Genomic DNA, 72,089 nt, shown 5'->3' with positions numbered 1-72,089 from the left:
TTCAAATTTGAATGCGATTATAGAGGAAGAACGGCAGCTCTGCAACATATGTAGTGACATTGAGGAGTGCTGAGTTACTGCTATCAGTGTCACCGCAGACACATCGACCAGACAAGTAGTACATGATGGTAATAGCTCATAGGTAAACAGCAACAGAGAAAAGAGCCGTGACAGTTGTGCAAGTCATGATGAGACAATGCACCTCACATTGCTTGTTGTACACAGATGCTGCAGCAGTAGTAAGAACACATGTAAAGGCCCAGGCCGTGGCGTAGCGGTCTGGGCACCGGACTGGTGATCCAGTCGCGGTGTGCCGCGGGTTCGACTCCCGGACCCGACACGGCCTTTGCCGCATGTCATCCCCCCATCTCTCTCCCGTTTCCTGTCAGCCTACTTTCTATCCCTTAAAAAAATCGATAAAGGCGTAAGCCGCAAAAAAATATCTTAAAAAAAAAAAAAAAAAAGAACACATGTAAAGGTTTCTAATATCCAGGAAAGAAACGTGGCGTGTGCATGCATCTTCTACCACACATGAAGTCCAGGAAAGAAACATGGTTTGTGCATGCACTCATGCATGCATAGGGATGGTCCTTGTTAACGACTAGCCTACAAATACACTGAGCATCTTTATCATTTGCATCTGCCGGTGTGGGCAGCATAACATTGTGGCAGAGTAGAAACGTTCGCACCAACTTGCAGGTACAGGTGCTCCTTTGAGAACTAGCCCAAAATAATTATGTACAGCCCTGTTAATAACTCATATTTTACTTTGTTTAGTTACTTGGGAAAGTAATAATACATAACTTAATAAAGCATTATTTGCATCCAGCACTGCTGCTTATAGGAATATAGGCCATTGATGATGAAAGTTTATGAACATATAATATATAATGACAAATATCTCACTCCAAGCTGTGTGTGTGTGCGTGTGTCAGCCACTGTCGGATAAGCAGAGACGAGGCATAGAACAACGCAGACTTACATATTTCAGCAAATTAGTCTGAAATATTCCAAATAAATATGTAGCCCATTGAGATATGGGGGTGGCATTGGCTGAGGAGGTAGAGCGGCCACTTGGGAAACAGAAGCCAGGCTCCCCCAGGGTTAGTGTCCAAGTGTCCTTGAGCTAGACACTGAACCCCTAATTGCTCCCGATGAGCAGGTTGGTGCCTTACATGGTTTCCTCTACCGTCAGATTGTGAGTGGGTGAATGTAATGCAGTGCACATTGTAAAGCACCTTCGATAAAGGCGCTATAAAAATGCACCATTTATATGCATGATTGACAACAAAAAAACCTGATCGATGCACACATTAAAAGTAGTTAGGTATAAGACATTTGGCCAATGTAATGACGAATACACCCTCATACAACAGGTTACTATATTTAACCAAATCAAATGAAGTTGAACAAAACAGTAAAACACAGATGAAGATCAGATGTCTTTGGAATCAGTGTAAAGGGTCCTCCTATGGAGATGCCTCAGTCTCAGAGAAGTCAGAGATGAGGGACACACCGGCGCACTGCTATTATTATAATATAAATCCTGGCTTCAGATTATAGCATAATCCCATCCCCAGTAGTGGCCTACCATAACTGTTAAGGCTACGTTCACAATTCTATGTTACTTGTAGACAGTAAACCATACTATTATGATTGTTTTAATTAAAATATATATGGATTACATATTGGTGCAATGGTGCTCATTACATTTTCGCTGGTGCTCCAAGTAAAAGATGGAGAAGGGGGAGAGACATTTGCGCTTGTATTGTATTGGTATGTCAGTGTCGCATGCCGAACATAGCTGATCTGCAAGCACACAATGCGCTGCGAGCCATGTTATTTTCGGTGCACGGGTAGCGCAAGTATATACAAGCATAGCCAGCGGAGGGAGGGGAAGGGTGGCTCGTGCATCATGTAGCCCATAGAGGCACAGACCACAGTGGCTCTGTGTGAGGAGAGCGAGTGCACGTAGTGCACGGTTTGTTTCATGTTGATTCTTACGCATTCCACATTGGCCTATTATATCATTGCTATATGTGTGTGTGGGAATCTCCTGCATTCAAGTGCAAAATTAGCAATAATCAATACAAATTCCTGCAGTCCCACGACAAAACCCAGGCGCTGAGTTATTACATTTTCCATCTTGTGCGGAAAAACTCAGTGATAGCATCAAGTGCGTACAGTATTATTAAAAGATTACCCAATTTAACCCAAATATGTTGGGTGTCAGAGAGGATGGTCCAACTGACTTAAATATTAATATGACAGTCTGACCATTTCACTGCCCGTTACGATTAGAAAATACTAGTATTGATACAGGTTAAGCAAATTACCAATGTGTATTGTGGCAAAATAGATCAACATATAGGACTGTCAAAAATGTGTCTTACAAATTGGCTTAATAAACAAACATGGGTGATATATATGTATATTAGTGTACATCAACTAAACATATATGTGTAGCATGATTAAATAATGGATAAAATAAAATATTTTACGTGGCAAATTGTTAAAAGATCCGAGAAACACTTGATCTTTTACAAAGTAGACTAGATTAAAAAAAAAAACAGACTGCTGGAAATGCTTCAATGCCTGGCTATCCAGCCAGCGGTCAGCACTTGTGGAACACCCCGATTATGTTCCTGTGTTTTACGTCTGCTGGTTGCCGAGCCTGACTGACAACAATGACAGACATTTGTCTGTAGTAGTAGCTGGTTTGTTGGTGGTGCATGTTGTTCCTGAGACCCAGCCCGAATACTTACAGGGGCACACGTCCTTGCGTGTGCACCACAGTTGTGGAAGAGAGATGTGGGCGGGGTGGGTTATGGTGGCAGTGGTGGAGTGCATGCATGGTGAGGTTGGGGGGGGGGGGGGGGGGGTAGTGAAGCTGGGAAACATGGAAGTATGGGCATGCGCACACACACACACACACACACACACACAGTAACCTGATCCACTGACTGCAGGATGGAACAGGGAGGGAGTTAGGCTAAGAATAGCAGTCAGCCTGACACACGGCGCAGAGAACACCAGCACTTCCAGCACCACCAGTGTGGCCGCAGTACGGCTTTACCACTGTACCGCCTGCTGTGCATACAATACACCTAAAGATATGCACTGTACACCATGTGGAAAATACATGTGATTCTTCCCTCTGGCCTCCCATGAGGCTTGCGCACGCACACCTATGTATAATGGCCGCACACAAAGAAACCAAGTCAAACTAGAAAAAGTGCCCTTCTGGGCACAGGTCTCCACCAGGTTATCCACAGATCCGTGCAGTTAGAGGTAAAAACACTTTTGGGCCAGTTATAGCGCCACCTTGAGGCTGAGTTGAAATTGTTCATGTGGCATTTCGTCCTCGGCCTAGTGGGAATGTGCGTGCACAATTTCACGGAAATCACGCGATGTGTTCATGATTTGCAGCATTTTGTTTGAAACTGAGCACTCCTGTGAACTTTGGAAGCCAATCTTAACCAATCAGGATGGAGTCTGAGAAATCTGAAAGACCCGTTTCGTTGAATGGCTCTAGAGAGACTGTGTACTAATTTGCGTGATGTTTGGACAAAATCTGTAGGTGTACTGTGAAAAAACTTGTTTTGCACAAAGCGGCCTCCTGGTGGCGCTATAACAGGCCGTTCTGGAAAGTTTGGGGCAGAGGTTCATGGTTGGCATCCAGGGAGTGTGTGTGCAAAATTTGGCATCGACCGGGTTAACGGTGGCTGAGATTAGCTGGTCACGGACGGACGGACGGACGGACGGACACACGGACGGACGGACGGAGTGCAAAACATACTCTCCCCATGCCTTCGGCTGGTGGAGACAATAAAAGCACAGGATGCATCAACTGCAGCTCAATATTACACAAGGAAGGAACAGCTGTAAATAACGCCAGCTGAGGTTCTGGAATCTAGCGTAAGCTACGCCACGTTCTCCCCTCCCTCTTACAAAGGGACGGGGAGTGAGGATGGATCGTCTAATGGGCTCAAGGAGACACACTACGTTGGCTGCGACAGTAAACAGCAGGTCACGTGGCCACGGTGCTGTGTACCATCAGGCTGCTAGAAATGATGGGGGAAGTCTCTCAGCTGTACTCCCACCCACCGCTCAGCCACCTCCTCCTCCTCAGACCCCCTAATGAGCAGCAGGACAAAGCCAGGAGGCAAATCCTGATTATTGAGACTGGAGAAGAGAGGCGAAGAGACAATAACCTAGCAAAAAGACCCACGCATCATAAGCGTGCACGCACACGCACACACACAGGCTGCAGACATCCATGCATACATTGACTGCACACCCGACACACACATATGTGTGTACACCAAATCTGATTCTGCACCATGCCCTAGAACTGTCTACTCAAATTATTTTTGCTGCAGGGAAAATGCTGGGGGGTGGGGTCCCATGCTTTAACATGTGGTCAGTAATCCCAATGTCTGTGTAGCAACATGGAGGTGACAGAGGGAAATCAACTGGACTCGCGCCTGGCCCTGCAGTGGCATTACACCATACGTAGCTGTAGCATACTAGCATGAACTCAATGCCTTGTCCGAATATCACGTGACTAGAGAAGAAAATCATATACATACATACATTATAACAAAATACAACTAAAACTAAATTACTATATATATATACACACACACACACACACACAAAAGAAAATAAGCATACATTGTATTGCACTTGACAAGGGAGCTTTAGCTGACACTGTAGTCTCAAAAGTCTTTTAAAATAATAATGGCATTATTGTCTTCTTCTCAAGTCACCGTAATAGAAATGTCTGATTTGGTCAAGCTGGTTTTGGACTCATTTTGACATGGACAAACAAAAAGTGACACATTATGCCCTGGGGCATCTGCTCACCTCTCACTAGCCTAACCCCTTGACAGACTAAACACGAAGGCCCTAACAGTAACCACCATGTCTGGCCTTCGTTACACTCATTTGTTAGGACTGCATATCCCAGACAGCCATTTTGCTAGGAAGAGATGCTCAGCTCCAACCTTTGAGTCAGTGTGAGAAATAAATAGGTTTAAATTTACTAACTGGAAACAATGTCTCAGCACAGGCCTCAACACTGATACACACTTTTTAAGTTTGCCAGTAAGCAAGGGAGAGAAATAGCAAGATAGAGACAGCGTGTAAGGAGGCAGAGAGGAAGAAATAAGAGAACGAGAGTTACGAGACAGAGAGAGATGGAGTGTGAAAGAGATGGTGTGTGTGTGTGTGTGTGTGTGTGTGTGAGAGAGAGAGAGAGGGCGGGGGGGGGTGTTAAAGAATCAGAGAAAGAAAATGGGTGAGGGAACGGGGAGAGTCAGTGAGAGCCTTAAGAACCCTATCACCACCATTATGAATGTAGGTTAATGATCAGATACCCAAGTAGTGGACGAGAACAATGAAGCCTTTACTGTTGAATATGGGTTTAAACGGAGGTGGGGGGGGGGGGGGGGTCAGGCCAAAGGTTAAGACCTAGGCGTGGGTCTTGCTCTGCACAGACGGTCCTCAGATTTCAACCGCAGCGCCAGACTCACATGAGCAGCGTGACAGACAAAGCGCTGAGGATTTCAAGGCTAGATAAGGCTAGACAAGCAACAGCAATGCCTACACTGTGAAATCCTAATTAACACAAGTGTATAAATGTAACCAAAGGGTTCATTTGGTTCAGAGTTACAAATGAGTAGAATAATAACACTGAGGATTTTACTGTCCTTGGGTATAGAAAGATGAAGTGATAGAAAAAGTATCTTGAAGGGATCGTTTCACAGCATCATCAGACTCTGCTTGATTTCAAAGTAGTTTGCTGATTTATTTACATTTTTTTGTGGACAACCAACATTGCTGCATTACTTGAGAAAGACATTTTGATTGAGAGAGCATTTGAAAAAACATTTTGCTCATTTTATGATCAGGTACCATTTTTAAACGTCTTCAGACCATGACAGGATTTATAATACACAGACACTACTAACAATTCCCAAAGCAAAGCAGCAGGGAATAGCAGGCGCGTGTGCGGGATCCGTTTATACCATAGGAACAAAGATGACAACCAAAAATCAAAGCTGGTCAAACCCTTTAGTTGTGCCTGGTACTTTTCCCTCATATATGAACTCATGTGAAATTAAAATCAATCATTTCAAGGTAATTTTCCCCATTCTATGCCTGGCTTTTCAACTCTTTGCTTCTTAACGTGGCCAAGTAAAAGATGAAGGCAATTCTAAAGCCGTGAAGTCTGAGAAGAAGCTACGCGACCAAAAAGCAGAAATGCGTCTGCGGCTATGAGGGTGTTACAACCACATGGGGATCCCCGGCTATTAGGTTCCATTGGATCAAACTAGCACAGGCCTTGGTCTGAAGTGCAGAGTAAACTACAGGGAAATGTTGTGTCACTTTTCATTATGACATTCAAGACATGACGCAGTGTGCACCTGTCACATTCTATCAGCCATCATGAGGCGTCGATCCGATCATAGGCTCGGCTCTGCACATGGCCCTCCATGCAGTGACCTAAAGCCCCACATGGACATAGCTTATGCCTGCATCAGCCACTTTGCTAAAGGCCCACTGCCTGACTGGAGTGGAATGTGATCATATTTGAAATATATATATCAATGGCCAATTAACTGTTCATCTTTAAGATGAATATTTTGTTTATTTTGAAGTCCAGCTCAGAAGAGGACATTAGGGCAAGCCAACGCAGAATGGTTGACATGCTTATTTTCAACCTTAAAGGACTACTTAACCACTTTTCAACCTGCCTTCATATAATTGGTCCTCGCTAATGTTCATGATAAAATACCACAATTTCTTTCTACTCTGTGTCTCATGGGAGGGCTGTGGGCACTTCAGACACACGTCCACCAGTGACATCATCAATGGCAGGGTTTCCTGCACAATGATGTTGGCATGGCGCTGCGCCATGCTTGAAATAAATTGCGCCATGCCAAGCTTCCAAAGAAATATATATAGTGAGGGGGATAGTGAATCATAGTGTGTGTGATATGAAATGTCCAGTACCTCCCCAGTGCCTCCCCCAGTGCCACCCCAGTGTCTGCCCAGTGTCCGCCAAGTGCCTCCCCAGTGTCTCCCCAGTGTCTCCCCAGTGCCTCCCCAGTGTCTTCCCAATGCCTCCCCAGTCCCCAGTGCTTCCCCATGTCTCCCCAGTGCCTCCCCAGTGCCTCCCCAGTGCCCCCCCAGTGCCTCCCCAGTGTCTTCCCAATGCCTCCCCAGTGTCTCCCTGTGTCTCCCCAGTGCCTCCCCAGTGCCCCACCAGTGCCTCCCCAGTGCCTTCCCAGTGCCTGCCCAGTGTCCCCCCATGTCTCCCCATGTCTCCCCAGTGCCTCCCCAGTGCCCCCCCAGTGCCTCCCCAGTGCCCCTGCAGTGCCTCCCCAGTGTCCCCCAGTGTCTCCAATAGCAATACAAGAGCAATAATACAAATTAATCTTAATTTATTAATCAAATTCATTAATTCATTATTCAAAATGTTCGCCGTGCGGCCATGGGCCGTGCGCCAGAAGGTGCCCCCGCGCCCAGCACCATGCCAAGGCCTCTTCCTGCAGGAAACACTGAATGGTGAATCGAAGCTAATAAAAACGGCAGGCTTTCTATTCGTGAAAAGTTGCAATACGATAATGGAAGCCATCGTACTCATGATAATAAAAATCTAAATATATATATATATTTTAATCTTGTTTAAAAAATCTACCTAACGATGATGTGGACAGGTTTCTGAACTGCCCACAGCCCTCCGATGAGACAGACTGAGTAGAAACAAGAAATGATGATGTAGTCATATTATAGAGCGTCGCAGTCCCGCCCCCTTTCATGACGACGTCAGGCCCAGGAAATAGTTCCCAATGCATTTTTCCCATAGACATTTCAAAACGTATGTATTTAAAGACCATACAGTATAAGCGTTGTACAAAGCCAACTCTTGTCGTGACAAATCATGACAACAAACAATATTTTGGACCAAACAAATAATTACAAAGAAGAAAAACAACAAAAATGTGTTGTAACCTGTTTTCTTCTTCTCTCTAATTATTTGTTCAGCCCGGAAAATTGTGTTTGTTGTCATGATTTGTCACGACAAGAGTTGGCTTTGTCCGCGGCGTAAACGACTTTAAATAAATACTTTGAGATATGAATATGATGCACTGTGAGCTTGTAGAAAGGCTATTTTTACCATTTTATTTTTTATTCATGTGGTGAAGAGAAAAGTGGTGAAGTGGTCCTTTAACGAAGGAATAGCCTTCATATATAAGATTAAGATCCTTGATCAACTAACTGAGTATTATACCATGGGAATGAGATTAATGGAACCAGATGTGTTCCGCTTCCAGTAAGCTACAGTGCTTTTGATATTGAGAATCTATTAAACATAAACAATAGGCTAAAGTAATTAGTACAAGTAAGACGCGCAAACGCGTGAAGCGAACGCAGCTCGTGTGTGTGTGGTTGTGTGTGTGTGTGCTACAGCTGCGCCCTGTGTGTGTGTGTGTGTGTGTGTGTGTGCGTGCGTGCGTGCCACAGCTGCGCCCTCTGGTGGCGGGCCGGTGGTGTAACAGCGTGACACCACACAGCGTGACACACACACACACAGACACTCAGCCCCTGCTGTCATAGTAAGTGGCTCACTGCGTTCGCAATCATCACATACACTAGTGTAGGTATTGGTAACCGAATAAATGCACTGATGAAATGTATGCCTGTCTTCTCAATATACACTAGCATTGAACCTTTTCTAAAATAGCTTCTAAGAAGAAATTGTACTTTGTATCAATGGTGCCATGACTGTTTTAATGTTGTTACCATCTCTCTTCCCTGAATAAAAACAGAACAGTAACTAGTAGGCCACTAGGCCTAGACTAACGTAATGGTGCTATAAACTAAGGACTGCTGATTGGAGGCTGCAACTCATTCTCAACAACAAACATTTCCAGTCAATCAATCTTTCACAGTTAAAGTGATGCATCATGTGGCAGCAGGGCTAAGCACCCTTCATTACAATGAGTGTGTTGCATTGCTAGCTCATGCATTTTACAATATTGCTCTGCATACTCCTGTACATGTAAACACTATGTCCTACTGTCCCTGCTATTGCAACAGCCGATGTAAGCCCATGTCCTGATTATTACTAACCCAGATATGATAAGCTTGGACAAGCAGACATTAGGCAGACATACTGATGCATGCACGTAAACTTATCCCATTTATCATCAGGTTTTCATGACTTGTGTAGTTAATGTTTACATTGTAGAACAATCAAAATGTCTTGTAAATTCCTGCCAAACAGAGTATTCTAAATTTGACCTTAGCTGACATGTTTACTTGGTGATGCAACGGAGATGGGACTATCACAATATTATTGCATTGTACAGTATGGAAGAAGGAAACATCAAGATCTGGCCTGAATTGCGTTGACGTCATCCCAATATAATTTACACCAAAACATTATGGCACAGTTGAAGTTTAACAACTATCATTTTGATTGGAATAATGGAACAATTTTTAACACTTTTACGACAAACTACGTTTTAAGGCAATGGCAGAAATCACAAAACCCACACAACTGTAAATGTTATAAACCAAACTTGACCCCTTTCTGCAAATCTGCTCCAAAAATACAAGGATACAGTAAAGGCACATGGTGTTCCAAATAATAAAGTCACATCATAACAGGGATTAAACAAAGAGTCATTTGCCCACTTCCTTCATGAGCAAATTCTTTTTTAACCTATTTAGGAACAGGATGGTCATTGGTCATCCTCTCAGGTCTGCATGAAAGCATTGTCATTGGTCACTAAAAGTGCAAAAGTAAACAGGATATGACCGCATTCTTTGCCACTGGTAAAATGAGAGCATCCTATTCCCAGGCAATTAAAGGGATTGTGACATTAAAAAAAAGGTTTTGGAATTGTTCTTGTTTTTTTTAGGTTTTCTAATCTCAATTGCACCCAAAAAACATGAACTTTTAACATTCAGTAGATTTTCTGTGATCTGGGGTTTTCTGGCTCAAACAGGTGCTCTGATTTGCCGGCAGTAAGTGACATCACTTACTGCAAATCCCATATATGTCAATGGGATTTGCCAGCAGATGTCACTGTTTCACTGCGTTGCCTGTTTTCATTGTAGCTCAAAAGGCCCAAAAAACCCCAAAGAAAACTTCAGACCACAGAAAATCCACTGAATGTTCAAATTTCAGGTTTTTTTTTGTGTAATTGAGGTCATAAAACCTAAAATAAAAAATAAAAATAAAAGAAAATGAATGTCATAAAACCTTTAAGAATGCAAACCTTGGACCGGCAGACCCATCGTCAAAATCATCAATTATCAATGCAGCCAATCTCCTCATTCAGAAAAACTCACTTCTGGGCCTTAAACAGCCACTTAACAGATAAACAGCCTGGCCTTTTCCCCTCTCACTCATGTTTGCTTGGAATTTACACCCTGCATTCAAACGGCCATAGGAGCCAAGCTCTCGGAAAGCACATGATTGGTTATCGAGTCAACATCAGTATGACTAGGGGTGGGTCCCGAAACTCGGGACCAAGTATGTACCGAACCGAACGTGCCTGGGTACCGGGTACCCATTACAATAATTCAATTTCGGTTCTCTCTATCGGTTCTCACAGACACGCGGTCACACGCTATTTATTTATTTTCTACCCTTTTAATAGAAGCGCAGGGAACAGAGCTGATCTACAAGTGGGCTTGTGGCTTGCAGAGGCGGGGCTATTTCTCTGCATGGAGTTGTCGAGGAGTGTAGAGACAGAGAGACGCGCGGTGCAGAGAAGCATTGAAGCAACATAATTATTAAAGTTTCTTAAACGTAATTTTCAAGTGAAGTTTATGGGAGGAAACTTTTAAGAAAAAACTTTCACTGCATGATCATGCATGTGCGCTGCACAGCATTGAATCAACATCAACCCACCTCGGATGCGTGTGTGTGTGTGTGTCTGTGTGTGTGATCACGGCGTAGGGTCCAGACTCCGGGGGCTCAATTAGTTTAGACTCTAAATTAACAGTTTGACTGCGGAAAACGATTTACCAGACTTTTAATCAACCCCCCTTCACTGCCGAGATTGTTGTATTACCTTTAGAGCATACGCTGAATTATTTGGGCTTTTAATCCGCGAAAATCGAGCGAAAAAAGCTTCCCCCGTTTGTTATGAACGGCCGGACCACCCGCCATCTTGGTACACCCGGAAGACGCAGCACAGGAGCCTCCTCCATGAGGCGTTGAACCCCATTCGTTTGCATTGGCCTCAATTTCCCAGAAGCCCTAGCAGCCCACAGCATGTGACGATTTCCGGTTTCATCATCCAAACAGATGCATCTACTCTCTTTCTCCGCGGCGAAGAAGGATTTTCTATTTCTTTTTTACATTGCGGCGGAATAAACACATAAAACAAAAGTCGCGTATGTCCGATATGGCAGCGACATTAACCTGGAGTAATCCATTCAAAGCACGGAAACTGTTAATTAAACTAAACTCTAATTAACTTTAGAGCTTGCAGTCGAACTGTCGAAGAGAGGTGGCGAAAAAACAAGAAAAACAACAAATGATAGCCTACTCTGGCAGCATGCACATTTCTGCAAGCCGCCTTTGTTTTCAATGATCCCACCATTCGCACGTCGGCAAAGCCGTTCTCACCTATCGGCTGGAGATGCCCCCCCCCCATTAGCGATGCTAATTTGTGTGTGTGTGTGCGTGTGTGTGTGTGTGTGTGTTGCTCTCAGATCTCAGACATGCTTTTATTTGTCATTGTCAGTAGTTAGTAGTAAGAGAAGTAGCCTACAACACTATTGTCCTGGGTAAATACAGAATAGATATATTATATTTAAAATAATCACTATATTATCCACAAATGGCTCAATAAAGGAGAGGATGTTACACTATTCATTGTACATTATATATATACTCAAATTGACATTGAGCTTTTTTGTTAAATAAACATTTGACCTCTTATTTAAGTTATTTTATACCATTTTGGAACCGAAATAGGGAACCGTTAAGAACCGGAATCGATAAGCAGAACCGGAATCGGTACCGGTCTCGAAAAAATCCTAACGATACCCATCCCTAAGTATGACCCGCAGCCGTTACACACTGAGACACGGCACTCTCGCTGACTGTCAACGTACTAAACAAAACAACGCTCTCCGCACAGAGTCTTCTGCTGGCAATGCTCACATACGTTGTGTAATCAGCAGGCTCCACCCTCTACCCTCCACGCACACACAGACACACTTGCTGGGCCTCTCAGAGACGCAGATACATACTGGCCTGCCAAACTCAACTGCAGATATGCCTGGGCCTTGCTAGAGGCACTTCATATCATGAACAGAACTTGTGCTTTCACAATCTTATTTGAACTGCAACGCACTAGAAAAGGTGGCCAATCCTCTAGAATTCAAGGGGGAAGTCATACAGTGCAGATTTTCCAAGCTACAGCCCTGCCTGGAATTAGGGCGAGTAATAAGATTTTTTTTTCCTTGGTCACTTTTGTCAGGGATTTAAAAAAGAATAATAATTTCCTATAAGACAGTTACCAGAACCTGATCTTCCCCTTCTGCATATAATCCTGTTCAAGCAGCTCTAAATGACACCAAAATGTTGTGTGTTATGGTTCACAATAATCACTGACAGCAGTTTTACATTTCAAAGTTGTCCCAGTACTGGCCTTGTTGGCTGAGAGTCAAACTACAACTAACCGTTGAAGGGGCTTTCCCTAAAAGATAAAGGACAGATATGGTACTCAAAACAAAGAAAAGTAGAACTTGGTTGTAACATCATGCCATCTTACAACCACATAAGCCGTCTTACAACAACTGGCTTTCACTTCAACAATACTGACGCAATTGCGAAACAGGATTGCCTACTGGTTGGAAAAGGTCAAAAGTTCAATACCCACAACAGTCAAATATCCTGAATCAAAACACAGAACCCCACATGCTCAATCACTGCATGTCTCTCTGCAAGTCTCTTAAAAGCTGCAGCTGAGGTCTTAGAATGTAAATGCAAAACATTTGAGAATACAGTGCTCATATGAAGCTGGGAAATTGTGGAAATACCTTAGTTTTAAAAAACAACCTAGGAAAACGATGCCTACACACTAAGATCAGGCAAAGATAGACTAGGCCTAGCTATGACAGCCAAATCTGCCCAAACATATCATTGCTGGGTAGGCAGGGCCTCTCATGGGAAAAAGTCTCGAGCACAAAGGGCACCGTCCATTAGAGAAACACTATGACTCATTCTTATCGTGAATCACATGAAAAAAGACCAACATTGAGTTAGACAGGGCTCACACAGGACTCAGGAGGAAATGTACTCTCTTGTCAACCATGCAACGGAGGCTACCATATTATGAGGTATTCTACACACCCATTTCTCTTAACGAGAGGTTGTGTTGTCCAGATTGTATATGGAAGTTGCCAATACTTTCCATTAGTCTGTTTGTACATGTCATACCCCTTTCAAGAGTCAACATTAACAAATCCAAACCTTGCATCATATTATATAAATGCTTTCTTACTCGAAATTTCCAGCAATGAGTGTATTATCTTTACTTAATGTGAAATGCACAAATGTAACATGCATTTATGATAATATCAATGAAATGTTTTTCTTTGGATATGCACCCGATGTCAAAACTGTAAAAGTGTCAAGTCATGTTGAAAACTCCAGAACATAAAAATAGAAGCATTGTCATTTATACTCGCTGCTCCCTTAAGAGGGACATCAATCTTTTCAAAGAAAGGCACATGTCTTTGAGCACCCGAAGTCTCCAAACAGACACTAAGATATAACACAAAAAAGCAGCAGATTACTCATAATACGCTTTGGTATCCATGTTCCAGCTCTATTACACTTTAAAGCATAGTATGGAGTCCATACTGTACTCTTGACAGCTAAGAAGCTTACAGCTTGCCAGGCTGGCTACTACGATATAGCATGGTATGTTTTTCATTCAGTTATGTTGAAGCAAAGACCTGACCCACAGGGTGGTCACACACACACTCAAGTAATATTTTTAATTATATATACGGTGTGTGTATATATATTAGTTAATTAGTTAAATGGTAGTGTTTGATATGGCTTTACTCATGCATTTCAATGAATGTAATATTTGATTTGATCATGTCATCCAATTTTGCATAGAAAATGCTGCACATACCACATGTAACGTCAGAACTGGTCAGTATCCATTAGAAGGTGTCTGCTGCCAGTGAAAGTACGAAAGGTCAAATATTGTGTAGAATTTATTTAAATTCATGCAATACTCTTCAAGTGTTACACGTTGCACAGTAGCGCATGTCATAGTTATCGTCAGTAGTTCTCAGACTGGATTTAACACATTAATGAATTAGTCCCACAAGCGTTTCATTCTAATGTTAGATGTGCGCTGCCCTTTCATGTGCCAACACATGTGCTAGTGACAGCTGAAGTGCCTTCTCTATCCAGGGCCACGATCCTGTTGGATTCATCTAAAGCTTGGTGATTTGACTCTAGGTTAAATTCATCCAATGCATGCAATATTCATGACTGCTGGTCGCCACAAATCCTCTAATATCGATATCAGAACATGTGGCACATTACGGTTGAAATGATCTACATTACAGTATATACATTTCAGTTAAGTTTGATTTTAGTTTGTGATATGCGCTGCAATGAAAATTTGTATAAACTAGGCCAATGCCCGTTGGGAACAATTTGAAGATTTTCGGTTCTGACAACAGACTTCCCATTAGTTCCCAATAAGCACAACAACAACAACACACCCTCATATACTCTGTGATACACACACCAAATTTGAAGTTCATGGTCCTCAAGTCATGATCGGCTATTATTAGTGTTAGCAGTTAGCTCTCGCTGTTTATCTTTCGCCAGAAATGTTAACATGTCAGGAGCGAGGCGTTACAAAATCACAAATGACATCCGAACCTTGGATGGATGCCGATCACCAAGGACAGCATTCGTATTTTTAGAGTTTGAAGATCCTACTTTGAACGGAGGTCTATGGGGGCCGTGTGCAAAGATCCTGATGCTGGAGGTGACGGAGGCATTGCCTAACAACCGGGCCAATGTTGTTAACACAGGGTTATTTAATCCATTAAATCAGAGCGCCCAGCGATGTAGCCAAAACAGTGCCGACTAGTGACGGGACCGCGATGGGCCGTCTAACACATCTTTGCTTAGAATTGGATGGAATGATTTAGATCCAAGAGTTAGATTTTCGGTCTCATCAGCTAAAATGGGGGAGACATTTTCGATGACGTCCCAACCGGAAATGACATTGAATGTTGCGCAACAGACGCTCCCAGCCTGTGGAGCGACGCGATCAATAAATCTCCGTCCTTTTATTAATCTCCGTCCTGAGTGCTGGGCGTTACTAATTGATTGAACAGAGAACTCCGTCCTAACATCCTTGCCACTCGGGGTGTTAAAAGCTGATTTCCGATATACAAAAATATCCGTAGCTGGCATATAACGTCCCATAGGCGGGGGGGTACGGATAATTACGTAGTTGGCAAAAAGAGTTAATTTATGGTCTGCACCAAAATGTGTCGATCTGCAAACTGCACAAGTGTTTGTGCATGAGACGGGCATGAACCAACTGTGGTTCACATCTCACTAACTGGCAGCTCGCCTCTCGTCGAACATAGTCTCCCGTCATCATGCTATGAAAATCACTGTTTTGATGAATAACAAATTGTAATAATAGGACTGTATACCTAATCAGAAATAAGTTAGTTAGTCTTAACCGGCTTTTTATTGGGGTTTCATTCACGCTCAAGCACAATAGATAATAAATATTTAGATAATCAGCTTATTTTGGCAAGCAATCGTGCTAAACGTTAAAGTAGGCTATAGCCTTCTTTCACGTATAATGACAAACAAGTGAATTTATAAAGATCAATAAATAGCCTCAAGACCAAAGGCTAATAAAACTTTGCAAGGATATTATAAAAGCCCTTTCTATTGAACAATTGCTCATTCACCTTTGCAGAGGTAAAAAGAATATACGATCATTTTCATCAAAGCTTTATTACTGAGGTCTGATGATTCCGTCCTTTGGATATACATACACCCTCCACTGTTCCACTACATCGGATTTGGAAATGGAGTAAATAGACATGGCAAGGATTCAACCATCCATACCGAACCAGAGCTTGCCTTTATTTATTATTGAGGGGGAATTTCATCCACCGTTTCCTCATCAAATGGTAATACTTAGTAGGCTATTGTGTGTGGTGTTCATGTGATGAATATACAGTACCCTACATAGTTTTAAATTTATACCACAACATAATGTAGGCACATCTGTGCCCAGCTACATTAAAGCATGATAGTTTATTCTCATCATTATGTGAAACTTTGGTTGAGTCGGCCAACACGTCCAGCTCTAAATGCAACTAAACTGACAATTATATATATATATATATATATATATATATATATATATATATATATATATATATATATATATATATATATATATATACATACATACATAAGGTATGCGCCATGCGGTCTAGTCTAACTTGGACTCAGGGGGGTGGACGCCTCTGCCTTGCATAGTCCCCAGTGAATAGGCAGTTTGCCCTTCACTGGTAACCCCATTTTTGAATTAATTTTAAATATATGAAGGTATTGCGGGCAGTGATTTTTACAAAAAAGACCCCCTTTTAAAATACACATACACACATACCTACATACATACATTTCAGAAGTTTTAGCAGTTTTTAAGGACCCACTTTTAGGCCAGTGCACCAGAGCAAACTCTTGCCTTTTTTTAAACCCTACCCATTGTAACCAAATACATACATACGTACATACATACATACATACATACACACAAAAAGGGAACTCCTGCACATGTGAAAAACCCTGTGGGAGGTGCACGTCTAGTTAATAGCAGGCATAGACTTCAAAGAGATAAACCTTCCAAGGAAGGTACTGCACACTCCACTCCAGGGAACAAAGACAGACAACTTACTGCATCATCAACTTATTTATTAGCCCGATGTCGTGCTAATAAATAAGTTGATGATGCAATTGTTAGTCATGTTTGTGGAGTGCCCTGTCTTAGAGCTGCATAGTTTAGTAAACAACTTATGTTTGTATATTATGAGCAGAACGCTTGTAAAGTTGTCATGCATTGCAGAAGGATGTTTTGTTTTTGAGGATTTAATATTTTCACAATAGGTAATTGGCTAGGTCTATATTTTATTTTTGTATGTTAAGACAATTACTGTACTGCACCGGTATGTTGGAGTGATTATATGCACTTCACATGAAACAATAAAAAAGGAGTTTGTATCGGACTGATGAAAAAGTCACCATGTGTAATAATATAGAAAATTGTGAACCATCGAGATGTACCATACAACAGGTGAATTATAATTAAATTGTGAGGCCTATCAAGATTGACCCATTTCATTTGGAGTAGACCAACAATTTGTATTTAATGGATCTTGCATCTATATTCTAGATTACATCTGGATGATATTTATCCATATTCAATTGTCAATAAATGTGTTGACGATGGCCAGATAGAAATCCAAATGACCCCCTTGCCAGTACTTAAATTGAGGAATTGTTCTTCCTCAATGAACTATTTAACCGTCCCACCTGTTGATTTGCGGTTTTGTAGATATGGTACATGTTCCTGAAATCACCCCAAGCCTCTCGGTAGCATTTACACCTGGACTTTTTATGCACTGCAATCAATTTGCTATCTGATCAGCAAATACATGAATGCCAGGTCACGGTGTACAGAATACAATAACCACAGAGGCCAAGAGATTATGGTCAGTGAAAAATGTCTATAAACAATGTATTGTGCCTGGCTTGATGGTATGCCTACATCAGAGTGAAACCTCTGCATCACACCGATAGCCAAGAAGACAAACAGCTGGTAATCATCATGAAAAACAGGAAGATACATAGTCAGTCTACAGTGCACAATGCACAGTGATTTGCATTTATGAGTTTGTTACTTCTATGGTTTCCCTAGCAAACTAAATTTGGTATAGTAAAAGAACCACAAAACCCTGGCTGTGTGAAAAAGAAGATACTAGAGTTGAACGATTTGCTAGCATTTGACTTTAACAAGAACGTTAATATCTATTTCTGGAGGTAGCTAGCTGCCTCCATTATATAATATCTTTCTTCTAAGCCAGAACACATTTTAAAATTAAATAAGGTTCATATTCAAATTGCTTGAGGCTAGTTTGACATTTGATATTGATTTTGGTAAGATTTATTTTGTGACTGCAGGTTCATTACGATTTTGTACATCACGGCTAGAGTAAGCTACCCATTTATGACTGCTGGTTTTCTGACAAATATTGGCCTTTTATGCTGCAAAACAGTACCACTATCCAGAAAAGCCACATCTGATAAGAAGGCCCATTAAAAGCACTGCCTGATGACCATACAACCACAAGGAGCAACATAATTGGAAAAGCAAACAAATACTATTAAACCTGGCAACAGAAATATTTCTCTCTTTGCTCATTTGACTGACACATTGGAAATAACCCGTAGTCCGTAAAGCATACATACCGTATGACATTACTCAAACTTCTAGCTGTATCACACACAGGGTTACTGGGTTTACCTCAATCTATGGCTTTAATACTAAAGGCCATGCATCTCAAATAACGTACATTGTGTATGGGCTGCAATGCTGTATGCTATACCAAGATGTTAAGAGGGCAACACACACACGCACGCAAACACGAGAATGTTAATAAATGTGTCTTGGTAACAATCCTAACCATTCACTAAAAGTATGGCCTTTCTAACAGAGTTTAGAAGAAAAGAAGAAAAGGTTTGTGCAAAATCTTAAAAGATTAAGCTTTCAGTGTCTTGTGAGCAGGACTGAGTTCTAGCTAGGTCCTTTTGCCAACTAACTACTGGCATCTGTTTTCTGCTGGTTAGTGAGAATTTTAACAGTCACTTTCACTTTATTACAAAACAGCTTGATTTGTAGATCCTGACCAAAGTAGATCTACAAAGATCTACCTGCATTTAGCCAATCACTGTCATATTTCTCTCCCTGTATCCAACTATAAATTGCACAATGTATTTTATGCATGTTCTTGTATATTTAAATTAATCTTAAGTCAGAAGCCAGGTCCATAATTTTAATGTGACAGATAACAGTTCTTTGTATGTGCTTTCAACAACACATTTCAGATGTCACTAAAACCTAAGTGTGAGTAGTGCTGCACAATTAATCGAAAAAAGATCGCAATCAAGATTCAGTCACCTATGCGATCTCATTGCTAAATTTGAGCAAAATCATATAGCACTCGTCGGCTGTCCAATTAATTTTATTTACCCTTTTTGCTACAAGACAGCCACAGTAGTTGGCTCCAGCCTTCAGGTGCCACATTTTGAATGTAGTACTACTATGTTCAACAACTACAGACTAAAGACAAAAAAAATACATGGAAAAAATTAGAATTGTGTGAGAATTGTGATCTCAATTTTGTCTTTGTCAAGTCTGCAGCATGTAGATTTACATATTTCACCTAAAAATCAACTATAATATGGACAGATGTACTCTTTCCTGCTCCATTAGTGGCAGTAAAAGTTGCAGCATTTGACATTGATTTAAAAGGTTTGCAATGCTATTTCAAATGTGACTGTGTGTATTGTTCTTTCTGCTTTGGCAATGTAAACGTATGTTTTCTCATGCCAATAAAGCCCTTTGTGTGTGTGTGTGTGTGTGTGTGTGTGTGTGTGTGTGTGTGTGTGTGTGTGTGTGTGTGTGTGTGAGAGAGAGAAGATATATATATATATATATGCGAACTAAATAGTGTATTTTAATATATATGTGTATATATTCCTTGATCTAATCCTTGGTCTAATAATCTGTAATATAGAGCAGAAAGTATAATGTTTGTATACAATTGAAAGCTTCCTATGTGAACAGTGCATAAGGCAAGGAGGTGGTGTTTCAGGTTATGTTGCATGGGGTTGCATGGTTGTGCAGAGAGGACGGCCATGTAAAACAGACTGCTTTTGTATCGAGCAGCAAGCAACACACCCCCCTAAAACCCTCGCGCTATGGTGTCACACGAGCTACGGTTCGCAGGCGCACGAGATCCCATTTATTCAAGCTGAAACTGTTTAATTGCTGGAGGACTAAATTGCATGTTTTGTTTTTCTTCATCCGAATCATAATGACGGATTATTGTCCGTGGTGGAACATTTTGAGGCATAAAGCAAACGGGAATGTGTCGTTTTAAGAAAACACCCACCAGCACATGTAAATGACGTTTTTAAAAAACGCTGCTTTCTGGCAGACAAGACAGTGTCTCATGTTGACGGGCATAACGTCAAATGAAAACGAGGCGGAACGTTTTAATTACACCAAATTTAACAGGAGAACAACAGACCCCGCGTTCAAACAAAAGCCCCGATTGCAGCCCCTTCTCTCTCCCACTGCCCTTACAACGTCCCCCCTCCTCCCAGGCAGGCAGCAGCCAGCTAAAGCTATAGCTTCTAAGCTAGCAGGAGAACCCACCATCCAATCCCACCGGACCAGACTGTTCATTTAACTCCCGAGAACGTACAAATGTCACCAGATGGACCAGGGGGGTCCGTCTGGTCACATTTGCACCCGCTCGGCATTAAACACGGATTAATTAGAGACTCTAAATGTGTATAACGCACGTGGCACACAACTATAATACACCACAACCCCACGCAACAACACAACACAACATTCCATTTACGTCAAAGTTAGCGCACACACACAGCCAGTCAGGCTAGCACATTCGCTAGCTTCCTCCTGCCTCACTCGCTAGCCCGGATGCTAACTGGGATTTTTCTTCTCTTCCCCCTACTTAGCTAAACCTAGCTGGTCTATGATATCCAAATATATCGCAGCAAAACCTTTAAATATTCACAAGAAAAGAAGGCTTACCTTTAATTTGACCTATATGAGGTTCCCGCCAAGTCATTCGGACGCGGCTGTTAAACTAGTGAATACTGCGCAATATAAATATGGAGCTGTTTAGGTAGGGGGTTTGTGTTGTTGCTAAAATGTTGGACGTTTATAACCGTAGCCTACGGCTGTGTGACGTCTGTTCGCTGCTGCTTTGAAAACATCATTCCGTCGTTCGCTTCGCTCTCGTCTCCGAGAGAAAAGCCCCAGCAGCAGCAAAACACGCGAGCCGCGGCTCCCATTGGCCGAACGCGGGTCACGCGGTCCTTGGCTGTGAGTGACGATGAGCCCCATCCCCATTAAAAAGACTCGAGGAGAACCGATTCGCGTTTACTTTGTACGTTTGCGCATCCGCTCTTGGGGCGGACGCGGAAACGGCCGATGTAACTGCGTGTGTATATAACATGTATATGACGACGCAACGTGACATTACTCCGTTTACAAAATGCCGTACCCCGTCTAACTGTATGCACTTTCCCCAACTGTTCAAAAGTGATTATTATATTTTGAGACTGCTTTGGCAATGTAAACGTATGTTTTCTCAGGCCAATAAAGCTAATTTGAATTGAATTGTGTGCGGAGGGGGGGATCGCCGGATACAGTAGGGCGGGCTCTCAACCGGATCGGAGCATCCGAAACCCCATGCTTTCCGTGACGCGAGGTTTTTAATCCCCCTCACTGCCACACACCGACCGACCGTCGAGGTCTATCTACGTCTCCGGAATGGACATGGTGTGTATGTGTCAAAAAACATAAAAGTCTCCTTTAGGTCTAGGCGTAGTGTGGTGCAACTTCACCTCCGTGGTCGAGAACACTATCGGTTCTATAATAGCCGACAGGATGGTGTCTTATAATCATCTGATGGTGAGTATTTAAACCAGTTTGTGGCTGGAAGGAAGAGAGACGTTATGAAGCAGCACAGGGCAGTATAAATGGACACTTGACGTCATCTTTTCCGCTGCGGTCAGTGTGAAGTCTGGGAACGTTCTGGAACATCATCACACTGAGGGGACATAATAGCAGAAAGACGGGCTCCTTCTTGGTGTAAACGTCTATATATATATTTAATACCTAGATATAAACTAACTGCCCAGGTTTCAAACAAACACCAGTGTTTGAATTCATTTCGTCGTCGGCCAGTTTTGAATTGTTGCGCAGTGACATTTACATCACGGAGGGCTTGACGCACATGCGCAGTGGTGCATAATATTATGTTGCAGAACAAGCTTGAAATCACAGTTGTAAATGGCAGTGGGGGAGGGGCGCCGGCTAGACATGAATGAGCCACCAGGGTGGACTTGGAAATGACAGGAGTGGTTGTTGTTATAAAGGGCTGCCTGTCATTGAAATGGTACTGAGTATTTAAATGCCGAGACACTCTGCCTCTGTTTCTCTGCAATATGATATATATAAGGGATATATATATATACACACACAATCTTGGACACATTTTTATGTGTGCAATGTGCATTACTGTGTAATAATAATAATTACACTGACCTCTGATATGATGATGAATGATATTAATAAGGAATGATATATTCTTCCATTATGGCCTCACCACCACCGCCTCATTTATAAAGTGACACACTGACACAGAGCACAGATAAATTAACATTTTATTTACACATTTTGTTTGACTTGACAAACATGTATGGGAAGGGTTCGCTTCTTAAATAAGCTAAATTCGGCATGAGACTACAGGTCTGCTCTCACACCAACACCTGGTCCTGGTGGGGGTTCTATCAGACTAGTCAAGCCACCTGCAGGCTCACAGGAGAAACGGCCATTTCTGAAAGAAACAAACAGTTTTTGTATTTAGAAATATTCATTGTAAACACCAATTAGAAAAAGAAAATTTTCGGCAGTATAGCTTAATATTTGCTTCAACAGAACCAGTTAACATACTAAATTTACATTATATTTGAGCAATGGGCCTGATGTTCTTATCCACAGTAGTGAATGGACAACAAGTCAAACAGTAGAATAATCATACATTTAGTATATTATACCTGCCTCTGACACAACAGATGGTAAACAGAGCATACAAAAGTGAGACGGATGGTACAAAAGCATAATGCTTTAGTTTATAACATTCTCTGATGAAATAGAAAGAAACATACAAGATGACGAGTGCTAGGACTCCTAGTGAAATCTGTATGTTACGCACCTAGGGCCTGGTAGTGGCGCCCTGCCTGCTTTGAGATCATCAATGATATCGTCCATGTCCTTAGGAGTAAGATCCTCCTGAAAACAAGTAAGAAGTAGGATCTTTTAGTTTTAGTCCTAATTACTGCTGAACATCTTATGAACCGGCATTTTCATCATTTTGGAAATCAATGCCAACTGCCAAGACAGAAATTATTGCTCCAATTCTGTGCAGAACATTTTGTGTTGCCTGCAACTGTGCAAATGTAACACTAGGCCAATGTAATGTTGTCTTTAGTCAAACTACAGCCAGGTAAACTCAAAACATTTGTGCATGGAAACTTTTGTCTTTGTGTCTCTCTGACTTTCTCTACATTTTTATCCCACGATTTTGTAACCCAGTTTTTCTTTTCACCCAGTGCCAATTATCTAATGTAATCCTAGGCGCTACACTTCCTCTGCCAACCTGGGGGGGCAGCGGACTGACCTCCTATGCATGAGGAGTCCAAGCTGCTTCTTTTCACCTGACAGAGGGGAATTTCCCCGGCCGGACGTAGCGCGTGGAAGGGACACGTTATTCCGACCAGTTCCTTTCCCCTCCATCAGGCGCCCCGGCTGGCCAGGGGGAGGTAGTTTTAGAGACCAGGATTACGGCATGTTTTTGTGAGGGTATCTACCCTAGGGGACACGGGGAGAACATGCAAACTCCACACAGAAAGGCCCTATCGCCAACCCCCGCCTCGGGTATGGGCACTGATGACGTGGAGGAGGGAACACGCCGCCAGTGCCCACAGCGTCCCCAGCGGGAATCGAACCCAGGACCTTCTAGCTGTGAGGCGACAGCACTACCAACTGTGCCACTGTGCACCCCTCTCTGACTTTCTCATCATCATTTGGATCACTGGATCCTTTCTCTGGGATTTATGGGGACACAAGGCAAGACTGCCGAATTGGATTTCATTTTTCTAAATGAATCAAATAAAGAAAAAATTATTAAATATTTCCATTCATTGTTAACTATGAGCTAACATATCTAGTGATTAGGCAGATGGACTTTCATTCACGTCACATGCTTATACATTAGAGGGGCAAACTCTGCAAACACGTTCCTCAGAAGGCATTTTGAACTAAATTAATTTAGTTTAATTAATTTCAGTTAAGAAGGCTACCTGTGGGGAGTAGTCAAGCACTGTGTACTCACATAATAGTTGTCATTGATCTGAACCATTGGAGCGTTCACACAAGCACCCAGGCATTCCACTTCTATTAGTGTGAACATCTTGTCTGGTGTGGTCTCTCCAACCTTGATACCTGTGGAAAAACAATTAACACACACTGCGTTTAGCCCGATCTATTCCCGACAACCTAGCAGATTGGGTTACTCAAACAAACTATGTTGGTGACACAGGCAGTGTGGGTTGACATTACACAGCTGTAATACAACACCTGAATCATAACAAAAGTATAACCTCACTGTTCATCTGATTAAAAGTGAAGTGCAATATGTTGACTTCATAGATGTTACACAGATTGAGGCAGCGTCACTCATCCCACCAGTAACATTCTCCTGGCTTTCGTCCAGATTTGCACTTCAGCTTGTTTGCTTAGGCCTAACTGGACCGGAGTGCTCACTGTTGTTTGACTAGCAGTGACAACTGTATATTTACATGTTTGTTCCACCAACGTCTGTTTACATTGAATATGCATACTACAAAGTCTCCGTTTTCATGAATGTTTTTCTCTCTAATACTGGGGTGAACTGGTTTGTCACTCTCTTACCCAGTTTGTTTTGGAGGGCCTCCAGTATGCTGTCCGAGTTGCAGAGCATGCACGGTGTTGTTGTGCAGATCTGAATGAAGTATTTCCCCACCGGCTGACGCAAGTACATGGTATAGAATGTTGCTACCTCGTACACTCTCATTGGGGCAATTTCCAGCACCTCTGCAACCTGAGGGATACACAGTACAGTACTATATACAGTAAGTTACTTAAGAAACAATTATATACACTTCGAATATAATTAAATGCATTTATTTTAAAATAATTGCTAAATAGCTATCCCATAACAATCGTTGCTATAGAGATTTCAGTTTAACAGGGATGATCCTCTCTAGCTCTTTAATAAATAGAAAATACATTATATCAATTTGGTCCAACAAAACAAATTAATAATTGAACACAATAAAAGATTGAAGTAGTCTTTGCAGGGTTTTCTCTTCTAATTGGATATAATTGGTATCTAAACCTGAAAATATATTTTTGTGAGGAGAGACCCATTACTGAACAAACACTATAGCAATAATTACTAGTATCAAAAACAAATACCAGTTATCACTTACACCGCCTTTATGTCAAGACAAATGTCTTCTAAATCTTTGATAGTGAAAAACCTATGTTTCTATATTAGTGGTTCTCAAATTATGTCATGTCAAGGACCCCAGAAAATGTTATGAAATTGGCCGCCGACCCCTATTTGAAAATATGTTGTTCCAGGGACTCCCCAGAAGCAAAGATTTGAGTTAAAAACGTTCGCTCTGAAATAATACATATTCAAAGAATTGCACCACATTTATTATTACATTATTTTTCAATAGCTAAATTATAACATAATGCTTAAAACACCAAAAGGGGTTCCCGCCCAGAATGGGTTAGTAACCCCTTTTGGTGTTTTAAGCATTATGTTCTACTTAAGCTATTGGAAAAAAAGCAGATCTACAAGCTTCTAGATCTGCTATTTAAAATAAAATAAAAATGTGGCGCAAATCTTTGAATATATATTCTTTCACAGTGAACATTTTTAACTCAAATATTTGCTTCTGTGAGGTCTCTGGAACTAGCAGCAGATTACAGATAATTCTGGGGGTCCTTGACATGACAAAGGTTGAGCACCACTGACATAGAAACATAGGTTTTTCAGAAAACTGTTTCTTTGAGACAGGATTTATCAGTGTGCATTATTTGGAAATACAATGCATCATACAACATTACAAAGTACGGTAGTCTAGTTTGTGCAAATTATATCATTAAATATTACATTACAAAATGTATAAAAGCCATCACTGGGTATAAAATGCCAACAATGTTACGCCCAAAATAGGGATCCCAGGTTCAGAGTGAAGAATCAAAGTGAAGCCAATCTCAGAATAAAAAATAAATGTATTATCCAACAGTGATATAAGGGACCTTGTACCTTGTTCATGGCCGAGATGGGGAGCCAACCATGCTGCCTCTGGGCCAAATCCAACACAGGGAGGGTGGCTGCTTGCTTGTGTCCGACTGGGTAATTAGCAATGATTGCTTCGATGCGCTAACAGAGAGGATGTCAAATTATTGCAGACTGAGAACCTCAAGTTCAATTTTAATTTTAAAACAATCACATATCACCTTTGTATTCAACCCTTTATGCCAATTTACAATTATAATAAAGATATTTGTGACTCTAATGCCTACCTTTTTGCTCTCCTCTGTGAATTCAAAAGGTGTGTCTGCATTGTTGTCAGCCGTGTCCCTGTGCTATAAACAAAACAAAAACAAAGAGCATCGCTTGTGTTAGTTTGTCAATAGATACATTTGTTTTTCAGTATGTCAGTCAAACCTTTTTCATTTGAACTCAGATATTTGTCACTCTACACATATCATACCCCCCAAAAATATATATAAATAATATTAGTCTACAAAAGTAGGTTCATATTATAACTGCAACAAATAAAGGTTATCACATTGTAATATCATGTGGACAGTTTGCAGTTAAGGATGCCCTAAAATGTACATGTCAATGAGGTAACATTTTAATCTTTTATATTTTGTGGTTGCAACAAGGTGTTAAAAATTTGCTCTGCAAAGGCATTAGAGCTATAGACCAGAGCTAGTGTTAAATCTGTTTACATCGTGGCTAATGTCAGTGAGCCTATTTAAAGTCAGTCACATTATAGGCAACTCAGACATTTGTCACTCTACACATATCATACCCATCAGGTACAATGCCCTAGACCCCTACCTGTTTGTTTACAAAGATCCTAATTTGATCTACAGTCAGAATTATGTATATCTTCTTATTTTCATTTTTGTGTATAGACCTTCATTTTACAATGATCTAGTAGCATCAGGTTTATGAGAGACATCTAGTTAACTATGGAATAACTCCCATATGTAAGACGGTCAGGGGAGACATGTACCACTACCCAAACCATAAACAGCAACCTCACCAGCTAGTACACATACTGAGGTTGTTTGTATATCTGCACATACTGCCCCCTTGTGAGCAGCAAAGATCACTTGTGTTCTCTTTCAATAATGTATAACCTTAAAATGCATGGCCTTCATGATGAAAAGAAATTGCAAGAAAAAGGTCACTTCCCACCACTAATGCAAATGTAGATTGATGACAGCATTCTGCCTTACAATATTTTTATCCCCCCCCCCACAGGGAATTAACAAGCCATCATCACACTAGTATCAAGGGACTGTAACCATGACATATTCCCATTACATAGGCTTTCCACGTGTGATGTTTTTGTTTTGTTTGAAATGTTATTTCAGAACGGCTGGCTCAGAAGACAAACATCTGGCATACACATCTGGCAACCTTTGTCCACTACATTTTAGCAGGATTTGTATGTGTATGAAAATAATATTATGGTTGTCCAAACACTCTTCTATAATAAAATTAGCAAATTGTGTAGTTTTGAAAATATTGGAGGAAAAAAAAGACAACTCCCAAATGAAGCTAAAGATAACGCATCATTGTGACAAACTGACACTGTCTGTCTTCAATTGCATAATAATAGATAATTTGCGGTCACACAGGATGTATGAGTCTCTGAAGTACTGCTCACATTTTGTACGTAACTATCAATACCACAATGCAGAAATACTTGTTACAAATAAAAGTCAGGTATTCAAAATGTACCACTACAAACGTACAAAAGCATTCACATTAAAATATACTTAATGTTAATTACTTTTACTACTTACTTAATGTATGAAGTAAAAGTAATAATTTTAGTTTCCAAATCTATAGAAATGCTTTGAAAATAGCAGATCTACAAGCTCCAACCTGTGAGCTTGTAGAGTTGTAGATAGGGCTGAAGTGAAAAGTAACAAAGGTTGTCCAAAAGTACAATATTTGCATTGAGATGTATTTAATGAATTGTATTGGAGCAGAAGTAAAGGTACTGAAAATTGTTAATACGAAAATACATCGCTTGGATGCACCTAGGACGTATTACGTCCCAGTAGCTACCCTCGATCAGACCCACTAGAGAAAGACCAGGGCCACACAATCCATTGGATCCACTCCGGAACAACTCTGCTGGGACTGGGAGGTACAATTATTGCATGTGGAGGGACTAGGCTCTGTGGGTTGACTCCTGTCCGGGCCCCTCCTACGTCTCACCAGGTCCACTCCTGCTCTCACCGTTGCACCAGACTCCCAGCACCAGACACTTCATTCAGGAGTGGTGGTTTCTTGAGCCGCAATGGTTCTGCAGGCTCCACCTGGGCAACAGTGGTACTGCAGGCTCCACTTGCGGCTCGAATGGCCCTCCTAAAGGCCTCATCGAAGGTTTTTGGGCTTCCTCCTCACGGAGGATGCAGGCTGGGGAGCCAACCCATACTGCTCCCGGGGTGCCGTCTACATTCCGGCTGTCACCCGTCTTTCCGGTGGTCACCAGACTATACCTGGTTGTCACATAGTCTATTCCTATGAGTCACTATAAATAGAATACCTCAGAACGAAAATAGATCGCTTGGATGCACCTAGGACGTATAGTGATGTATGCCAAGGTCATCAGGGTTTCGCGAACATCATACCCCTCACTCGGGTGACCCAGCCGGGGTGATAAAGTCCCAACTTACGTCCCAGTAGCTAACCTCGATCAGACCCACTAGGGTTGGATCCACTCCGGAACTACTCTGCCGAGACTGGGAGGTACAATTCTGTACAACTCCATTGTAGTTAAAAAAAGAAAGAAAAAAAACTACTTCAAACCACTGGATTCTGACTTACCACAAAGATGCCTCCAGCTCCAGCACGTGCTGCAGATTGATGCAAACTCCTGACTTGTCTGGCCTGTGGACATGGAAGACAAAATGTTAAATATTTCATGTAGCGAACAGACAACAGAGAATAGAAAATGAATTATTCCAACAATAATAAATATATTTATTAAAAGGAATGACAATGACTTCTTGACTAGCTCATTTCCATTCATTTATTTTGAAGATGGACAATATCATCTCTTTGTTTTAATTTAATAAATTAATACATACAACCCATGCCTAATAACCCTGTCCCTGTATCTGAGAGATCTGACAATATTATTAAATCTTATAGATTAATATCTAATGTGAAACAAGCAGCACACAGTTATTGCAAAAGCTGAAATTGAATTTGACCAAATGTTAATTTAAATAAAAGGCTCTTGCAAACTATACTGTCAGTGTTTTCCAATGTATGGGAGGAACTAGCCATGGTTCACATGACGCTCGTACTTCACATGATAATCATGACAGTCATGTTTCAGGGCTAGCCCTGGTCCTCAGACTCGCTGACGCACTGGACCTAGCCATGGTTCACATGTCGCTCGTACTTCACGTTTCAGGACTACACTGGACCAGGGCTAGGGAGGAACAGAATTTGAGTGTATTTGACACACATTTCCCCAGAACAATAAACTGTAAATACAACCACAGCACTGGTCATCAGTGGGGAATCACTACAGATATTGCCACAATATATAAGTAGGTTAATATGATAACTGCAACAAATGAAGGGAATCACATTGTAATGGACAGTTTGCAGTTAACGATGCCCTAAAATGTACATGTCAATGAGGTAACATTAATCTTTTATATGTTGTGGTTGCAACAAGGTGTTAAAAATGTGCAAATAGAGCTATGGACCAGAGCTAAGTGTTAAATCTGTTTACATCGTCCCGTTATTAGCTAGCCGGCTAATGTCAGTGATAGTCATTTAAATTCAGTCACATTATAGGAAATAGGTCGGACATGGTAACGTAAGTTCGTAATATGTCGTTATTGTTTAAGACGTTAAGTTATTGATATTAATTAATGCCATAACGCTTATGTTTAAAGCAGTATTAACACTTCAGTAATGTTAGCTGTAGCTTGACAGCCTTGGCCTTCACACACAGCTTGCCCTTGTGAAGGTGTCATAACATATTACTGTAAGACTGTTCATTAATGTCAATATCCGTGGTGATATAACTGTTTATATGAAACACAATGACACTCATACCGTTCGCGACACAGCAGACCGAACGACGGAGGATAAAAACATCTTGGAGCGAGCTTTTAGTCCCGATGTGTTTTAACAGCAGCGACCAAGCACTGCAATGGCCGACCGCATCAATGTGTTTCCTCTCGATTGAGAGGGTCTGACGCTAGACGTACGTAACATCCAGAGCCTTTAGACAGCCTAACAGAGTTACGCAAACTCCGTTCACTTCATAAGTTTTCTGTTTTCTGCTTAGAGTATATGATATACTCATATATATATATATATTATTATTATTATTATTATTATTATATTATATATATATTCATATATACTCTAAGGTTTTCTGCCACCTCAATATCGCAACTCTTCTATTAGATGGCTCTGGTAGTGGTAACATCTCGCTCTCAACTCAATCGATCACAGATTACAGTATGGCATCGATCGAGTGAAGATGACTGTAAAGTGTAAATGGAACCATATAGCTAGGCGGGAAATAGCTGTTTTCAATGCATGATAGTTCAGTTGGTGATACAAGCATGAAATTTGGCACAGATGACCTTCATATGACCCTAATCGATAATCAACCTCGGGCCACGCAGAATTTCAATTTTTTTCAAGGTGGCCTGCGAGTTTCAAAAATGGCTGCAACTATACGTTTTGGACTATATCACTTCGCTGGGGCTGTAAATATTTTTATTTCCACTCATTTTGATGTAAGAGAATATGTTCTGGAGGTATTTCTACCAAGTACGATATAAAAAGTAACATTAGGTTCCAATATGGCGGCATGTTTTCCAATATGGCTGCCAATAAACTGTATAAATGTACATCTGCTCATGGTTAATGCACAGTTGGTGATGCAAACATGACATTTGGCACAGATCACCTTTATGACACCCTAATTCATTATCAACCTTGGGCCACGCAGAATGCCTACATTTTCAAGATGGCCGCCGCCAGTTTTCAAAATCGCTGCAACTGGACCTACATTTTGGACAATATCACTTTGCTCGGGCTGAATCTTTGATTTCCCCCTAATTCTGATATAAGAGAATATGTTCTGGAGGTATTTGTACCAGGTAAGATACAGAAATAACATTAAGTTCCAATATGGTGGCATGTTTTCCAATATGGTTGCCGATAAATTGCATAACTGTACTACTCATGGTTCGGCTCATGGTTAATCCACAGTTGGTGATATAAGCATGACATTTGGCACAGATCACCCTAGTAATCAACCTCGGGCCATGCATAATTCCTCATTTTTTCAAGATGGCCGCCAGGTTTCGCCAGTTGAAATGGCTTCAACTGGGCCTCCGTTTTGGACTATATCCTTTCGCTGGGGCTGTAATTTTCTATTATTTCCCCCTCATTTTGATATAAGAGAATATGTTCTGGAGGTATTTCTACGAAGTACGATCAGAAATAACATTAGGTTCCAATATGGTGGCATGTTTTCCAATATGGCTGCCGATAAATTGCATTCACTCATGGATAATACACAGTTGGTGATACAAGCATGAAATATGGCACAGATCACCTTTATACCACACTAATTGGTAATCATCCTCGTGCCATGCAGAATCCCTCAATTTGTGAAGATGGCTGACAGGTTTACAAAAGCCCAATTGACAAGTTGTTATTGTGTTATTGCAGTACCAACACTGGTTGACACTATAGCTGTGATCATTCTATAGATATTCCACTGTTACTTTCTTAGCTTACGCATGTTTCATGATAAATGCTTTTATGTGATGTATTCCCATGCTTTTGTTCTTGCTTAAATGTAAGTCGCTCTGGATTAAGAGCGTCTACTAAATGCCTAAATTGTAAATTGTAAATTGATACTCAGCATGGGGTTCAATGCTAATACATTTTCTATAAGGTTTCCTAAATGCTGTTTAGCTTGCCCCAAATTAAAGTTAAACTGCTGCACCTGAATTGACAGGATGTGCCGAGCAAAGGAAGACAGGGCTTTAGTCTTTCGGGAGGTGTACAGGTGATCTTACTTGTTATTTGTGCAAGCAGAGCGTGCAAGTAATGTTATCAGTCAGGTGCTACCGTGCTGCGTATGTCCCTTAGCAGCATATGATATGACGTCATATGTTGGCACAAAGCAGGTATGTTTTCCGTCATTCTACGAAGCATATGTCCCATATTTCATGCTTGTATCACCAACTGAACTATCACCTCTATTTCCCGCCTAGCTAATATTAATGTGTCCATTTAACCTTTTCTCTCTCTCTCTCTCTCTCTCTCTCTCTCTCTCTCTCTCTCTCTCTCTCTCTCTCTCTCTCTCTCTCTCTCTCTCTCTCTCTCTCTCTCTCTCTCTCTCTCTCTCTCTCCCTTTCCCAACAATGACGCCGGTAATTGATTGATTGATTGATTGATTAAAACGAAAGTATAGGTTGATAAAAAACTGTTATGAGGATAAAACCAGAAAAAGCACTAAGACTTGTTTACATCATGACCAGGGTCCACCATTTTCAATTCATCAGAAAAATATGAATATGCCTACTTTATTAACAGTTTGTAAATAGTACAGTGGCACAATTTACAGTGATGGTTAAAAGGATAACACAAATAGGGGCTTTCAATTAATTCAGCAAGACGTTTAAAGGAGTACTGTAGTTCACCCCAAAAAAAGTAAAGCCGGCCCAGGCCGTAGCGTAACGGTCTGGGCACCGGACTGGTGATCCAGTCGCGGTGTGCCGCGGGTTCGACTCCCGGACCCGACACGGCCTTTACCGCATGTCATCCCCCCATCTCTCTCCCGTTTCCTGTCAGCCTACTTTCTATCCCTTAAGAAAAAACAATAAAGGCGTAAGCCACAAAAAAATATCTTAAAAAAAAAAAAAAAAAGTAAAGCCATGAAAATTGCTTCATATTGTCTCCACCAGCTGAAGGCATGGGGTGTCTATGTGTTGCACTCAGGGGGGCAGTCAGCCAGATATTTCGTGAAGCCTCATTTGAAATCGGTAGTTCATATAATGGCCTGTTGTGGCGCTGGACTGGACCCAAAAAGCCCCATAGCTCCATAGAGGCCCATGTATTTTGGCCCAACTTCACCCAGACTGTATTACCTTAATAAACATGGTCATGAATACTTTCTTCTTCCAGTCACTAGTTTAAAGTCTCATTTCTAATGTCATAATATTCTTTTTGGAAAATTATGGTCCCATTAATTAAAAAAATGACCATAAAGAAAAAAAAACATCGCGTATGTTCTGAGGGGCGTGGCTACCGTTACAGTCTATGATCGGGATTCCCCTCCCACTCGAGTCAAAATAAAAACCAACGGAGAAGAAGGGGGGAAGTCCCGCCTCGTTGTCTGGGCAGCCAATGGCCAGCTGGTCCAAAACGGAGCCAGCCAATGGCCAGCTGGTACCAAACGGATCTAGAAAGATGGCGACTTACAGTGCAGGAATAACAGGCTTCATTTTACGTCCATGTTAGACCCGGCGAACGCTTTGTCCATATTTTTTACAGTCTATGGTTGCACTCCGTCCGTCCGTGTGTGTGTCCGTCCGTCTGTTACCAGCTATTCTCCGGCAGTGACCGGCACTGTTAACCCGGTCGATGGTGGATTGATTGATTTCGACAACAAAAAGTAAAACTAACGTGTTACTTAAACACTCCCCACTGGCAGGTAGTTACCCCCCCTTTTAATTTACATCAAAGGTCATGTGAGCTCAAACCCACAATTCAACATTTTGGTTTAAGATGTTGATATTCATGTTGTATTCATCCTTAGGACCCCAAATCACACCGTAGAAAGCATGAGTGTCTATTTCAAACAAAGTGTTTTTTGACTGGGGGGGTCATATTTTGACCCCCCAGTATTAGGACGTTGATATTCATTCACCAGCCAACACTCCCCACTCACAGGTAGTACTCACAGGTGCCCACTCCCCCACTCACAGGTGCTTGTCTATGCAAACTGTTAATCAAGTATTCAATCAATCACTCAATCAGGATAATCATGTTGCTGCATTGCATTGATGCATTGTATGTGTGGTTCCCCTGTCAATATCACCTGCCTTGAACATTACAATGCAATGCTCAGGAGGGAGGGAAACAATATGAATTTAAATATTTATATTTTCTTATTCAGTGTGATATTGTGCCGTTAAGTTTCACACAGACCACAGTGAAATTATTGCTTTATAGGGAACAATTTGAACAATATATAGGCCTACTCACAGGCAAAATAAGCAAGCATATAATAATAATAATAATAATAATAATAATAATAATAATAATAAACCAAATTACTAATAAGGACAGCCTAGTCTTGGTCTTTGTTTAAAAACGATGAATATAAATCATGAGGATCCAGTAATACAAGTCCATTTGTACGATATGAGAGGTACAGAGATCATATTTGTGTACAGTAGTGAGCAGGAGTGATCCTCTCTCCGATGTATTTTTTCGGGGAAAGCATCCCCCCCCCCACACACACACACACACACACACACACACACACACACACACACACACACACACACACACACACACAGTGCAGTCAGTTAGCCAGCCAGCCAGTCAGTCCTCCCCTACAGTCATGGTCCTCCCCCATAGCATAATGCCACCAACAGACGAGCGACAGGGCAGCCAATGAAAAAGTGGGAGTGCCGAAGCGTGTGATGCGATTGGCTGGCCTGGCACTAAGCAGACTGGGGAAGAGCAGTCTTAGGGGCGGGTCCTGTTGGTGGTACTTGTACTGAAGTGTTCTGCTTCAATACCAGAGGCCTTGTAGTGTTCTTACCTGCTGGCCCCCAGGAGAATAGTCTGATCAGCAGTGGCTCAGGATTAACCCCTTTTCTCTCTCTTTCTCTCTCTTTCATCCTCCAATGCTATTATAGGCCAGGCCTGCATCTATATCCGCAACAATGGTTGTTCCTGGATCCCAGCATATACAGGACACAATGTACTACCCTCCTCCTGACTTGAAGAGGGATGCTCATGTGCCTGATTTCAGCTCCTATTTAGCACTTTACAGGAAGTCTCTGGATGATCCTGAAGGTAGGTCTATTGGTTGTACTTAAAACCATTTACCTGCAGTTCAACATCTCTGTCATCATCATCTCCCCCTTTCTCTGCCTCTCCCTCTCCTTCCCTGACTGCCTACAGTGTGCATGTCTCCATATCTGCCTCAATTTCTCTGTCTGACATCGCTTTTTGCGATGCTAGAATATACCATGCAAAAACATTTTTTTCAATAAAGTCACTCTTTCAGCTTTCTGGAAAGAGGTTGCCAGTGACTTCTTCTGGAAGAAGCCCGCAACAGGACCAATGCTGCAGTACAACTTTGACATGACAAAAGGGGACATTTTCGTGAAGTGCATGGAGGGCGCCAAAACCAACATGTGCTACAATGTCCTTGATAGAAATGTGAGGGAGAAGAATCTTGGTGACCAGGTTGCCTATTACTGGTAAGCAACAATATTTACACATGGTCAAAAAGAACATCCTCATCTGAAAGACTACCCTGAGTTATGTGTGTCAATGGCAATGCAATGTCCCCTCAGTGTCAGTGCATGAAAACAAGCTTTGACAGTGTGTGGTTCAAACACCTAGTCCAAAAGTCCTGTTGAAATCCAAACGGAGACCTCCGCCAGGATTGTTTCCAAAATTCGTAGAATTAATTCGAATCTTGGCTAAGATAGATACCTTTATTGATCTCATTGGGAGACATTCATTTAGCCGCCAGAGACTGATATCCCTTTAGATATTATTTAAAAATACATAACACGAAACATGTTTTAATATAATATTGTCCCATTATTAATAGAATAATTAGAGTCTGATCCAATGACCCAAATAAAGTCTTACGGTGTCCCTGTGTCTATTTATAGGAACACTCTGACGAGGACCTTAAAGGACCTTAAAGGGGTTTAATTACAGTTTAGAAATACTTTTATCCTCGAATGGATTCATTTAATTCATATTCCTTTAAGGACGTTTTGACCAAGGTTGAGACAATAAAGCCACACATTCTAAGCCAGCTACGGTATAAGGCTGTACTTGTTATAGGGTTTCATTTCACATAGGTGCAAATATTTACCCTGTACACCTGACGACTCAGCAAACAAGGAATTGTTGTTCGGCCAGCTTGGAAGAGGTACAGTGATTGGGCTACTTCATACTGTACTTCATACAATCATACTGGCCGGTCTGGCCGGTCTTACAAGTAGCCTAATTGTAAGACCGGCCAGTATGCACATAAGTTATATTACAGTGTTTATATGTAATGTGAACTGTCATGTTGGTTCCATGCCACTACATGCCGCCATACTGTGTCAAAGGAACATATCCCAGCTCGTCAACAAAGCCCACCACTTCTTATCAACGTCCTGTTCACAAGTGATGGGAATTCTTCTCCACTGAGACTGCCTAGACTGAGTCTCGACCAGTGGTTCTCAACCTTTTCAGGCCGCAACCTCCCAAAATAATCATATTTGAACTGGGGACCCCCCAAAATAATCATATTTGAACTGGGGACCCCCCAAAGTAATCATATTTGAATTGAGTACCCCCCACTCTGACAAGCAAATGGGATTGTAGCAATTACTATTTATTTTCTTTCTTATATTATTTGACAATGTTGCTGATGTTTGACCAGTTTTTATAGTATAGTTTGTTGATAACATTTGATGCAGTAATGGTCTTTTTTTTTAGGCATTACCTGAAATTTTCACTTTACTGTCATGTTTTACTGTTTACTGCAGACTGAGAATTAAATGAACCCTTTCATTGGTTTTTTGTGTCCTTATGAAGTATACTTAAGAAATAGACCATTCTCATCCTCTAGTCTAGGGCCAGCCTCTCAATAAAATTCTGACAAAAACTAGACAAAACATATATGGTTTCATCAAGTAGCCAGTGGTATAATATTACACAATTTTAACCATGACATTTTCACTGGAGAGAATGGTGCCTGCCAAGACACTTAATGTTAAATGTCAGCTACAATGTGTTTGTCAGTGTATTGTGTGTCTCTGTGAGTGAGGAAATGTGGAGAAAGTGCAGTTCTCTTCAGTGGTTGCCATGAGACTACCTGGCTGTGCTTGTAGAGGTAGAATATTAACTTAAACTAAATTAAAGTGGTGCATTATTTACAGGAACGGTGGTTTGATACTAAAGCGCTTTATAAATAAAATGCATTATTAATATTATTATAATAAACATTGTATTTATTTGAAGTCACAGCTAGGTTTCATTTTTTTAATTGTATGCCTCAGTTATATTGTATCTATGGCCGCAAGCATTAGATGAGAGACGCCAGGTTTACCGTTGGAGGTTTGACTCATGTCAGATGGATTTAGGCCAAGATTATTCCCAATCTATTGATCTGCCCACTTGCATAATTTGTATATGAGTCAGTCCACAGTTACTCATAGTTTCATCACTGTTATCACTTTGTTTCACCATTTCTGTTCTGGCGATAAGGTCAATGTTAAGTTGTTGCGGTTCTCTGGCGTCTGTCCCACAACAGAGGCACGCGCTGTGCAGGCATGCTGGCGCTGCCCTGGCCAGTGCCCATTGGCTCTGTGCTACAGTACATTGTGATACCATAATTGTTCAAGCCTGACACACATCCAAACCCAATATTTGAGCAGTCAGCAATGGTTACATGTTATCTCCTGTATGAGCTCACATTCATGCTGTGACGCTATTAAATAGTTTCTCCACAATTCAAAGGTGATCCACCGATATTGATCAATTTTGCTTGTTCACAAAGTCTGTGGTTATATTTCCAGGCAAAAATAATTGGGTGGAAAAAAAGGGTTTGAATCCTGCGTGTTACAGTTGCAATCACCTCCCATAAAATATATGGATTGCAGCTTTAATGCAAGCAATGAGCATCTATTTCCCCAAATATGAAAATACTCCAGCTGTTTGACAATCAATAGTCTTATTCACAGTCAAACTATCATACAGCGTATCACAGACAAATGTGAGAACTGTTTGCTAAACGTACATAATATTGTTGTCTTTATTGCTGGTTTGTTGTTTTTCCAGGGAGGGGAACTCACCCGATCAGCACATGGCTATCACATACAGTCAGCTGCTCAGCCAGGTGTGCAGGTGTGCCAATGTCCTCAAACAGATGGGTAAGAAACCTAACTCTACATCTGCCATAGAACATTATCATGGTATCGTTAACACAACTGTAATGACTGATACACATGCCGTATCAGTGTCTCACAAGCCCCTGTGGACTATTATACATGTTATTGAAATCAAGCATAATACAATACATTTGTGCTTATTTTGAAACAAAACTCCTACACAAATCCACGGAGAGTGGCACAGCCATTACTTAGTCTTAAGGCTCATACATAGTCTGGATTTTCGGTGGTTAGGTGACCACCGAACTACAACATGACGTCACAAGCCGTGGTGAAGAGCAAACCACCGCCACCGCTCCAGCCCTTCTCTCTGTTTTTACTCACCACCGCTCAACCTTATTTCAGCTCCGGTGGTCAGCTCACCACCGGAGCGGTGGTCACCTCACCACCGAAAATCCAGACTATGAATAGGCCTTTAGACCCTCACACTCCCTCTGTCTTCTTTCTACAGGTGTGAAAAAGGGAGACCGGGTGGCCATCTACCTTCCCATGATTCCAGAGCTTGTGTACACAATGCTGGCGTGTGCCCGGATAGGAGCTGTTCACTCCATTGTGGTAAGCTCATTCTAAAAAGGAGAGTAACCAATTAAGCCGTACAGCTTTTTGTCTATATAACGACATGCCCAAAATAGGGATGCCAGGGTTAATTAAGAGGCAGTATTAAACATGAATCTGGAAGTGGTCATTTAGGGTTTTAAAGCTGCTTGGTTTGCGAGGCGGGAGGGCTTCACCCCGTCAGGTCTATTCCAAGTGGCAGATACATTGTCCGAAAATTGCCTTTCAAACGGCCTTCACTTCACACTGTGTGGCCTTCTATCAGTGTGTGTGAAGGAAACCACTCCATCATTCAACCTTATTCAATGAAGTGATAACAGACAAGTTAACCTCCTTCCCAAGGAGATAAAGTGTGGAAAAGAAATACTGGCAAAAGTGTCTAACCAGAATTACAGGAAGTACAAGGCTACATGTCGTCATGAAACTTCCTGTAGCACCCATATAAATGACAGAAAAAGCTATTATTTTGGCCCAAATCGATGATGTTGTTAAAACGTTGACTAGTTTGATTAACTGTTGCACCCCTAATCAGCAGCAGGGGTTGTTTATGTGACCCCATTTCACCGGGGAATACATGTTTAGTCTGGTCTGCTCTGGTCCTGTGATCAGCTGCTCAGGCTGTGAACTGCAGCATTCGCAACACCTGCACACCAGCAGATCGGTCTCGTTGGCCTCATCTCGCAAAGGGTTGAAATATGGGTCAAACATTTACTGTCAGCTCATGAAGGGATCGCACAGTAAATTCTGACACCCCGCCAAAGCTATTTTAGCCATTTAACCTTTCATATCCATGTAGAGGTTTGTGTTGCTGTTAAAAATACTCCCTGGCTGCTCTTGGGATTTCTTTCAAGTGTGCCCGCCGCTGCCAGGGATATATTTTGACAGGATTAAATATAAACAACCTCATCTCGCCTTGGTCATTGTTGTGGGATATTATATCATCCAATCTTCTAGTATACAAAATGTCACGTAGACTTGTTGGGATGAGGCCAGCCTTCCTATTTCAGTTCTATAGGTGTCCATATTGCTACTGATAGAAAAGTGGTTTTGGCATACAATTATAATCTGAATAAAAAGCACCTTGGAGGTGCAGTGACATGTTGCCGAGTACAGAGTCCCCTGGTGAACTGATTTGTAGAGCTGTCATCAACTCGATGAACTATTAACTTGAGCCAGGACGCAAGTGCGTTTCAGGAAAGGTTGCAAACTGGCAATCAAATAATAAGGCCATCCAACTGGCTGCCTCTATACAAAAAAGGTTACATAACTAATAATTAATTAATTATTTTCCCATACAGTTTGGCTAATCCTTCCTTTCAACATTCTGTAAAGATCCAAACATGGCCCCCTTTTTCTCTCTCTCTCTCTCTCTCTCTCTCTCTCTCTCTCTCTCTCTCTCTCTCTCTCTCTCTCTCTCTCTCTCTCTCTCTCTCTCTCTCTCTCTCTCTCTCTCTCTCTCTCTCTCTCTCTCTCTCTCTCTCTCTCTCTCTCTCTCTCTCTCTCTCTCTCTCTAGTTTGCAGGCTTCTCTTCAGAGTCTCTGTGTGAGAGGATTGTAGACACTCAGAGCAGCCTCCTGGTGACAGCAGGTTCAGTACAATTACAATGCAACATTATGGCTAGCATTACATAACGTGGCTCCCCTAATGACAAAAGAGGTCTTTTCACTCCAGACATCCAAAACAAACTGGTCAGACAATGGCTTGGCCTTACATCTCCAACTAATTTAACCCCTGCCTTATCTTTGCAAACTGTTAATAAAGTATTCAATCAATCAAAACTCTCTCTTCTACACCAAACCTCTTTGCCTCGCGAGGCATTGTGAGCTTGCAGATCGGCTATTTTTGGCTAAATGCTAGGGTTCAAGTGGTATGTAAACATAACACCCGTGTGAAGTGAGGGGCGCTCTAATCATCGTACATCATCATCAGGAATGGTGGTCCCTTATTGGCCAAGGGTGGCCACCGCCATTTGCCGATTTGCTCAGACACATGTGTTCACTCAGAGGACCCCAGAGATAGATAGTTTACTTTAAGTGGTTAACCACTGAGCATTCAAGCATGACGGCATCTGGGTGACTAATGGTTTGTTGTCATTATGGGGGCGACTTTGTCCTGGTAGTAAATATGAACACTGCCAGTGTGTCAGAGTGTAAACACACCCTCTCGACTAATCATGCCCATCAGGGAATCATGACAACTGACTTTCTGTTTTTATCCTTCCTCTCCTACTCGATCTCTGTCTGTCTCTCTCTTTCTCTCCTCTCTGTGTCTCGTATTTTACAGACGGTGTATACAGAGGAGAGAAGTTGATTAATCTTAAACAGATTGCAGACGAGGCTCTGGAAAAATGCTGTGAAAGGTGGGTCCCTGTTTACAGCTCAAAGTTAAACAGAAGCTCCTATTGACACTAGCCACTGGTAATAATGGGACCAAACCAAGGCTGTATAGACACGCGAACACTGACACACGTACACACTTACTGACGCACACACACGCAGGCACGCCTCAGACCCCTATCAGCTGTTATTGGGGGTTGTTGGGGAAACAGCGCCAGGTTGCCCGGCAACATGGAGCATTGTGTGACTCATCAGGGAAGCATGGTGACTGCGTAGAACAGCATGCATGGCTATACCTGGGAAGCTGACATGTGCATACTTGCAATCATAATTCTTTAGAATTACACACAAAGTAACATCCATAACATACTTAAACTCATATACTTCATTTACCCGGTGTCTCCCTGGGGTCTACATGGTCCCCTCCTTTTCCCTCTATACATCTATTTGCTGAAACCAGACGATCTAGAATGCAATGCATTGTGAGTTTTGCAATTCTCACCAAATATTTGCCTCTTTTTGCCGAATGTTCGCATGCTCGCATGCCCAGAATTATTTTGACAGTACAATGTTTACAGACTGATGCTACTGTAGGTGCCTGGCTTACATGCGATCCTAGTTTACTGAGGCACTACGAAGTCTCTCTGCATTTGATGTATGTGTTTACCTTGCTTATTGTACATCGCTCTGGATAAGAGCATCTGCTAAAAGCCTACATTGTAAATAGGGTCATTTGGTTAATAAATTAACGCTGCAGGTTTGAAGCGCATTCAGCCTAGCATTGCTATCTTCACAATGTCTTGTAGACAGGCAGTGTTTTTGCTATTCATTGTATGAAAAGGTATGTAGGCCTTAAGTGGTTGCCGTGCAATAATAAAAGGCTGTGCTGCTAATGGTTATCTGCAATAAAACACGAAGAGGGAACCATTGAGGTTAACGGAGAGATTAATTAATTAAAAATAATTCACTATTTGAAATGTCTTTTCCGTCAATCCGCCATGCTTGAAAAACCCATCTGATTATAAATTTGGAAATTTAGGCAAAGCATGACATGCTTTTGGGGAGGATTTTTGTCTTGTCTCTGTGCTTGACTTTATGAGCCTCCTCATGTTGTCCCTATACAGAGGCCCAGTGAGCGTCACTAGATGCCTGGTCGTCAAGCACCGGGCAGCTGCTTGTAACAAACTACAGGTGGGCACTTTAACCTATCCAAACCGGGAGGGAATATATCTAGGGCTGAAGTTTCAACTAAAATCTTCATATAATTGTTACATCCCCTGAGAGATGTGTGGGCCCGGTCGGTCTAGCGGCCCGGGTACCTAGGCTGACTGACTTCTTGTCAACCTACTGTATAACTGTCAATAAAGACAAAAAGGCCCAAAAATATCTAAAAATGAAATAAAATTGGCATAAAAATCAGTTTGTGGGTCACTATCAGTGCTTTACACCACTGATACTGTGTGTGTGTGTGTGTGTGTGTGTGTGTGTGTGTGTGTGTGTGTGTGTGTGTGTGTGTGTGTGTGTGTGTGTGTGTGTGTGTGTGTGCGTGTTCAGACCCCATGGGACTCTTCGTGTGACGTGTGGTGGGATGACGTCATCACGGGTGTTTCGGAGGAGTGTGAGCCGGAGTGGATGGACGCGGAAGACCCTCTGTTCATCCTCTACACCAGCGGCTCCACTGGCAAGCCTAAGGTACGGTAGGACAGTGGTTCACAACCTGGGAGCTGGGGCCCACTGCTGTAGAATGATAACGTGGATTCACTCATACGTTGAGTGTGAGTGAATCCACGTTATCAGTCTGGCAGTGCCAGGCTACCGCTGGTGGCCTGTCAGAATCAAATAATTGTCAAAACATTAAGATTTTGATGATAATATAATATAGATTAATATAATGTTAGATTAGGAATTAGGAATGAGTTTTCATTGTGATACCAATAAATTGATACCAAAAAATGTTAGCTCCACTGCTCCATGCCAGAACACAATTGATTGATTGATAGAATAAAAATAAACATGTTCTGAAAAATGCAACCTTTTCTCACAAATGAGCTATTTTCGCTACTTTTGCGTGACGGAGTAAGGTATTAATTTCACAATAAACACAATAAACACAACATAAATCCTCCAGAGAGATTGCAAATACGACATTTGTACACAAATGAATAATGTGTATTGTCTTTTTGTGTACTGTACTGTACTGTACACAGGGTGTTCTCCACACTGTGGCCGGGTACCTGCTCTACACATCGCTGACCTTCAAGTACGTGTTTGACCATCACCATGACGACGTGTACTGGTGCACGGCGGACATCGGCTGGATCACTGGCCACTCCTACATCACCTATGGCCCCCTGGCCAACGGCGCCACCAGCGTCCTGGTGAGTGAGAACATCTGTCATCTGTGTTGTCACGTCACAGGCAGCCATCTGCCATCTGGAAGAAGTACTCACATTTACTACTTAAGTTAAAAGTGTCCATAGAGGGTATGCACATGCAGCACTTGTGCTGCAATCATCTAGATTGAATGGCAAAACGGTGTTTCTAAATGATACATAATAATGCAGGAGGCAGCAGGAGGTTGCGTTATTGAAAACGAGTGCTTCCAAACTGACTCTGACCTGAGTAGCTCATAACATTACATGTCTATTGTCTACGGTGGACTTTTATTTAACAAAACTTTGCAGATAGAAAAAGGATAATTCAAGCTTTCCGTACAGTTGAGATGTTGGTTTGTAAGTTTAACGTCTTTTTACACAGTCAGATAGGACTTTTCTGTTTGAATGTATGGGCTGCCGGGGCCAAAGTCGTTCTTTTCCACTCTGTATGCGTTCCTGTATAACTCATGGTACGATGATGTCACGGACATGGCCTCTATAGTATACATTGTAGAAATACACGTAAGAGTCTTGTGTGCAATTCGAACATGGGGCTAAATATGTATTTCTTTTACACAATTTTATAGCGATTTAAAAAAAATGATTTACTATAGTCTTACTAGACCCCATAAAATTACATATAGCCACAAAAGATCACAGGATCTACTGAATGTGAAGGGAGGTACTATAGGGGGAAGCCATACTGTGTTGTAGGCTCAACCCTTCACATTCAGTAGATCCTGTGATCTTTTGTGGCCAGATTTCCTGGGGACTATAGTAAATAATAAAAAATACAATAAATCAGACCTCTACCGCATCAGGACAGGAGCTCAAGTGCACCAGTTGCCTGAAAATCTGCAGTGAATCAAGGATCGGATTATACCAACATTAGCCCAAGATTTAGACACTCGTAGCGTATTTTTCGATTCTGACGTCATCACTCTGACAGCAGAATCGAAAAATACGCTACGAGTGTCTAAATCTTGGGCTATATCAACATGAACGTGCCTGCTGCAAAGCAAAGCTAAAGGACCCCTAACTCTAAACTCCTCCTATGATCTTCGCAAGCGAAGAATCAGCCATCGTGTGTGTGTGCTACGTGCGTGTAGTAGAATTTCAGAAATTTACATTAAGAGGACCATTTTCCTGGTCCTCACAAGATAAATTGAGAAAGGTTAAAAATGGTTAAAAAAAAGTTTGTAGGGTTAGGATTAGACATGTAGAGGTTAGGTTTAGGGTTTCGGATTTGAGATTTGCCTATTTTATACTTGGTTGTGCACTTATGTCACGCACAGAAAAATAGCCGATCTACGAGCGCTGTGAGCTTGTAGATTTAGCAATCTTTGCTATTTTCCATGCTGTCCTAAAACATTGATGTCTTCACAAGTATAGTATTACTGATCTGTGTCTGTGTTTGTCTCACAGTTTGAAGGCATTCCAGTTCATCCTCACGTGGGACGTTTCTGGGAGATCATAGAGAAGTACAAAGTGACCAAGTTCTACACAGCGCCCACGGCCATCCGCCTGCTGATGAAGTATGGAAGAGAGCCACTGCAGAAGTAAGAACGCACACACGGCACACACACACACACACACACACACACACATAAAATAGTATAACCTTTGAGCTACATACAACTACACGCTCATTGACTAGTTCACAAAAGCAGTTAGATTTCTGCCTCCCGGAGAAAAGGGGATTATTGTTTATGCTCTCCAGGCAATTTGCAATTAGGAGTGTAAACATACAATTTATGTTTTTTTATGCGAGGGCCACAGGAACGGCCGGCCTTCGTTCCAGGGTCACCTGCCAAGAACAAGGCCAGCATTTTCTTAACTGTATATGGAGCCAGCTGTCCATGCTGGTACACAGTAAGGTCCTTGCACACTGCTGTGTTTTAGCTGCGTGTTTTCCGGCATTTTTCAGAAGAAAAAAACGCATCCAGTCTGCCAGGACCGTTAGGATCTACTGTACATGAAATACAAGGGATGTTATCATCTTGAGCTGTGTTCAGTGATGGAAGAAGTACTCACATGTTTTACTTAAGTAAAAGTATCAATACTGCAGTGTAGAAATACTGTTTCAAGTAAAAGTCCGGAATTCACAATTTACTTGAGTAAAAGTACTAAAGTATTGCCTATTGGTATCAAAATGTGCTTAATGTACGAAAAGTAGAAAGTACTCATTATGCAGAATGTCTCATTTCAAGTTGTCAAATATTTTGAAAACTGTCAGGAATGAGATACGGAGTAGGACCCAAAAGCAGGCAACCAGATGCAGAGTAGATTATCTTCAAGGTGTTTATTTGACTAAAGCAGGGGTATTCCAAAAGGCAAAACATAGGCAACATCAGATACAAAACTCACTTGACAAAAGTCTAGGACCAACAATGACACACTGCAAACAAAGGGCTTAAATAGACAGGGGTAACAGGACACAGGTGAACTCAAAATACAATCAAACACAGGATAGGCTAACAGGCAAACAACACAGGTGACTAGGATACAATAATCAGGTAGGTAAGACAGAACAGGAGACACCAACAAGAGGAGGCAGGAAAGCACAGAAAAAAAACAGAGTAAACAGTAAACCAAAACCAAACACCACAAGGCAAAATACAGAACATAAATAAGTCCAAAACCTAGTAAGGACTGTCATAAGTGTTCAAAGGCAACCCACATGACAAGCGCTTCCTTTCTTAACATTCAAGGCATTACATTCAAGGCATTACAGAACATGAACTAAACACAAAATGGTCAAAGGCAGAGGAGCGGGGCGTGACAGAAAATAGCCAATCTACAAGCTCACAATGCGTCGCATCATGACGCATTGTGAGTAAAAGTACAGTATTTGGATCTGAGCTGTAGTGGAGTAGCAGTAAAAGTGTTGATAATTGTAAATACTGAAATAATATATATTTTAAAAAGTACGTAAGTACAGTACTGCTACTTCAGTACATGTACTTTGTTACTACATCATTTGCTTGTGAAGTCTGTCATTTGTATCTGTTGTTATATGAGCTCTGCACTGCAATAACTAAAAACCTAATATTTTCATTAACGGTATGTTATTAGGTATGACCTCTCCAGCCTGAAGATTCTGGGTACTGTAGGCGAGCCAATCAACCCAGAGGCGTGGCAGTGGTACCACGAGGTGGTCGGCCAGCGCCGGTGTCCCGTGGTCGACACCTTCTGGCAAACCGAGACTGTAAGCATTAAATGGACATTTCACCGCTGGAAGAAATAGCAGTCACTCAATGTTAATAGTAGCCTATTTGTAGTCGATAACCCTATATGGCCAGAAAGATTATGAAGTCTGTGTGTTTGACTAGGGTTTGACTGGATTGCTGAATTCCTACAATGACCATAATGCTTTGGTACACTTCCCCTCCTTGTGGACAGGGAAGCTTTGAGAAGGAAAGGCAATGGTCACGTGACTGGGCATGACACTTTTATGGACACTTTCATGGGAGCCAAACTCACACCAGAAGTTCAATGAATACATGGCAGTGAATGGAGCCAGGTAGACCAGCTCATAACAAACATTATTTATGAACAATTGAGACCTTTGTCTCTGAGCTCCATAGCTGAGCTCTCATTGACTCCAGTGCATTCTGCCGAACTTCCAGGTGTAGTTTGGCTCCCATGAAAGCGTCCATGAAAGTGTCATGGCGCAGCCAAGTCACGTGACCATTTCCTTTCCTTCTCAAAGCTAGTGTAGTGTAGTGCCCAATCCCAATCCACTCCCTTGCTGACTCAATGAGCCCTCACTGACTTAGCTGCGCGTTCATGTGAAGTCTGCGAGGGCTTGAGGGATGTCCCATTTGAAATCGGTAAGTCAGTGAGGGCTCAGCCCCGCCCCTTTATGTGCCCTTTGCCAAAGTCAGCGTTGATGCTGACTTTGGGCTGACTTTAGCAAAGAAATTACCCACAGTTCATAGCGTTACCAGTGGAATGAGGGGGATCCTCCGAACGTCAATCATTTAATTATGCAAATTAGTTATGTATCGCGGTTAGAATGTCAACAAACACAATAGTGCTTTCTCACTGTTCTCAAAAGGAGACGGAATGGAAGGATATAGGCTATATATTTAATAACAATAATAATAATAAGGGAAACATGATGAGAAATGACAAAAGTAGCAAAGTAAAATAATATGGAAATGAAATGTATAATGAATATTATTATATATTAATATTACAACTCATATCACACAGGAAAGTGTATTTATTAAACTAATAATAAAACGATCAGCTTAAATACTAAAATAGACATAATAGACATGTATAAATATGCAAAGCATGTAGGTAGGCACTGGCTGTGAATAAGGACAGTCTTTATAAAGTGATGCAAAGTGTCATGAATGGCGGACTCATCTTCAAAGTGCTGTCCCATTTCTTTCACAACAATTTGGAGCCCTTGCAGCCTCTCACCCTCAAGCACTTACAGCTGACGTCATTAAAGTCAATGAGGGTCCTGGGCTCAGGGCTTGAGGGAGGCAATTGGGATTGGGCCTAGGTGCGTGGAGGTGGCACTTGTAGTCCAGGAAGGAAGTGAGACCACATTTTCATGACAAAGTTTGGTCATGAACATGGCAACATGACAGAAAACACCAGGAAAGTGTTTCTTGTGAAGTTCTTGCTAAATTCATTTTTGGCTTTAGCCTACAGTACATGGTCTTTCTCAATATTTAATCTGTGGTTATGGCTCAATCAAATTGCCAAATACAGGCAGTGGAACACGACGGCTGTTGACCTTGTGGTTAGAGAGAAAATACTGTTACTGAAAGGTCATACATTCAGCCCCTGTGCGGCTGAACAAAGCACAGAATAAAAGCCTAATTTAAATAAAGTTTAATTATAGCTGCACTGAAACGATAAGCTTCCGATGTAAATCCAGCTGATACAGTTTATCTTCACATGTTCAGCATTGTTTACACTGTGTGATTAATACGCAAATTGTTACAGTCTAATACGCAGCAATAAATTATGCACAACACAATTTGTATTTGGAACATTTTCTGAGATTCTGCACCACAAATAAGCCAACCACAAACCAACTACATGAATATTTTAATTTATAGCTCATTCATCTTGTGCCCGTTGTGTAAAATGCACAACGGGCACAATATGTTGTGCTGCAAAATGTGCAACAGTTGAATTAACTTCGGTTCACAGCTAATTGTGTCAGTCATTAACCCTTGGGATGTCCCGGTTGACTCCACAGGGTGGTCACGTCCTGACTCCTCTTCCTGCTGCTACGCCTCTGAAACCTGGCTCTGCTGTAAGTAACCACACCTCTTGCATCCTGGATGTCAGTTGGCTAAAGCTTTTGTCCAAAGTGCAGTACAGAAAACATGGGAGGGACGGCACTGTAGTGTGTAGACCAATGATTCTAAACAGTTCCAATTCCACACTCTCAAGAGTTACAGACCCGGGGTCAGATTGCTTTCTAACTATCAATCATTTAGCTTGGGACCCCAGGTAACCTTGGGGGGTCCCTGGATCCCATGGTGAGAACCACTACTTTAGAAATGTTTATGAAATAAAACAAGACCTCAATAATAGCACCAAGTACCAAAATATTTCCGCCTGTAAATGATTTAACATTTGGGACAACCGGGAACATTTTTATTAAATGAGATTTTTTTAATACAGGACATATGTGCATGGGCATGTGATTGTGATCTGGAATAAGCTGTGCTGCCTGTGCCGGGGTATTGAAAATACACTGTGATCTAATCTACATCGGTGGGTGAGCTAATGTGAGGCCATCCATCTGGACATTTCAGACATTTCCTTTCTTCGGTGTGGAGCCCACCATTCTCAATGAGCACGGAGAGGAGCTGGAGGGAGAGGCGGAGGGGTACCTGGTAACTGCGTCTCATGTTCAGAATATAGAACTCTGCTGTCTGCTTTTGGTGGTTATCGTATATTGCTGACATGCAATAGACGTTTTCTGCCCGTTGGCTACAGTCATGTAACTTTCTAGCATGCAGCATTTCAGTCTATCTATTGTTGCGACCGACGGTCCCAGTTAACTATGGAATCGTGCATTTCTCTGATGATGTCACGTGACATCACATGACATCATCAGGGATGGAGATCCCTGATGTCATCAATATTAAGCCCATATATGGAGATCCCTGATGTCATCAATATTGGCCAGCAACTCTACATCTGACCTCAAACCATTAGATCTCCATATATGGAGCTGACCTGTTCTGACATTCCATATGTTGATCCTTCCCCATCCATCCTTCCTCTTCAACGTCTCCCTTTTGACTGATACCTGTCCATTTAAACTCTAGACGGTCCTGCCCCAAATGTATTAATGCAGCCATGCCCGTCAGCCGGCGAAAACCAGTTCAACAAGCCCAAAAATGTGGGTCTTACCCTTCCATTCCAAAGCGCCAGCATTCGCCCAGCAGTCTGCTGTCACCCATGCGGATGAATGCCCTTAGGCGTCTTACTGGTAGTAGCAGTGTGTGTGTGTGTGTGTGTGTGTGTGTGTGTGTGTGTGTGTGTGTGTGTGTGTGTGTGTGTGTGTGTGCGCGCGTGTGCGTGTGTGTGTGTGTGTGTACTATTTAACCCACCAGGAAAGCATCTGTGTCATTTTATATTTTAGCGTTGGCTATTCAGGAATAGCAGATATACAAGCTCGCAGCGCGTCACAAGCTCGGCCATGGCCTCAGATCTAATTGGGTTGTTATTATTAGTAGTAGTAGTAGCAGGAGAAGTATCATCATAATCAATGTTAATAATAATTTGTATTAATATTGAAGTAATATTACTGTATAATATTGGTACACATTATTAATATTGAAGTAATATTAATGTCTAATATTGGTACACATGCTGTGGGTGTATGACAGGTATTCAGAAGACCCTGGCCAGGCATTATGCGTACCGTGTACAACAACCACCAACGCTTTGAGAACACTTACTTCAAGAAATTCCCAGGCTTCTATGTGACTGGTGACGGTAAGCAACATGTCAATCTATCAGCGAATAAGCATTCTAATGCCAATACACACATGCCAATACATACTTATTTTGTTGCCGTCGCCCATCGGGCATAAACCCTGTATTTCCAATCCAATTTAACTTATGTTTGTTTGTTTGTTTGTTTAGGCTATTTATTTATTCATATTGTGATGTGACCTTGTCGATCGGCTATGTTCACTATATATTTTTTATAATAATACAAAAGGAGTGGTTTTGGACATACAAGGTTTCCATCATCACCTAGACATTCAATGTTATCCAAAACGAAGGTTCTCATATCAGCAGCCTTGCCTGAGGTTGGACGATGAATGCCAGGCAGTAGTTTGTTTACTTCGTGTTTTAATCATTTTAGTGTCTTGTTTTTGTTCTTTGTCAGGCTGCAGGCGGGACAAGGACGGCTATTACTGGATCACCGGAAGGATAGACGACATGCTAAACGTCTCAGGTGCTACTGGATGTTACCGTTTTATAACACTATCCTTTATTCAGACGGATGGCAGATAAGATCATGTTATCTCTCCATACGACATAACTCAACATTGCTATTGAGAGATTCTTACTGGATTTTTATCTACAATACTGGTCAGTGCACTAAAACCACGATTGTGCACGCCTGCACAGTGTTAAATTTTAGTGTATTTTTAAAAAAATCCTAAAAAGTTTTTGAATCTGTTATTTAATTTTCCAAAACATAGGTTGGTGAACCAATAGGAAGTCACCCGGCGGTCTCGGCCGGGAGATGATTCCGCTCCTCTATGTCCAGAAAAGCATAGGTCTCTTTCGGGCTACCCTCAAAACAGCGCCATCTCTTAAAAGTACATTTTTGTACTGACAGGCGTCTTCCTCCGTTGCTCTTTGCCTCCCTCCTCCAGGCCACCTGCTGAGCACGGCAGAGGTGGAGGCGGTGCTGACGCAGCACATGGCGGTGGCCGAGGCGGCGGTGGTCAGCCGGCTCCACCAGGTGAAGGGGGAGTGTCTGTACTGCTTTGTCACCCTGAAGCACAGCAGGGAGTTCAGCGGCACCCTGGCGGATGAGCTGAAGAGACTGGGTGAGAGAGAGGAGTCAGTGCAAGAACCTTTTGATTAATTGAATACTTTACTGTCAAATAATACGGTGAATTTTTATAGCGCCTTTATCCAAGGCGCTTTACATAGATTGTGCAATTCACCCATTCACACACCGATGCCGGAGGAAACCATGCAAGGCACCAATACAACCTGCACATCGGGAGCAATTAGGGGTTCAGAGTCTTGCTCAAGGACACTTTGACACTAACTCTGTGTGTGTGTGTGTGTGTGGGGGGGGGGGTTCCCCAGTTCATATATTATTGAATACTTTATTACCAGTTTGCAAAAACGTACAGCGGTACAGTAGCAGTAGGCAGTAGCAGTAAAAAAATCAGTGCGTGGTGATTTTTTTTGGCAAGATAGAAGACTATAGGTCCAGTTTCAAATTGCAGACAGGTAGCCTACTACTGGTTTTGGAGGAGGATAGGGAGTCACACTTTTTGATGGCTGTTGGTAGGACATAACAGTAGAATGAATTGATCCCTGAATGTGGGGGGAATGACATCAGTGAAGCGCACTCTGGTGAACCAACTGACCCAATATGTTTGACCGTTCCCATGTTCCTATACTCTCCTCTGGCCTTTGTCTATAGTGTGTTTCATTTTTCTATTCAAATTCCACATGCAAGTAAATATTTTTGTTCCTCTTTTATTTTAGTGAGGGAAAAAATTGGACCAATCGCAACTCCGGATTTCATTCAGAACGCCCCAGCACTCCCCAAAACTCGCTCAGGTAATTTTGACATTGTGTGCAGCATCATCTACCTAATGTTACTTCATTAACCACTTAAGCCTTTTATAATAATATCAGATCTACAAGCTCACAAGGTCATGTTTTACAAAGGACATGCCCAAAATAGGGACGCCAGATGGAACGTATCCATGTAGTTTAATTGTAATAGTTACTGTGTATGTCGCTTGATAATCATCAATGTAATAATGACATCACTGCCAAGCTCACAACGTGTCATGTTGCGACACGTTGTGAGCTTGTAGATCTGCTGTTTGTGACCAATGTCTACCCCAGAATGTAGGGATGCATGGCTGAGGGTTCATTCAAGTGCTTAACAACTAGGCTAATGGTGTTCTTCTGCAGGTAAGATCATGAGGAGAGTTCTGAGGCAGATCGCGCGACACGAGAAGGACCTGGGGGACCTGTCCACCCTGGCTGACCCCCAGGTGGTGGAGGTCTTGATCAGCCAGAGGTGCGAAGCTGCAGCCTGAGGAGGAGGAGGCCTCTGTCTGCTCTGGACAGATAAGAATGCATAATAAATAAGCCCTCGGTCTAGACGGAGAGGGCGCGCTGTCTAGAAGACCAGTGATTCCCAACCAGGACCCCCATTGGGCCATGGATTTGATAAAGAATTTAGTATCTCTGGGACCCCAAATCTACACAGTTAAACCCATTAAAAATGGGAAAGCATCTGTCTCATTTTAGATTCTATCTATTATTTTATACATTGGCTATTTTTGTTCAGAAAAATGTTTTTAAACTGGGTTTTTTAGAATTGGATATTTTTCAATTCAATTCAAACGTTATCTCAGGTCTTGTATTGTATTTGTATAAAAGGAACCCACAGTGTCCATGTGGTTCTTATCCATCCACCCCCCTGGAACTCCCTTGAGGTTTGAGAATCACTGGTCTAAAAGGATAAGAATATAAATCTAAATGGCATTCATGACCCACATGCCTAAACAGTTGAATGCCCACATTTACCGTTTACGGTACATGGGCATGACTCTGTCGCTTTTTAAATTACTCTCAATGGCGAGTTATTGATTACACAGTATTTCAGATATTCTTGACACAGAATATTTCTCTCTTGCTGCCAGTTTATTTTTTCTAAAACAATCATTCTGTCATTGCTTAGAACTTGTTTTTCCATAATGTTCTATAGCCCTAGGTGCTCTCAGCTCCTTTTAAGAACTGTCACTCATTACGACAGGCAAGCCAGCTTTGCACAGTTTCCATAGTGGCTTGTATTGGAAGGCTGATTTGATGTATATTTTTTCAATGTGTGATATAGTATTTCTATGACCTGCAAATAAAGTGCATTATCTACGTATTTGACTCCCAGTGCCAATTGCCTAAACTGTAATCCTGGGCGCTACTCTCCCTCTGTCAACCTGGGGAGAGCCACAAACTGAGCTCATGCTTCCTTCAATGCATGATGAGTGAGCAGGCGTCTTATCACCTGCCAGGGGGGAGTTCCCTGGTACTAGGTAGGACGTAGCAAGTGGAAGGTTACTCGTTAATCCAACCAGTTGGAGGCGGTATAGAGACCAGGATTACTGCATGTTTTTTGCAGAGACACAGGGAGAACACAAGGCCCTTTCGCCAAATATATATAAATATAAATCCATAGCTCATGGCTTCTATGAGGGATCTGGTCAACTTAGTGCCCATTGTAATTACTTTGCACACCAATTCATCATCCTTGTTTGAGAGAGAGAGAGTCAGAGACATGGATTTAGAAAATAGATCAGCTTCTCAATACTGCCCCCTTGTGACAGAAAGGGCTCACTGTCAGCTGCTCTGCTGTTCACTCTGAAAGCCATTCAGTCCATATTCTATTCGGCTAATTCCTTTTGTTGTGTAGCAGTCTACCATTGAGCCACTAATGAAACCGGGGACTGATGATCTCATCGGTCCAATGGATGGTGGAGGAGAAGCAGCGATTAGGGACGGAAAGAGAAAATAAATGTTGGTATTAACAACATTATCCCAAGTGCCTCAGATTAGCTTGAGCTAAAATCACAACCATTAGTGGCTCTTGAGAAGAGAAAAATAAAACAAAAACAAAACAATCACCTGGTTCTTTTTTTTAAGATGAAATAAAAGAGGTGCGGGTCACTGCCTGGCTGCAGATCCCTTATCTCCAGTTTCCATTAAATTATGTGTGGTGTGGAAAGCCAGGAGCGTTGACACCAGCATATCATTGCTGTCTGGCAGAAGCCTCTTATCTCCATATCCAAATAATTTGTGTCTCCCCCCCCCCCCCCCCCCCCCCCCCCGTAAATTAACCCTACTTGATCATACCACAGTGTCACACAAAAGCATCAAAAGTAGCAGATCCATAAGCTCCAATAGCAACGTGTTTCGAGGTTGTAGATCTGCTACTTTTGAATTTGAATCCTGAAAAGTAACAGTTTTGGACATATGAGGTGATGACGTTATCCTTATGTATATTGTAGGCTACCAGCAGGCGTGGTGCGACTAGCTCGTCTTCGCCGTAGTGTCAAGTGCAAGAAACACGTTAGAAACCTTACATCATCACTTCTGGCAGCAGAGTTGTGGTTGCCTTGACAACAGTGGTACTACTGTACCCCCCCCCCCCCCCACACACACACACACACACACACACACACACACACACACACACACACACACACACACACCGCAGCAGCATTAGTCTGCAGAGGTTTGTTTCAATGGCCTACTGTATCTGCAGCTAACATGTGACCTGAATGGGTACTAACATGTCTGCACTGCTACCCTGAATGTCACACATTCACTGGGCTTTATATGGCAGGGCCCAGGTGTGCCCAGACACTTTGAGAAAAAAATGACCAGCTCAACAATCTACCAATCAGATGAATTGAATATGAAGGACCCCGATGGAAACAACCATAGTGCTTTTTCTGCAAACTGTAGACGTTGTGTGGAAGTAAAAATAAGAATAGATTACACTATAATTATAATATGTTAGTAAATATTCAGTTCATCCGTTGTACTTAATACATAATTATGCATTATGTATGTATCTAGGATATCCAAGTGTGACAACTGACACACTTTGTAAATTCAGTCCAGTAGGTCTTCATGACAAGGGCTGTATTTTGTGTGTCTTAAGTACCAGGTCTTATTACTTAACTTAAGACCTGGAGGCGTGGTCACTCATAATAGCCAAATGGCATTGATCACGCCTCCAGGTCTTAAGTTAAGTAATAAGACCTGGTACTTAAGACATGCAAGATACAGCCATTGTGACTTACATTAGGGCAGTGTGTGTAATGCAGTGCCCTCTTGCTGCTCTGCATGGCGACACTGTCACTGTGTCTGTCTGTGTCAGGTCAAGGACTGCATGGTCAGCTGAGAGAGGACATCTTCATTTCAGCCACCAGCCCTTTTAAAGTCACTACCTGTGAAATTAAAAACTCCATGCTTCGATTACAGACCGTGTGTGTGTGTGTGTGTGTGTGTGTGTGTGTGCGCGGGTGTGTGTGTGTGTGTGTGTGTGTGTGTGTGTGTGTGTGTGTGTGTGTGTGTGTGTGTGTGTGTGTGTGTGTGTGTGTGTGTGTGTGTGTGTGTGTGTGTGTGTGTGTGTGTGTGTGTGTGTGTGTGTGTGTGTGTGCGCGCGCGCGTGTGTGTGTGTGTGTGTGTGCGAGTGTGTGACTGTGTTCTAGCCCCATGTCAGGAAATGTTGTCAAATTGGGGACAAAATTGGTGTCCACAATATTTTACAGAATTTCATAGAGTTAGGGTAGGGGCTGCAGTTGGACAGTTGTTAGGCAGGGTAGCCACGGTCCCAGCCAATATTTCACAATTTGGCCAATTTTGTATTAAAAAGGTTTTAAAAAGCATTACATTTAAAAAAGAAAAAGTGCAGATACCCTTTATACACTTATACTGTATGTTGGTGGTATGTTTAGTGTTGAGTGAGAAAACATTAAGCTAAGGGGGGGGGGGGGGGGGGGGGCTTGTGGACCCTAATTTGGGAACCACTGGCATAGACTTCAATAGAACCTGAAAATAGGCCAGTGCTCTTAAAACGTCCATGCACAGATTCACGAAAAAATAACAGTTCTGTTCTGTCCCCGAGCCTCCCGAGGATTAAGACCCCAAATACTCTGAATTGTTTTTGATACAGCATCACCTCCTAGGCTCAGCGGCAGAGAGACACTTATACAGCATCACCTATAGGCTCAGAGGGAGAGAGACACTGATACAGCATCACCTAGGCTCAGAGGAAGAGAGACACTTATACAGCATCACCTATAGGCTCAGAGGGAGAGAGACACTTATACAGCATCACCTATAGGCTCAGAGGGAGAGAGACACTTATACAGCATCACCTATAGGCTCAGAGGGAGAGAGACACTGATACAGCATCACCTATAGGCTCAGAGGGAGAGAGACACTTATACAGCATCACCTATAGGCTCAGAGGGAGAGAGACACTTATACAGCATCACCTATAGGCTCAGAGGGAGAGAGACACTGATACAGCATCACCTAGGCTCAGAGGGAGAGAGACACAGAGAGAGTTCCCTGCCAATGTGTCAAATTGGGGACAAAATTGTAGAACTTGGTCACTTGGTACTTCTCTATGATCTGTAAAGCCATTGAAATGGTTGCATTTTTTGGCGTTTCCGGTATGTTATGGTAAAGTTTAGTTCAACCTGCGTCAATGCATATACCCACAATGCATTGCAGCCGTCGAGCAGATTAAGTCCTGAGCAACACTGGACATGTCCAAGGCGAATTATGTGCACACAAAAGACAAGTCATGGAGTCACCAGATGAATGGCAGCTTTTTGTTTTTGCCTTCAGAAGCTGGACAGATGGGATAAATGAAAAAGAGGCTCAACCATGTCATTCTGTCACCCAGGCATACAGATAACAAGGAGCTAGTCCTTAACCCATTCAAATCTTTGCCTCAGTACTTCGGCTAAATAAAGTCGTCTGCACTTTCTTGAGCTTTTACAGTATATTATTATAGAACTCGCATTGTCAAACTATATATCTCCCCCAAACTCCCCATAGGTTAATATCACATTGTGCCATTTCTCACAGATTACACATTTTCTACAAACATTTGCTGTGATGAATTGCTTATTTCTGTCTGATATCATGCCAGCAGCCAGAATTATTAGTATGGACTATGGAAGATATAGCCGGCCCTCTGTCTACAGCAGTGTGATTCAAGGTTCAAACAGTCGTCCCACTGTCGTGCACAATGGGCCTTTCTGTTTGGTTTCACAATGGTGTCCGTCTTGTCAAATTGAAACCCCAAAAGCTTACGCCCCTGTCTTTGTCACACTATTCTGAAAAGTAAAGAAGGTCAGGTACTCAAGTACTGTACTTTAAGAACAAATTTGTATTTTAAAATGTCAGTGTTTTACTTCTACTCTACTACATCTCAGAGACAAATATTGTACTTTTACGCCACTTCAAGTCATTTGAATGCTTGAGTTACTAGTTACTTTTCAGATATAAATTATTATATTAAAAAACATGCATTAACCACTTCAGTTCAGGCCTATTTTATACATAGGCTATTTGAAAATAGACATAATGTGTCGCATGTTCTCGCAACACAGCACATTGTGAGCTTGTAGATCTGCCATTTTCAAACATTTTAGTACTTTATTTTTATGCCAATACTTTTGTACTTAGTACATTTTAAATAGGACTTTCTTATAACAGAGTATTGCATTGTGGAATTGATATTTTTTACTTAAGTAACACATTTGTTTGGACATCATATGTTTCTACTCCACTTCATCTCAATGTGCCTTTCACTCTCCTGCAATTATTGAAAACTTATTTAAATATTTAGATTATATTATAAAAAGCATATATATATATATTAACCAAAGCTGAACTATGTAACTTTCCTCTCTACCCCGGATTTGAACCTGGTTTTAAGTGCTGAACTTTTACCATCCTACTATAAATGCGCCACATCTCTGTGTGTTTGTGTGTGTGTCTGCGTGTGTGTGCGGTTGTAATGCACGTAACTCGAGAACCGTTTGCCCCACCGACTCAAAATCTACACACCCCCGCAGGGAGTGCAGTGCCCGGTATCGAGTCGGTCGGACCCACAGTTCTCCAGAACCACCACAAAAGGCTCTGCCAGTGGGCCTAATCAGCCTAAATCTCCTCACCTGTGCAATTTCCAGCCTCTGCCTCAGCCAATTGATTGACATGCCACTTTTCACAGTCACTCTTCAGACACAGGTAGACAGATACAGAGATCTCCATGTGGGACACAGACAGATAGTTAAAACGGGTGCTATGACAACGGGTATTATTAGGTTCCCAAGTTGCATCGTTCTCAAGTGGGCCGGCCCGACGGGCATGTACAGGTCTTTGCTCAGAGGATAAATTCAATATTGACCATCAGGTAAAAATTCGAGTCAGATCCTATGTCTGTATCTAAATGTCTCATTAGAAGAACAGGCAGACATAGGTTCGGAAATAAAAAGTTACATAGTTCCGCTTTAAACCCTATATTGTATACTTTCACTATTCAAAAATAGAAGTTCTACAAGGTCATAACACATCGCTGTGAGCTTGTAGTGTATATCTGCTATTTTCAAAAGATTATTTATGAAAAATTTAAAACATTCTGCACCATGAGTAGCTTACTTGACTCAAGTCAAGTATAATTTTGATTACAGGACTTTTACTTGTAAAGCTGCCTATTGGACCGCAGCTATGCAGCGGTCCTTGACAGCAACCTTGGAGAACATGCAGCTTTTTTCTTTTTTCCCCTCTGTGAATAATGACATAACAGAAAGCCAGAAGTGAACTGTGAAGGGCCTCTGGGCAAGACTCTAGGCTCAATAGGATTTCTCAGCTGAGACAAACCTTTTTGCCTGGATGGATAGAAGCGTGGGGCTTTTTGTATTGTTGGCATGACAACCTCTAGCCGCTAATCGCACCGCGGCCACGCAGGGCTGTGTTGTATGTGTGTCGCTTATTGTCTGCTTGAGCCCCTTTGCACACAGCTGCAGATGTTTGGGCTTTCATTTTTAGAGAGTACAGATTTTGACCGATTACACGCTGAACAGGGCGGAGTGGAAACTTCAGTAGCTTAGAACTGATCCTCTTAGGACTGGAGGAGACACAAGAGTGGCAGCGTCATCAGACCTCATTAAATGTCTTCAAGGTTTTTCAGGCCAAGGACCCCTTAAGGCCTATACTCCAGTTTTAGGTGATAAGGTGAATATCAAAAACTACACATCACCACATCACACCGTGGTGATAAGCCACTCACCACTCACCCCAACACATCTCTCCGTTTTTACTAACCACCATTTCACCTCAAACTGGAGTATGAATATAGCTAAGACAAGAGACAGATGAAGCAGGGAAACCCCACTACATATTGTATAAAATCGTGTTGCAGATTAAACTTTTTCTCAGATATCATATACTTGTTTGACAGCACTGTCATTGTGTAGTGTTGTTTAATTCATGTTAATGTGTATTTTCAGACAGTTAACCTCTTAAACCCGCAAACTCACAGTCACAACACCTCGCAGAGCGACACGTTGTGGGCTATTTCCACTAGTGGAAAGAGACATTGGAGAGACATTCTTCTTTTCATGCCTTGTGAACTTGTAGATCTACAATTTTTTCAGCAAATGGTTCCCCCCAGAAAAAAGTTGAATGTGAAAAAAGTCCCCCTTCCCCCGACATGTCTAACATACGTTAAGGTCCATTTGGTTGAGGCGACTCCAAATCAATAGCTGTGTGATATATCGAGGTTTAACTCAGTATGTCTTGCGATCAGCTTAAATGTCACCCGGGGTCCTTAAATGTCAGCAGCAAAGTCTGCACAAGAAACAAAGGCACAGAGAACGACAATAGTTGTCTCATCTGTTCTGTTCAGCCGACAGAGCTCTGGGAACACAGGGGTCCAAGTCGTCTAAACAATTCAGCAGTGATTTATCATTTATTCTCTGCCAGACCAGAAAACGTACTCTCTCCTTCCCTCCCTGCATGTCTATTTCAATCAAAGTCAGGAGTCTCCTCCTCTCTCTGTGCATTTCAATCAAAGTCAGGATATCAAGACAGCTAATAAAAAAAAGAATACATGTATTCAAGTACTCAGCTCTACGTGACACGACATGAAATATCAAACAAATGTTTCATAACATTATCCTAACTCAGCCTTATACCTCAAAATCTAGAGCTATTTGTCAAAAACAGCTGAGATTATCATATGAAATTCCAGTACCAAATAGCATTTCACAATATAGCCTACTATGCACACAGAATACCGTAATTCCTATTTGGTTTTGGTGAATATTAAGTAGTTCCGGTCTACTTTTTGGGCGTAGTGATATGGACACAAAAAACATAGTTTGCATGTGATAGAAACTGAACGAAAGTTGCACTATAGGCCTATGGTAGAAATAGGTCAACAATACAAATGACGCTACTTTTAATGCGTGGCCCCAGTGCCCCCCACAAAATCACCGGAACTACTTAATATTTCCCCAAAACCAGTGCAGAACTCCCACCACGGGACTCGAGCAATCAATGAATACAGCTGTAACCACTATATTAATGGAAAGTATTCCATACAAAATCTGAACTATCCCTTTAAGGCTCTTTTCCGTACAGTGGTTCTCAAACTTGGAACCCATTAATCCACTGGTGTAGCAGAGTGTTTCCAGACTTTCCAGTGAGACAACATGCACAATAGCAGCACCCTGGCTCTGTTTGACCAGCATGGAACAGAGCCTTCATTAGTATCATCGGACATCGGTAACACCTGTGAAGGAAGTTCCGGAATCCAGGATCCGGAAGTAGGGATTGTTATTTTGTGTGCATAGTATTTCCCCCACGAAAAGGCTTTCTGCAGAACTATAATCCTGGCTTCAAATGTACACAAGAGATCGTGGGGTCATCTAAATCAGTAGGCTTACTCCTCCAGGGAACAAGAATTTGTACACTCTCAAGGACCCTGCCATGGGGGTCCCTGGACCCCACTGAGAGAACTGTTCTAGTCTAGATACTGTATCTTGTTTATGGGAGTAAAGTGTTGCATTGATTTTTTTTTTTTAAGATTTTTTTATTGATAATGCAGATATCATTTACAACAATGAATTACAGAATCATAATTTCTTTTTTTTTAAACAAGACAAGACAAACTCAAAAAGGAAAAGACAAAAAACAGTCAAAACAAACACCCCCCCCCCCCCCCCCACCGCCCACCCCAACCCCAGAAAGGAAAACTACACAGCTCTCATTACTCTGTATTGTACACAACACCTCTTGACAGCAACAACTCGGATAAATACATGAAAACTAGAAAAAGTGCCCTTCTGGGCACAGGTCTCCACCAGGATTTCTTCCTCAACCTAGTGTGAATATGCGTGCACAGTTTCATCGCAATGGGGCGCTGCGTTGAGGAGTTGTGGCGATTTGTACAAAGCGGGCTACTCCTGAAAACTGTAGGAGCCAATCGTGGCAAATCAGGATGGAATATGATAAATCAAACAAACCTGTCTTGATCACATGACTATGGAGATCATGTGTAGCGATTTGCGTGAAATTTGGATAAAATCTGAAGGAGTAATAATAGAAAATGTGTTTTACATATGTCGGCCTCCTGGTGGCGCTATAAAGAGCAGATGTGAAAAATTCCAGGCAAAGGTTTTTCCTTGGCCTCTAGGGAGTTGGCATACAAAGTTATCCACAGATCCGTGCAGTTAGAGGTAAAAACACTTTTCGGCCAGTTATAGCGCCACCTTGAGGCTGAGTTGAAATTGTTCATGTGGCATTTCGTCCTCGGCCTAGTGGGAATGTGGGTGCACAATTTCACGGAAATGACGCGATGTGTTCATGATTTGCAGCATTTTGTTTGAAACTGAGCACTCCTGTGAATTTTGGAAGCCAATCTTAACCAATAAGGATGGAGTCTGATAAATCTGAAAGACCCGTTTCGTTGAATGGCTCTAGAGAGACTGTGTACCAATTTGCGTGATGTTTGGACAAAATCTGTAGGTGTACTGTGCAAAAACTTGTTTTGCACAAAGCGGCCTCCTGGTGGCGCTATAACAGGCTGTTCTGGAAAGTTTGGGGCAGAGGTTCATCGTTGGCATCCAGGGAGTGTGTGTGCAAAATATGGCATCGACCGGGTTAACGGTGGCCGAGATTAGCTGTTCACGGACACACGGACACACGGACACACACACGGACGGACGGACACGCGGACGGACGGAGTGCAAAACATACTCTCCCCACATGCCTTCGGCCTGTTGGAGACAATAACAATATAAATCAAACTAAAACTAAATCAACCCAGAGGAGATATTGAAGGTAGAACCTCAAAGAACCTGCCCCATATCTTTTCAAAAGTAGCAGGCCTTCTTCTTACATTGTACAAAGTGTTGCATTCATTGATGGGTGGACCTGCATAACCATTTTTAAAGGTCTAAAAAGTCACATTATTCGTGTAGTTTCATGCTTCGTGACACAGACAATAGAACGAGCAAAGGGCAGCAGGCTGATAACTCCACAAATATTACCATATCAAATCAACTCACTTAGAATGCACATGTTTATGGGATCTGCGTGCGATGAGCTTATTTACAATTCCAACTAAAGTGAATTTAAGTAGGCCACAGTAAGGTCGGAGAGGCTTTATTGTCTAGCAAGAATCATTTTAGATCAAGTGTAATTATTGTTCATGATCGTCCACAGTCCCCTATCAAAAGGATCAATGGCCTAATTCAGTTTCGGACATCTTATCATTTAATTGGGTGGTATTAGCAGTGGCTTAGCCGTTGTAATTTTCCATGTAATTTCAGCGATGGGAGAATTAGGCTGTTATTGCTGGGAATAAGTTGAAATGTAATCTTTTTTCCTCTTGTAGAGTTAAATGCAATTTCAATGAACAGTAAATATGTATGTGATATGATGATATGATATTACTTGATATTGTGATGAAAATAGGATGCTGTTATCACATAAAAAAATAAGAAAATATGAAAGTATCCTTCTCTATGAAGGGCAGAATAGACCAGTTCTACCTGAAGTGGGGAAGGTTTCTTCTCTATGCTCTACCCACAGACTATCTGGCTTGTTTACAATTTTCTATACTTTTACTTCTACTCCACTATACAGTACATCTCAGAGGCAAATATTGTACTTTTTCTCCACTACAATTGTATGAAAACGTTAGATTTTGTACATTTTGATTATCATTATAAAACATGCACTCCAGCCATACAGTAATATATTTTGGCCAAGTAGATTTTGAACTTGGCACTCACTGGGCATTCTGTACAGTGAGTAATTTTACTTTTGGTACTTTCAAGTATATTTTGATGTCGATAGCCCATTTTGAATACAGGACATTTAAGAGTAGGCCTATATCTCATCATCATCATTTATTTAACTCACGACCATGATCACATGGTTTGGAGCACGGATTCATAAAAGTATACAATCGAAAGTATACAATACATTACAGATTACACAATAGACATATCGGAAGGCTTTCCCTATTTATACAGTGGAAGAACATTTTTCAGAAAAGCACCCAATTTATAGATTACTTTTTGTTTTTCAGATTTTAGTAATGCAATTAGTTTAAACATAGAAGGGTAGGTAAAAAAGGTATTTTTGCCTGAAATTCATAATGCCAGTATTCTTACATTCCAACAAAACATGATACTCATCCCCAATTCTGGCTTCATTACATACTGTAGGTTACAAATCCTCTGATTTCTTTCCAATCCTTTATATCTACCGATGACCTTTGGGATTCTTGTGTTGTTTAGCCTAAGGTTGCAAATAGCCTGTCTATACTTACGGTTTTCACATAGAAGGTATTTTTCTAGTTTGAACTCTTGTTTGTATTCAACATAGATGTCACATGATGTCATACTGTTGAGTTCACTTTGCCACTTTTGCAAAAACTGGTCTTTCAACCTTTGTTCAACAGTTCGCTTCAACCAGTCAATGTTATTAAATTTCTGGGCCAACCAAATGTAAGACATACCACAGTCATCCAATATTTTCTTCACCTGTGCAACCCAAGGTGACACATGGGCACCTGTGTTGAACAGGTTAAGCAGACAGTCGTACATTATTCGACTCAAGTTTACTCTCTTTTCCTTCGATCAACCGGGCCCAGTACCCGATAAGTCTCTTTTTAACAGCGATACAAATTGGGTACCTTCCCAGCTCACCATACACCATATTACTACAGGTAGTTGTTTTAACTTTTAGGATATACTTGAGAAATTTCAGATGTAACTTTTCTAGTTTTTCTAGTTTTTCGAACCCCCAGATCTCACATGTGTACAGCATGACTGGTGAGACCAATTTGTCGAAGAGATCCAATTCAACATTTACTGGTAAATCAAATGATCTACATTTACTAAGGAGGGAGTACATGGCACGTGAGGCCTGCTTGTGTAATTCTTCGATAGCAATCTTAAATGATCCATTATAGTTCATAATAACTCCAAGGTATTTGAAACTATGGACAAGCTCTAGGTTGACTCCATTACAGACACATTTTAGTTTGCTGATATCAGCTTTTCTACATCCAAAGACTGTGACCTTTGTTTTATCACTATTGATTTTCAATTTCCATTTTTCACAAAAACCACACATCAGGTCTATTGCCTTCTGCAATCCCTCCTTTGTATTTGACATGACAATTGTGTCGTCCGCGTATAATAATACCAAAAGCTGGAAATAGCTATCGATAAGTGGGTCGTCATAATTAATAGACTGGCAGCCATTGTGAATAAGGTAATCCTCCAGGTCATTGATAAATAGTGAGAACAGTAATGGCGACAGATTTTCCCCCTGTCTTACTCCAGCTAAACTTACAAAGAAATCTGATTTCATGCCATTAACAAAAACACACGATTTAACGTTTTTATACATATTCATTACTATATCCATGAATTTACCTTTGATGCTTACTTTAGATAGTTTATACCAAAGGGCATCCCTCCAGACTGTATCAAATGCCTTACTGTAGTCTATAAAGGAACAGAATAATCTCTTCTTTTTAAAGCAAAATAATTCAACAATGTGCTTCAGGAGGAAAATATGGTCACTGGTGGATTCTTTCTAAAGCCTGCCTGGGTTTCCCTCAAGATAGAATTGTCTTCACAGAAGTTTAGCAGCCTTGCATTAAGTACATTTGTGAACAATTTACCCATGCAACTCAGAAGCGTGATCCCTCTATAGTTATCACAGTCGGCAGTATTGCCTTTCTTGAAAATTGGTATGATCATGCCAAGTGTCCAAACTTCAGGGAAGATACCAGAGTCAAGGATCTTGTTAAACAGGGCTGTATATAGTGGCATAAAAATGCTTGCTGTACATTTGATATACTCATTTAAGATTTACAGTATTTGCAGTATTGCTACTTGAGCAGCACAAGTATCGTTGGTTTTACTTACGGTAAGCACAAGTTGTGCTAACATTTGAGTACTTCTTCCTTCACTGCATCCAGGTCACTGTCTGTCACACTTCTATCACACTGCTCGGGGCCATGTAAGCTCTGCTTGGATAATTCATGGTCTGGTTCCAGTCTGGTTTCATCTCCTCCTGGTTCTTAGTGAGAAGTAAAGCAAAAATGCAGGATATTTTACACCAGTGGTTCTCAACCTTTTCTGGACCTTGAAAGTCTCGAAAGCGTTCGCGGCTCCCATCTGACTACTAACCACCCATTAAAACCAGGAAAGCGTCCGCGGCTCACCCATCTGACTACTTAAACACCCATTAAAACCAGGAAAGCATGTGTAATTTTTGCTATGTATATTAGCAACATTTTTCAGAAAACTCTCAGGATTTAGAAGTGGCATGAAAAATTTTGAGAAACGGTTAAATGTTTTTGTTTTTGGCAATTATTTGGGGGCCCACAAAATCATCGCGGCCCACCACTAGTTCTAGATACTGGTCCATCAGTAGCCACCACCATCCAGCTGAGCCTGGGGCCAAATTAATTATTAAACATTATAACTCTCTCTCTTTCTCTCTCTCTCTCTCTGTCTCTACTACTCTCCATCCATGTCTTCATCAGCATCTTTCCTGTGCTATCATCCAGTCTGTGTTTCCCATAGAGACAAATAAAGGGATCAGGTTTTACCAACAAAAGTGCTGGCTTGCAAGTGTAAAGGACATGATTTGTACAATGTCAGTTTTGATAGTTTCCTAAATGTAAACTTCCAAGTTGACATATGAACAGTAGGGTTAACCGAACCGATGAAATTGAATAGTAATAAATTGAAAGATAATAAATGAAACGATAGCAATAGCAATAGCAAATCACGAAGTGACTTTGTATGTACATCCGATCCGTTACTTTCATAATTAGTTATTTTTACGCAACACCATTGTATGATGTACAAAATAGGGGTTACGTGGCGGTTTTATAGATTTAGTCAGTTATTTAAAAAATATTACAATTCTTTGGTGGTGATTTGTTCATAAAATAGAAACATGCATCTCTCCGAAAGATTGATTATTGAAAAAGTTAATAAATTGTTGTAGCCTTCGTGAACAGCGTGACCCCAACAGTGATCTACAGTATAGACTATAGAGTATTGTTACTGTTGGCACAGCAAACAGACAAATTGACCTCCATGGTCCAGTAATGATCTCATATAATTCATACATCATCGTACAATGTGTGTCACTCCTGGAAATGGCCGATCGACAAGCGTGTTGCGTGTAGATTGACCATCTTCTGCGATGGATAACAAAGAGGTTAGTATGTAAAGACCACAGTAAAACAAATCTGACTGATGCAAGAGGGTTCACTATAATGTACCACCTTGACCGACAGTAATCCTGTGCTTTCTGCTGTAATCCACACACACACACACACGCGGGTATATGCAGACTTGTGCATAATGTATACAAATGTATATGTTCACAATCACATACATAATATCTCTCTACAATAAAAGAGGATTTGTGCACATCATAAAACCCTGTAGGAGGTGCAAGTCTAAGCAGCAGACATACGACTGTAAGGAAGGGACTGCAATCTGTAGAACAGGGGTTCCCAACCTTTCTATTACCGATCATCATACCAAAACACAGTTGACCATGGCCTCAAGTAGCTTACCTGCTGCTATATTGTTATATCACAACATAATGTTATATCATTGTCATTGACCAGATCATTGATCACGGTTATAGATTTACGGTCGGGAAAACTTGGGATTCCTTTCTCACGTACCAGTGGGACATGTCCCGCATACCAGCACAGGTACACATACCAGTGGTTAACCTCTGGTCTAGAGAACAGAGGTGTGCACTTGACGTGTGGCAACGCGTTGTGGGCTTGTAGATCCACTATTTGCCAAAAGCGGAATTTCAGCCCCTGCCTCTCTAACATTGTCTGCACATCCCTGGATGCAGTAGTAAGTTGTCCATCTCTGTTCTGAGTGTGCAGTCTTTTCCATAAGGGACACGCCAGAGAACAAATATATATATGTAGCAGAGTGGCTCAGAGCCTCTGCCTGAAGTCTAATATCTCCCCTGCTCCATAGGGATATCCCTTTGGTCTAGTGGTTAAGATGTTGGACTTTCACGCGCGAGACCTGAGTTCGAATCCCGGGGGTTATATACACTGTATGTGTGTGTGTGTGTGTGTGTGTGTGTGTGTGTATATATATATACACATATATATATCACATATATGACATATATATATCAGTATGTGTACTGTGTAAGTACGTATGATATTCCACTCAGCCAAGCCAATCATCAATAAACACAAAGGAGAAGGTCTTGTAAATACACATTCATGTTTATTAACAATTAAACAGAGACTATAGATCGTTAGACTTCCGACATAGACTTTTAATTTAAAACATTCAGTTTTTTGTTTTACCCTACCCACAATCCCTTTTTCTTCTCAAAAGAAAAAGTAATTCATATCCCATTGTAACAACTGTACAAAGACAGCTCCGTAGATTATTATTATTAATTATTATTTTTCTTAAAAATGTTCTTACTTAAAGTCAATGCAAATCATGTGGCAACAAAACGACAGCTTTGTGGCTAATTGGTACTTTGTCGGCACAACCCTTTCGACGCTCCAGATGTTTTGTTTGTTTGTTAGTCGAGTGACAAAGTATTAATAAGCCGTTAGCGTACCCTCATGAGTTGTTTTTTTCTTTTCTCTCCGTCTTTTACAGCAGCGCTGTGTGATCACAAATGACTACAGCTTGTATGTACATGCACTAAAGTGCTAGTGTTAAAAAAAAAGGCATGCAAATATTTGACCGATATTTGTACAACTGCCTTCCAAATATGCATAATAAGGTTATTCAGTTGTTCTTTTAGCAACCACCCCCCTTGTCGAAGTACAGAGCGGGACATTCATCTGAACATATAAAATGAATAAAGTACATTAGCGTATCGTAGTTGACATCATGTGTCCCTGCTATCCCTGCTTCAGTCCCAGTGAAGCAGAGCATGTTTTTGTTTGTCTTTTTCATCCCCCGTGAAACTAAACATGAACTTCTTGAAGTTCAAGTTTCAAAGGCCAGGAACAACATTTTAAGGTATGCCCTCGCTTAACATAAAAAAATATTTTTTAACGTGAATATTTCACAGGACCGATTATAACAAATAAAATACACCCCGAGCAAAGAAAGAAAGGAAACAAACAAATAAACAAACAATAAAAATAGACATTAGACGGTGTAAACTTCAGATTTGGACAAATACAACAGCTGATCTACAGTTTTTCCATTGAGAAAAAAGAAAAAGATTCAGAAGTGTGATTGAAATGTGTGTATATTGTATATACTATATATATATATATATATACATATAAAACATATACATACATATAATGTGTGTGTGTGTGTGTGTGTGTGTGTGTATATATAATGTATACACGCACACGCACAGGGCTGTGAATAACTGTCTACAGGCACCTCTTATGGAAATGTCATTTTTCTTTCTTGTCGGTATTACAGTACAATCCAGGTTCTTCAGTATTACAGTACAATCCAGGTTCTTCTCAGAGGAACTTCTCGGCTCTTTTTCCTCATTGGTCGGCTGGTGCTACAGTGGGTGGAGCTCAACCCCCCGTCACCCCCACCCTCTTTGGGAGTGTCTCTGGAGAGAGGTGAAGCCTAATTTATTCCCCGTCGTGCGATGGCGCCGCAAGCCGAAAATAAAGCCGGTCTATGATTTTCGGCGGGTGGCACCGTCGTCGCATGACGAAACTTAAACAGGGCTTAACGTCGTAGATGAGGTACTGGTTGGGTCTGTTCAACCTCTGAGAGGAGAGTCAGGCTGGGGAGATGATGACACTTGAGTGATGACACACCATGGAGGAAGGAAGGAACGAATGAACGCAGTGTTGAGTTTGACAGCAAATTTTGAGTTCGTTTTAGTCAGTCTTTAAAAAAATAATCCTTTAGTTTAAGTCATATTTTATCATCTGAAATGTTTAGTCTACTTTTAGTTGACTAAATCTACAGTTGATTTTGTCTATTAAAAAAAACATATATCGCCGGCCCTTGACGGCGCCGTATTGGCAGATTTTACCCTTGCATGCTGAATATAGCCGATCTACAAGCTCACAATGCAGCAGGATGCTTGTAGATCTGCCATTTTCAAAGCGCAGTACCCGAACATAAATTACGTGTCTTTTAGTTCTACTGGATCTCTTCTCCACACATCCCTCCCTGACATTTTAGCCTAGTTTTAAATTTGTTGTTTGTTCGTTTTTTGGAAGTTTGTTGTTTGTTTGTCAGTGGATGTTAGTCGTAGTCGTCATAGTTTTAGTCGACGGAATCAACACTGGAAGGAAGGAAGGAAGGAAGGAGGAAGAGGAGCAGGGCGGAGTAGAAGGCCTTCATTGGAGGGGAGGAGGAGGCAGCTCCTGCACGCATCCTGCTGGCTCCTCCGTCTCCAGCATGGTGATGGTGCTGCTGCTGCTGCCGTGCGACGGGGGGTAGGTGAACCTTCGCCCTTTGGACCCGTGGCTGCTGTCGCCCCACTGGGGCGTGTGGATGCCGCTGCCGCTGTCTGCCCACTGGGGAGAGGACGAGGGCGAGTGGGCGGCCCAGCGAGAGGGCGGGCGCCGGTTGGCGGGGCGCGCCGGCCTCAGGAAGCAGGAGTCCAGGGGCGGGGCCACCGGCGAGCGCGGCAGGTCCTGGCAAGCGATAGGACAAGAAGGGAGGGGGGAGCGTCAGAGAGGAGGGATGGGGGAGGGGGGACGGGGGGGACGGGGGGAGCAAAAGACGAGCAAAAACAGAAATGACGTGAATTCGAGAAATGGATGTTGAAATCCATCCTGGGAGAATTCACCGTGAGGCATGGGAAACGAACTATGGGCAAAAAAGGATGAGCATCATGATTGATTAGGATTCATGAGATGATTAAAGAGAGGATGAGCATCATGATTGATTAGGATTCATGAGATGATGGTTAAAGAGAAATTGTGAGTGGTGTCTGAGGTCTGCTGCTATGCCGTTAGTCCAGTGGTTCTCAAAGTGAGGTCTAGGGAACACTCTGGGGTCCTTCAGGGGTTTCCAAATGGACCCTTAAGCGCAATACAGACCTCCAACGTCCGAACTTTTTTCTTTTTTTAAGGGAGGTGATACAGTATAACTATGAAGTTCTGATGGGCGGTGTCAGAACGTTTGTCGGAACCAGTGCACCTCCAGATGTCCTGTAACTATAGTTCGGAAAGCCTGTCCGAACCGGAACATTTTCCGATGTTGGAAGCCGTATGTATCAGTGTGTAACACCGACACTGTGCAAATGCACACTAGAAACAGGGTTATAGAACCACCCACTGCGTTAGTCACTCCTGCCATACTACACACACAGAATGATTGGGTGAACGATCGCACAAGGACATCACACCGCGGTGGCCTGATTCAGAATTAGTCCTCCCCCCGTCGTCCCCCCCCGTCCCCCGGTGTTAGATTTCGGCCGAGGGATGAAGGAAATGAGACACTGGTCAGACAGTCTGCAGCGATGATGAACTCGATGACCCAGACGAACTGACAGGAAATCAGGTCAAGAAAGACGGATGGAGTGCACACAGAACAGATTGGGTCAGCAATAGATGATATGCCAAACACTGTTTATATGACTGGATCAGCCGAGGCAGATGGATACAGAGCATATAGAGGAGCATAGAGGAGAAATGGACGAAATCACAAGTGGTTTATGAAACTAGTCAAACTACCATTAAATTAACTGAAAAGTCAGCGAGAGACAGAGAGAGATAGAGACAGAGTAAGAGAGAGAGAATGAATGAATGCATGAATAAATAATATATGATGGGTCCATGATGTGCACAGCATGTTTAACCAGGTTATTAAAATGACACATTCTGTGGCCTGGGTGATAACACACAAGTCGTGTGTTCTTGACGATAACACCAACTCACAGAACTCCACCAATCATGCGGCTCTGACGCCTACAACAAAGTCAACAACCAGGGCGGCCGACTGAAAAACAGCAATGTGACCTAACGAACACCATTGCTGTTC

The 72,089-nt window shown here is 41.8% G+C and overlaps 4 protein-coding genes across 6 annotated transcripts in view; 1 reads left to right on the top strand and 3 right to left on the bottom strand.

The window, feature by feature from the left end:
• Nucleotides 1–21,147, bottom strand: part of ankrd12 (ankyrin repeat domain 12) — a 49,848-nt gene extending 28,701 nt beyond the window's left edge. For both annotated transcript variants that reach the window (XM_083781029.1, XM_083781030.1), the window contains exon 1: nucleotides 20,955–21,147. The gene's annotated coding sequence lies outside the window, so the exon portion shown is untranslated. The remainder of the gene's footprint in view (nucleotides 1–20,954) is intronic.
• A 1,429-nt stretch (nucleotides 21,148–22,576) lies between these two features.
• Nucleotides 22,577–30,504, bottom strand: ndufv2 (NADH:ubiquinone oxidoreductase core subunit V2). The gene is made up of 8 exons (XM_083781778.1): nucleotides 30,382–30,504; nucleotides 29,131–29,193; nucleotides 26,574–26,636; nucleotides 26,314–26,430; nucleotides 24,903–25,071; nucleotides 24,325–24,434; nucleotides 23,146–23,222; nucleotides 22,577–22,767 (listed from the first exon to the last, which is right to left on the bottom strand). Exons 1-8 carry the CDS (start codon nucleotides 30,421–30,423, stop codon nucleotides 22,674–22,676), a joined length of 735 nt encoding a protein of 244 aa, XP_083637904.1. The 5' UTR covers nucleotides 30,424–30,504; the 3' UTR covers nucleotides 22,577–22,673.
• Nucleotides 30,505–35,141: 4,637 nt separating this feature from the next.
• acss2l (acyl-CoA synthetase short chain family member 2 like) lies at nucleotides 35,142–53,910 on the top strand. The gene is made up of 18 exons (XM_083781216.1): nucleotides 35,142–35,388; nucleotides 35,603–35,798; nucleotides 38,389–38,480; nucleotides 38,950–39,053; nucleotides 40,568–40,640; nucleotides 41,337–41,412; nucleotides 42,514–42,580; nucleotides 42,944–43,081; nucleotides 43,597–43,767; nucleotides 45,190–45,323; nucleotides 46,840–46,972; nucleotides 48,992–49,048; nucleotides 49,557–49,637; nucleotides 50,640–50,748; nucleotides 51,149–51,217; nucleotides 51,645–51,821; nucleotides 52,498–52,572; nucleotides 52,936–53,910. The coding sequence occupies exons 1-18, from the start codon at nucleotides 35,256–35,258 to the stop codon at nucleotides 53,061–53,063; spliced, it is 2,013 nt and encodes a 670-aa protein (XP_083637342.1). The 5' UTR covers nucleotides 35,142–35,255; the 3' UTR covers nucleotides 53,064–53,910.
• A 16,075-nt stretch (nucleotides 53,911–69,985) lies between these two features.
• Nucleotides 69,986–72,089, bottom strand: part of mtcl1 (microtubule crosslinking factor 1) — an 80,644-nt gene continuing 78,540 nt past the window's right edge. For both annotated transcript variants that reach the window (XM_083782930.1, XM_083782931.1), the window contains one exon: nucleotides 69,986–70,738. In XM_083782930.1, the coding sequence (XP_083639056.1) occupies nucleotides 70,439–70,738 (300 nt within the window). In that variant the 3' untranslated portion in view covers nucleotides 69,986–70,438. The remainder of the gene's footprint in view (nucleotides 70,739–72,089) is intronic.

Source organism: Protomyctophum parallelum, assembly GCF_964188405.1.
Source record: "Protomyctophum parallelum genome assembly, chromosome: 14".
In the NCBI taxonomy this organism is placed as follows: Eukaryota; Metazoa; Chordata; class Actinopteri; order Myctophiformes; family Myctophidae; genus Protomyctophum; species Protomyctophum parallelum.
The sequence above is the reverse complement of the archived record's forward strand: the minus strand, read 5'-3'. Positions and strand labels throughout refer to the sequence as shown.

Coding starts and splice junctions, on each gene's coding strand:
- acss2l (XM_083781216.1), top strand. CDS start 35,256: ATGGTTGTTCCTGGATCCCAGCATATACAGGACACAATGTACTACCCT. Junction 42,581..42,943: donor CTGCTTGTAACAAACTACAG/GTGGGCACTTTA, acceptor GTGCGTGTTCAG/ACCCCATGGGACTCTTCGTG. Junction 43,082..43,596: donor GCTCCACTGGCAAGCCTAAG/GTACGGTAGGAC, acceptor TACTGTACACAG/GGTGTTCTCCACACTGTGGC.
- ndufv2 (XM_083781778.1), bottom strand. CDS start 30,423: ATGTTTTTATCCTCCGTCGTTCGGTCTGCTGTGTCGCGAACG. Junction 29,194..30,381: donor GGTCTGCTGTGTCGCGAACG/GTATGAGTGTCA, acceptor CCATGTCCACAG/GCCAGACAAGTCAGGAGTTT. Junction 26,431..26,573: donor TCACAGAGGAGAGCAAAAAG/GTAGGCATTAGA, acceptor CCTCTCTGTTAG/CGCATCGAAGCAATCATTGC.